The 69,572-nt window shown below is 46.2% G+C and overlaps 3 protein-coding genes and 1 long non-coding RNA gene across 5 annotated transcripts; 2 read left to right on the forward strand and 2 right to left on the reverse strand.

Annotated features, from left to right (window-relative positions):
* Nucleotides 1-1,040: 1,040 nt before the first annotated feature.
* On the reverse strand, nucleotides 1,041-20,048 carry LOC104335801 (dual specificity protein phosphatase 13B-like). 2 transcript variants are annotated; one of them, XM_009941576.2, is made up of 4 exons: nucleotides 15,922-20,048; nucleotides 4,596-4,803; nucleotides 3,173-3,393; nucleotides 1,041-2,077 (listed from the first exon to the last, which is right to left on the reverse strand). In XM_009941576.2, exons 2-4 carry the CDS (start codon nucleotides 4,754-4,756, stop codon nucleotides 1,851-1,853), a joined length of 609 nt encoding a protein of 202 aa, XP_009939878.1. In that variant the 5' UTR covers nucleotides 4,757-4,803; nucleotides 15,922-20,048; the 3' UTR covers nucleotides 1,041-1,850. The 2 variants fall into 2 exon arrangements, with proteins under 2 accessions (XP_009939878.1, XP_075279026.1); XM_075422911.1 differs by lacking the exon at nucleotides 15,922-20,048 and adding an exon at nucleotides 13,057-13,355.
* On the forward strand, nucleotides 11,613-23,875 carry LOC142361611 (uncharacterized). Its single transcript, XR_012764243.1, has 4 exons — nucleotides 11,613-12,133; nucleotides 19,986-20,114; nucleotides 21,799-21,931; nucleotides 23,366-23,875. It is a non-coding gene; the product is annotated as an uncharacterized LOC142361611 (long non-coding RNA).
* A 2,241-nt stretch (nucleotides 23,876-26,116) lies between these two features.
* DUSP13A (dual specificity phosphatase 13A) lies at nucleotides 26,117-29,485 on the reverse strand. Its single transcript, XM_009941543.2, has 3 exons — nucleotides 29,272-29,485; nucleotides 28,499-28,716; nucleotides 26,117-27,386 (listed from the first exon to the last, which is right to left on the reverse strand). The coding sequence occupies exons 1-3, from the start codon at nucleotides 29,430-29,432 to the stop codon at nucleotides 27,187-27,189; spliced, it is 579 nt and encodes a 192-aa protein (XP_009939845.1). The 5' UTR covers nucleotides 29,433-29,485; the 3' UTR covers nucleotides 26,117-27,186.
* An 8,155-nt stretch (nucleotides 29,486-37,640) lies between these two features.
* SAMD8 (sterile alpha motif domain containing 8) lies at nucleotides 37,641-58,939 on the forward strand. Its single transcript, XM_075422913.1, has 6 exons — nucleotides 37,641-37,761; nucleotides 47,830-48,437; nucleotides 50,209-50,304; nucleotides 51,040-51,157; nucleotides 51,967-52,117; nucleotides 53,087-58,939. The coding sequence occupies exons 2-6, from the start codon at nucleotides 47,857-47,859 to the stop codon at nucleotides 53,389-53,391; spliced, it is 1,251 nt and encodes a 416-aa protein (XP_075279028.1). The 5' UTR covers nucleotides 37,641-37,761; nucleotides 47,830-47,856; the 3' UTR covers nucleotides 53,392-58,939.
* The last annotated feature ends 10,633 nt before the right edge of the window (nucleotides 58,940-69,572 follow it).

The raw sequence follows: 69,572 nt of genomic DNA on the forward strand, positions 1-69,572 counted from the left end.
GGTGGTTTTTATGGCATTAAATACATTTAATTTGCAGGTGCTCTCAATCGCCCTGCAGCTGAAGATGGCTGTGGTCCTGCTGGCCTCAGTCCTGCTGCTGCTGGAGGTGAAGAGCGTTTTCCTTTGGTTGGGAAGCGTCAGGAGATGTGGGGGGCATCTCTACAGCCGGATCCACTGGGGTTTTTTCCCCCCACTTGTCCTGTAAGTTGAAATCAGTTTGTTAATCGCCAAGACACGCATATTAATTTTTTGCTTTGGATCCGAAGCTGACTTTTAAGCTGCTCGCTCCTCTCTTCTGTGGTTTTGTTGACCTTGCAGAGCAGCTCCGGAGCTGGTGAGCAGGATTCCTTCGGCAGGGAACGAAAGCCAAGAAGGGCTCAAGCGCTGCTCTCCCGCTGCTCGGGGATGGCCAGTCCACAGGGTCGGTCCAAAGCCAACCCCCCTGAGATGCCCCCCGTGCCGGGGTCGGCTCCTTGGTGCCAAACGCCCCGCTTTGTGCTCTCACCCCTGTAGCCTGACCCGCGCAGCAGATGTAGATATCTCCAAAGAGCTTTATAAGAGGTGATGAGCTGTCTGCCCAGAAGGTGAATATCTGCCTCGCAGACAGCGCTGGGAAGGGCGAGGCATGTCCTCCCTTGGTGCTGTGCTCTTCTCGAGCAGCCAGCTCAAGCCGGGGAGCTTTGGTGCCTCTGCATTCCGGAGTCTGGTACTAGGAATGCAAACAACTGCCATCCCCCAGCTGGCTTTGTGCAGCCAATGTTTGCCCACTGGGAACCCAGAGCCAGATGTGCTTCACATAATTTCCAGGCAGCGCTGGTCCGTCAGATGACAGTAGCTATTGAGGGCTCTTATGGTGGCCCAGAGACGTGAAGATGAAAGCCTGGTGCCTGTCAGCACCTCCCTCGCCATTCCTGTGTCCCTTCAGTTTTCACTTGGGTCCCTTCACAAAAGCAAATGCCGCAGAACATGCTGTTGCAACGTCAGCGACCTTTATTTTTGAGAAAGAAAGTCGCAGCTTTATAATGCCGAACTGCTGGACGAATGTGGGATACCTTGAACTTTGTTGTCAGACTCTTTCCTGCACCCGCTGCCCCGTGGGGAGCCTCAGCTGGGAACCCACCTTCCTCTCCGTAAGCATTTTCCACTGCATCTCCTGGCTGAATTTTACCAGGGAAGATGAATGATATTTGAATGCCCTCTCAAACAAAAGTATTTTCACGGAAGAAAAACAAAAACAAATCTCATGAACAGTCAAAGGGAAAACACTATATAGAGACTTGGAAAAATTTCTTGAAGAGTGGCTTGTGTTGTTTCCTAGCTGCTCTGCCTTTAAATGGCCTCTTACTCCCAACTCGGGGGCTCCACCAATTGTAAAAGTGAGAGCTAACCAGTGCCAGATTTGGGTCTCAACATACAAACCATTTTAGATATGGGGAGCAAAGGGGTGGAGGGGCTGGTTCATGAGAAAACTTCTAAGCATGACTGTAGCATAAATAATATGGCGTCTTTCACCTCAAATAGCCTAACACTTCATAAAGTGATATGAGCTTCACTAGTTGCTGAAACACAGCTATTTCTGAAGTGGAACCTGATATCTTTGGATTTTTGTGTTTGTTTTTTTTTTAACCAGCAGAGAGCAATGTTTTAAGGTGGAGAGTGAAGGATACAATATACAACCAATCGTAGGTATAACTGAGGAGGGCTTTGCAAGATGGAAAGATCAAGTGAAATCTACTTTTGGTAATAACATGCTTTCTGATGTGTCATAAACTTTCGTCCTTAGTTTACAAATGCAATTCCCTTCAAAATAACAAATCACATTTCGTCCTCCCTCTTTCAGCAATGCTCTGTCACGGCTCTTCGGCAGCAGATGCTCTGGTTCCTTTCCTCTCTTCGTTTAGCTTAACGTCCAAGTCCCGGAGCTGGCTGAGGAACCCTGAATTTGGGCAGATGTCCCTGTGTGCGCCCACTGTCTTCAGAGCATCCACGAGCGTCAGGTTCTCCCGGATCATTAAGAAGGCAAGCACTAAAGACGCAGAGCGGCTCACCCCCATGGCACAGTGGACAAACACCTTACCTGCCGAAAGAAAGAGGCGCAGCCAGGTGAGCAGGCTTTAGCGTCCCTGGAGTGAGAGAGGCACAGGGAGGACAAAACCTGCTAGAAATACGTTGGGAAAACAGCAGTGATAATTAGCGGATACTCATGTTTTCAGGGGCCATTAGCATACGATCACGCCACACGTCTCAAGGAATGTGATGTTTCATACTGACCTCATGCATCTAACTTAAGCCTTAGATTAAAATAGCTGAAATTTTCTGTGGAAGGAGAAGCTTTCTGTGACTAAACTTGTTAGTATAGTTTTCTATAGGGGGGAAAAAAAAAGTTTTGGCAGAAAACTTTGGCCCAGCCCTGACTGTGATCCCTGACAAGTCCCATAAACTCTGTAGGATAGTCTGCCTGCAAAAATAGGCTCATAATTTACTGTATCTCAGCAGCCCAGGGTGAGCTATAACTGCGGATTTAATAAAGCACTCCAGTGAAAGCAGCAGATCTCGCAGCCAGTCAGAGCCGGAGCAAACTCTGGAACAAATGGAAATTATGATAACTAGGCCATAATCCAAACTCTGCTGACAAAAATTCAGCAGGCTGCGGGTCAGTCTTGTGGCTTTTGACTTAGTTCATTAACTTCTGCTGCTCCTCCAGCTTAATAAAGCCGCAGTTCTGCGACGCGCTTGGGCACGTGAAGCGCTTACGCCGGCGCTGCAGTGCTGCTGCTCCTGGCGAGCGCATCCGCAGCCGGGCTGTGGTACCCAAGGCAGGGTCGCTGGGCTGGAGCATTGGGAAGGACACGGATTCTGCAGGATGGACCCGCGGGGCAGCACCCGCAGTGCCGTCACCTCTGCCCTTCCCTCTCGTTCCGTTGGCCCTTCGTCCCGCCGCACTGGGCTTGGGGCTGCCAGCCTTCCCCGGCTCCTGGGAGCGGGCCACGGGCGCCTTCCCCACAGCTCGTGGTATAGGCACCTTCTCCCGTCCTCCGCACGGTGGTTCTGCGCGTGCCTTCCCGAACCTTCCGCTGGTTCCGAGCTTTGTAGGCTGCCTGCGACTGCAAGGAGAAGCCATTTGGCTCGCATTGAAACTTCCTCCCCAAGCTTCTCTTTGCCTTCCTCTTACCTCCTGAAGTGTTTAAGGCTTTGCTTATGAAGCTGGCAGCATCGTAGAAGAAGACGCTTAAATCAAAGGAAGGATCATCGAATGCTTCCACTCCGTAGTACTCTATTTGCAGATCTTCGTAGTACTTGGCTCCAGTGTTGATGCTGTATGGCCCATCTGCTGCATTAAGGACATGAGTAATGTTGAGGCTTTGAAGAGTAGTTTTGCTCCTAGCAGCCCACCTGTTGAAAGACACGAAGGGCTCGTTGGCAACGGTCCTGACATTCTGCTGGAACAGAACAGCGTGGAGTCAGTGCCTGCTCCCGCTAGGGAAGGATGCGGGAACTGCAGCTTGCCTAGAGAGTAGCAAATTTCTAGAAGTCCATAGTGCTTTGCACACGTGTCCTGGTTTCGGCTGGGATGGAGTTAATTTTACTCCCAGCAGAGGAAAATTAACTCCAACCCAGCCGAAACCAGCACAATGTGAAAAATCTGATGTGGTGTTGTGGAGAGCAGCGAGAGCGCAGGCTTGCCAGTGGGATACTGTCAAGCAAATGCTTCCCAGCAGTTCCTCCCGGGGAATATGGCTTACTGTATAAAGCGGTCAAGATTTTCCTTTAAATAGTTGTTTAACAAGCTCTAGAGCTAATCTCTCATTCATAGTGTGCGTGGGTTGTGAGGGGGAGAACCCACACGGATGCAGCAGCACCTCGCTCCCGGTTCGGCCGTGAAGCGGCTGCATCAGGCTCGCCAGCCACGTTCTCCCCCCATCCCACCATAAACTGGGACTGAAGTTATTCCACAAAACTGTGATCCTTAGCTGATGTATTCATGCGGAGGAGGAGCTGGGAAAAATGAGCTGATGATGTATGTCATCTGCAGTAATCCGAACAGAAGGAAATGGCAATACAAAAAGCGGTCACAAGAATAAGGTATTTGCATGAAAATTCCAGTTTGAGATTTTCAGTTTGACCATCTCTGAAAGAAAGCTTGGATTTGGACTGGCAAAGCCCTGCTGTATAATTCATTTGGGTCCTCCTCCAGCTGGCTCTTGATCCTGCTGCTCCTATTTGAGCGCGAGGGCTACTGTGCTTGTCTCCCGCCTTAGAGCACAGTTGCCAGGGCCATTAACTCATCTCACAGTTGACACCAATTTGGGATGGGTTCTTCAAGGCCTTTTGTCTAGAATGCAAATGATTTTTACCCTGCCAAATCTGCTGTGGTTCACAGAAAGTAGAAAACCCAACTCAGACGCGCTATGAGTAAGTCACCATTTTGTATGTCGTGTTCTTCACGACATCCAGGCTCCTTATGTCATCGGTTTCGGAAGCTTGTATTGCAAAACATTCGCACAGACCCAAAAACTGCTCCCCAGTGTACCACAGCCCTTCCTTCTCCTCCCAGGGACCCATAACGGCTTCATGATAGGACCGTATGTTCTTACGCATCTCCCAGGTAAATATTCGGCCAGACTTGGTCCACGTGATTATCCGAGCCTCCTCTGAACCAGCAGAGCCGCTGGAGGTCTGACAGCGCCGGCGTTTCATAGCAAGCTCTGCTCCCCGCGCCGCTGCTCGGAGACGAAGAGTCCCTGGTGTGAGGCATCTTGCTCCTCTCTTGCACGCGCTCAGGCTATATCAGAGACAGCTTTTCTGAAATGAATTAGGAGGAAATTTTCATACAGAAATAATATTCCCTAGAAAGTAGTCCTGTTCATTACCTTCCAAATAGCATTACATTATTATAACTGGTGTGTGCAGCAGGGCTTGCAGGTGCAGCTGGAAGCATCCAGAGAGCAGGACTGACTGTGGTGGAGGACTCTGCAGGCACATAATTCATCCCCTGAGAAGGCAGCGGCAGCAGACAGCGTGATTTAATTTCTTCTGGAGTAACGCTGCTGAAAAAGAGCATCCCGTGCCACCCGAACGCAGCACGGGCTGAACCTTGTAGGTGCAGTTATGCGGTATTGATGAGCGCATGCAGGAAAGCTGCGGGACTTTATGTCAGAGATACCGAAGGATTTGTGCACGCTTGATTCTGGTTAGCTAAAACTGGAAGTTTTTGAAAGAATGAATCATTATACTGAGCTTTGTAAGGCCCTTGCCTTTGTAAGGCCAAGGTGGAAATTGAAAGATGCGTATGTAAGACTTACATTCACATAGTGTATGTGTATACATACATAAAGTGTATGTGTATGCGTATATAAAATGTATGTGCATACAATTTTCTTTCATTTATAGGGATGTATTTAAACAGATGTATACATATACACATACTTACACATACGAACGGATTTTCACATGCATATGTACATATTCATACATATGACTGTACGTCCATAAAGAGAAATGGAGAGACTTTGAACTAGTTTTTTCCCTCTCTCAGGTGAATACCCCTGAACACTCAGCCGTACCGGTATACTTGCGTCTGTCTGTCTCAGCCTCTCTGCCTCTCCTCTGGGAGCTGTTCCACTTTGTATAAATAAGGTGATAGCTGTTTGCCTCCAGAGAGAGAGGCTGTTTCTCTCATCAGAGGGGTAGGGCGCTTACCTGGGATGTGAGAATAAAAGAGTATCTGAATTTTGGGAGATCATAGAGCTGAAAGGTCTGGCTTTGTTGCCCTGTTAAGAATCGCATCTAGGACTGTGTTGCTCCCTCACGGATCACGCAGTGGAACATGGGCATCCCTTCTGCAGTGGTGTTTGCTGGCTTAGACCCAGGAAGCTCAGGCCAGCCGGTCCAGCCTGAAGCAGAGCTCAGTCGAGAGCAAGAGTTCAAAAATATCCAAATTCTCTGAGACTTCGGGAGCATTTCTCCTGCCAGGGTCTCGTTATCCTGAATTGCTGTTCTTGCCCCCTGAGAACACTGATGAGCTTTGTTTGGTTGCTTGTTGGTATTAAAGCCATAGTCAACATGGGAGCCGCAACAGAACTCTTCCCAAAGTGGGGTGCCCAGTGTTTATTCCGATGTGGCACCAGCCTCCCCTCTAACGCCTGAATGCCTAAATTTAGAGTTTGGGTTGATTTTCTCCGCCATTCTAGGAAACAAGCGCAGATGGGACCTTTGGGAGTCGCCTCGTCTGCCCCCTGCCCCGCAGCAGCAGCCAAGTGGATGTTGCTCCTAAAGCAACAACAACAACTGCGTCCAAATATCCAGGTACGTTATTTTTAACAGTGTGGGCTGGTTTGGGGAATAAGCAGAAAGCAAGGGAGAAAATCTTGTTGCTGATGGTCAGAGCAGTAGAGGTGATGCCAGGCGTATTACTGAACACACCACGTGTATTTCTGTGGCCTCAGCTGAAATTTGTTTCCCCTGCCCCCTTCTCCCTCCTCATCCCCACAAATGTTAAGAGCAGTTATAGCTTTTTGCATGTTCCAATAAAAAGGAAGTCTCCCTAGGGTAACTACTTAATAAGCAAGATATGAAAAGCATGATAAAAATGATGGGAGAGATGGAAGAAAAAAAAACAAGCTGCCTGGTTTTACTTGCAGTGATGGAAGGAAAAGAACCGCAGGGAAGCAGAGAGGAACATAAGGCTAAAGGCCTAGGAATCTTTCAGGGCAGAGAACGTAACACCAGGAGCTGTGGTAAAGGAGGATCTTGTGCAATCCCTGCACAGATTAGCAAGAAGAATAGCACAGAAAAAGATACTGTGCGTTGCCCTACAAGCTTCACTGCCGTGAGAAAGCCACGTGCTGCGCCCGAGAGCTACTGCCGGCGTCGCCACGATGACCTGCTTGTACTTCCACCAACACAGAGCGTTAAGCTGAAGCAGTAAAAGGAAATGAAGATGATACAGCTTCTACATCAGGATATGCGTGCGACCACAGGCTCGTTTTCAGGGACCGTGGCTGACTCTCAGTTGCTGCAGGTCTTTAAAGGCTGAAGTTGTGGAGGTAAGTGGTGAGTTCTCCTAGCCCCTGCTGCTTTAAACCTCTGTTGCAGCCTGTCAGCTAGTTAGGGTGATGGAGATAATTGGCAGAGAGAGGGAAAGAGGTGATTAGCAGAGAGAATGACATTGCGAGGCCTCTTGTTTAAGACCTGACCGGCAGACCTGCTGCAGAGCAGCTCTGTGGAGAGGGACCTGGGTGTCCTGGTGGACGACAGGTTGACCATGAGCCAGCAGTGTGCCCTGGCTGACAAGAAGGCCAATGGGATCCTGGGGTGCATCAAGAGGAGTGTGGCCAGCAGGTCGAGGGAGGTTGTCCTTCCCCTCTACTCTGCCCTAGTGAGGCCCTATCTGGAGTACTGTGTCCAGTTCTGGGCTCCCCAGTGCAAGAAAGATGAGGAACTATGGGAGAGAGTCCAACGGAGGTCTACGAAGATGATGAGGGGACTGGAGCAGGGGTTGGCAGGGACCTCTGTGGGTCACCCAGCCCAACCCCCTGCCGAAGCAGGGTCACCCAGAGCAGGCTGCACAGCACCGCGTCCAGGCGGGTCTGGAATATCTCCAGAGGAGACTCCACAACCTCGCTGGGCAGCCTGGGCCAGGGCTCCGTCACCCTCAGAGTGAACAAGTTCTTCCTCATGTTCAGCTGGAACTTCCTCTGCTTCAGTTTGTGCCCATTGCCCCTTGTCCTGTCGCTGGGCACCACTGGAAAGAGTCTGGCCCTGTCCTCCTGACACCCACCCTTCAGATATTTATAAGCATTTATTAGGTCCCCTCTCAGCCTTCTCTTCTCCAGGCTGAACAAGCCCAGCTCCCTCAGCCTCTCCTCACAGGACAGATGCTCCAGTCATCCAGGTCACGATGTTTCCTGCAGAGATCTAGACCACACGCGTTGGGTGGGCTTACTTTTCTTTTAAACTGTAGCCTAAAAGTACCTAAAGACCATCTCATTAGATTCTTTCATTCTATCTTTCTTTTTCTCTCTTTTTGTTTTTCCCCTGGTTGAAAACAAAATAACAGCAACAACAACAAAAATCCTTCTACCTGTAGGAGACATTTTGAGACCGGGTCGAGATTTTTCAAGGGCAATCCAAGTGCATTAACCTTCTGTCTTCCCCGGGAGAATACAAGGCAGCACAAGCTTCAAAACTGTTTTGTCCTTAAGCCTCGGACACCCAGGCGCACCCCAAACGGCCGGGGCCGGCTTAGCTGCTCATCGGAGCTGCGGAGCCTGGGTCACCTCTCAAGGTGCCAGGGTGGCTCGGATTGCCACCGCAGAGGCAGAGGCTGGCGACGCCAGGCTGTGGGGAGCACCTGGGGGGGGCTGCGGGTGGCTCTGCACCCTGTTTGCGGCTGGGTGCAGCTCCCGAGGGGCTTGGTCGTGCCGGGACCTTGTCCACAACAATCTACCTGAGCTTTGTATTTCCCTGATGTTATCCAGCCACTCAAGCAGCACTGCAGTCTGCAAGACTTTTTTTTTAATGCTTTTTTCTACACTGGAAACAATTATTGTTTTCTACTGCAGATTTTTCTGGCAAAGACAAGAAGAAAAGCACACGACCCCCACTGACTTGAACTGTCTAAAGCATTTAACAGATTTGTGTTGCATTTGCAGATTCGGTCAAAGAAAACTCAGCAAAGTTCTGGAAAAAAACGCAAACGCTCCAATATTGTCGATTTGAAATAGTTCACCACTTTTTGTTATTTCCAAAAAAAAAAAAATCATTTTCATTTTTCTATTCAAAGTTACTTTTTTTTTTGGCATTTTACTTTAGCATTGCATAAAGTCTTTTGAAATATTAAAACAGGATGAAGTGGCTTGTTCCCGGTTGAGAAAAAACATTTTTTGTTTAACTAAAAATGAACACAAACTAGCTGAGCAGCCGCTTCTTCACCCAGCCCTCATCTTCACTTCCGCAGCAGGGGGGAAGCCGCTTGCCGCTTGGCCCTGGTTGCTGCTTTGTCTCCTAAAGACCAAACTGGGCTGCGGTGAGATGAAATGACTGCCCGAAGGCCCCAGAGGGGTCTGGGGCAGGGCGTTAGTTGTGCCCCAAGTCAGCTTTCCTCTACCCTTTTTGCCTGCACCTTCCGAGCCGGCACAGCTCTGCTGGTGGTTATGATGGCAGCCCGGATGGGGACGGGTGGCTTTCAGTAACGAGGTCTTACATGAGATTATTGATAGTCTCGGGCATGGCAGGGCGCTGATTTTGGCTGGGCCCGTGTTTACCGCAATAATGCAAACACTAACCAACAATAACGTGATAGAGAAGGCTCCTGCAACCAAATATCCTAAATGCCCTGAATCAAAACCTGACGAACTAAGTGGTTCAAAATACCAAAGCATCAGATCAGAATATAATTCACAAGGAAAAAAAAATACAAAGAAGCCTCTCAATGGATTTGAAATTGCTCTCTACTCTGTTTTTTCTCCTCTTTTCTCTCAGCAAGCATCTCTGCACTCATCTTTTACACTCCTTGCTCTTTTCTCTCAGGTAGCGCTTAACACCACGGCTCTTTGTCCTCCCGATGGAAAAATCCAGATGGAAAGAAGCGTGGTTCACAGGGAAATGGTCACGTAAGTGGAATTAATCTTTCGGATACTGTAATGTGAAATCCGATCTTCCTTTTTGTTAAGAAGACCCAATCTGTGTCTCCATGTTTTGGCCAGGATCTGACGCTCAGAGAACCCAGGAGTCTCTGGAGGCAGAGCTGAAAGCCTCGTGCACGGAAACGGGCGCATTTAAAAGCAATAGTGAAGTTAAACCAGCCAGATGGGAACCTAGCAGGCGACCGCGAGGGGAACGCGCTGTTTTCCTTGCAAGCCTACGGGGGCTTGTTTGCAGGAATTAGAATCTCTCACCAGCAGTTCACTGCGGCTCGAATACCGAGTGGTATTGAAAATGAGAAGCAGGTTATGGCTGATGGTTTAAATGAGGCACCTATGGGAATTTAGAAATGAGATCCTGGGCTCGTCTCGGCGTAGACCATGCACATGGCAGAGCAATATTGCTTTCTTGGCTGACTGCATCATATATTGTGGCCTTTTATTTTGCCCACACTCAAACAGCGGGGAACAGTAGAAGTTCGTTGCTCCTGCTCGCTGTTGAAACCCTGCTCTGCCTCACCAGAGGCAGTGCCCCCTGAATCATGGAAAGCAGAATCAGTGCCTCGGCCTCGGCGCGGGTATGTGTTCGACGCAGCGCTGTGTTAATGCCATAGCCATTATTCTGGAGTGAAAAGCAGAACGTACAATTAAAGCTCTGTTTGGTTCGGTTTTTAAGAGAATTTACTACCCGGGAAAGATGCCAGATCCGAGGGCTCTGGCAAACACAGCCCTCTCTTTAACCGCAGTGCTGGGAAGGAGCAGGATCAGCCCTGCGAGCCTCCTCCACGGCCACCCCTCCACTCAGCTCTGCTCCCAGATGCCCCTCGCCGGCAGCTGTGTTTTACTGGGTAGGAGAAAATCCGAGGCTTCACACCTCTTCGCTGCCTGGTCTCCCTCCCAACACCTCCGTTTGCAGCCATCCCTGCACGTTTACCATGGGGCCCTCTGACTCCTGCTTGCGAGGAGTCCAAGCTGGGCTGGAGAGAAGAAGGCATCTTCCCTTGTGAGCCGTCCCGTCCCAGCTCCTTCCAGCAGCCCCATCCCAGGTCACCCAACCACCACTGTCCTGGGACAAGGCAAGCCCTCGGGAGGGACAGAGCTCGCCGAGCCGGGCTTATGGCCCTGCCAGCAGGATTTGGGCTCGGGGTGGGGGGACTTTCACCTGTGCCCTGCTGTTTTTTGGGGAGAGGATGCTACTGCTAGCTTATGGAAGCCGTGGAGAGACTCATGGAGACTCCTGGAAAGCATCCCCTTTCCTTCACACATATTTTCCCATGGCCATATCATTCCCAGTGGGGAGAACCCGGCTTCTGCCTCCAGTCCCGCAGCCCCTGTGTCCCCCAGGCCTCCGGTCCATGCCCCGCAGCCGAGGAGGAGGCACCTGCCCACGCAGGAAGGGATGCTCGGAGAACGCAGGTGGAAAATGGGGAGTCCTGCGCGCAGTGACCAGCCGTAGCCATGGCAGGATGACAGCTCCTTCACCTGCAGCTTTCGGATTCAAAGGAGGATTATAAAAAAGGAGTATTACTTTAGCAGCTGGTATGTCTGAGCTACTCAATGCACCATCCCCAGCGAGACAGCGCTGCCCTCCACTGGCTCCTGCCATAATTTCCGACTCGGCTGTGGAGATCTGTGAAGCCCAGGGTGATGCTTGCCCATTTAATCCTCTTCTGGGGCACTCCTGTCCAGGGTACCACTGCTAGGAATTAAAAAAAACACCCCAAAATGCTGGTTTTCCTGACACATCTCAACTGCACTTACGCTTTTCCCTGAATTAAAAGAGCTGCAGGTTTAAGCCCCGCTGCCAGCAGCCATAGCTGTGCTACACGCTGTAGTCAGGAGAGCGCGCGCTCACCGTGCAGCTATAACTGCTTCTAAAAGTAGAAACTTCACTCTCATCTTACGTAAGGGCAGTTAGGGAGCGGAGAGGCTGCGGCTTGTGAGGAGCTCAGATGGAAAGCTTCCGTGGGCAGCCCACACCCCGCAGGCAGAGGAGCTCCAGCCAGAGCAGCAAAAACCCAAGCGACCTTGGTATCGATAACAGTTCAGCGAGCCCTGGCACAGCCAGCTGAGATCTCACCGCTGTCACGGGCTGTCACTCGGTGTAAGTTACGGGCACTTCTGACACAAACGACGTGGAAGAGACCAGACTCTGAAAAAGGAGGGGGGTAAATGCCTTGTGAGCTTCAGGGAAGACAAAGGCTGTTAATATATTGCCATTAAAAGGGGCTGCGAAGCGTTTGCCCTTCCGCAGGCAGTATGGATTTGTGTGGCTGTGGATTAAAGGGGTTTTGAGGTTTTTTTTCCTTCTCCTTGATTTACTCCTCAAATGATTTTTCTCCGACTGCTGCTGTCAATACAAAATTGACAATGCTGTCAAGCTTGTGAGGTTTCAGACTATTTGAAGGCACGAGTAAAGGGGTTTTGATATTCCTCGGTCGTCTGGCAGTGGTGTCTTTGAGCTGTCTGTCTCTCCCTGCACTTCTAAGGTAAGCAGCGCAGTGCTCGCCTCGGCTTGCCTTGCTTGAAAGGGCACGCATGAGAAAGGCACCTTTTGACAAAGCTGTACAAACTCTCTGCAGTGGAATCAAGAGCAAAAGGACTTCAAAACTCTACAGCGGAAGACCTATTTCGGCACTTAAGTTCTTTCAGGCAAATCACAGAGCTTTCAAGGGACGCTCTCAGCTTTGTTGGGGCAGGGCACGATATTTTTTCTTTAGATTTTCTTTAGACTTTTTTAATTCATGACTTTAAAATCACGTGATTTTTTTTTTAATTAAGTCATCTTTTAAGTAGGGTGATAGTTTGTGTCAAAGGAATTGACCACTGATGAGGTGTATGAGCTAAGAGGAGATACTAAGACTTCGAACTGGGGTTTACTTTCTCTCGCAAACTTCTGATTGTGTGTCTGATGAACATCTCCTGCTAATTTTTTATCTTGAATTTGAAGAAAACTTGGGGTGGTTTTCCCATTGCTCCTCCCTGGTGTTGGGGTACCAGGTAAAGCAGAGCGCAAGCAAGCAGACGGGTGCGGGTAAAGCTGGGTGCGCAGCTGCCTCGCCGGACTGCGATGGATGAGGGCCAAGGGCAGGGGGGCGATGCGCTGGCTGCCCTGCGAGATGTCCAGTCCCAGGGTCACTGGGAGAACTTGTCCTGCCTTTTCCCAGCTGGTGGGAAGCTGTTTCCCTGCCAGGCCCTGCCGCCACGCCGTCCGTGCGAGGAGCCGGCAGTATAGCAGGCATGGTGGTGATGGGTTGACGGTTGGACATGGGTTGACGGCTGGACTTGATGATCTTAGAGGTATTCTCCAACCTTCATGACTATATCATGCCACCCGAGTCGTGCAGTTGGTCAGGCAGGGCAGGAGCAAGGGTTATTACGTGCCAGCAAGTTTTTGAAGGCTTTTTCTCACCTTTATCTCATCAGGTTCTATGCTGCTGTTTTTCTGCTGCTGTTTCTCACTGAGGCTTGGTGTGGACTGCTGAGTGATGCCGAAGCCGGCAGGGTGATGGGGGGAGGAAGAGCCTCCAGCAAATCAGCAGCCTCGCGGCTCCCGAGAGGGTGACTCAAGCCCGGGTAGCAGGGTGCAGGCTTGCTGGAGGTTGTGCCTGCTGGAGGCTGTTTATAACAGACAGTTTGGGAACGAGCTGCAAATATAGCCGTCCGTTTTCCCAAAGCGAACCCCAGCACCTCCAGCACAGTCCTGGGAAGGCTGTCTTCTGCTTGAGAAAGTTGCTGTGAGCAGGAATATATTAAGGACTGCAAGGTGCAATGGTAACGGGAGCCATCCATGAGCTATAAATAGCATTAACATCCTTTCCCTCCAATGCCTGGCATCCCAAGCAGTCATTTTTGCTGGTGCTAGTGAAAATGAACAAAGCTTCAAACAGCTTTTATTTATGTTCTCTCTGCAGGCTGGAATTTTGTGAGTAGTTTTTCTCGTTGGCTTTGAATTTTGAGGGTTTTTTAAGGAGAAATACTGGCATTTTATCCTTTTGGATTTTTTCCTTTTTTAATCATAATATATTCCTTTCATATTTTTAGCAAAACTATGTGGGAGAAGCTATTGTGACAGGAGAGCAGGGATCACAAGCAGTCATTGACAAAGAACCTCTGTGTGATCGCAGGAAAAGGGGAAATAAAAATCAGAAGTCACAATTTAATCTTATCTAAATCTTACATGGATTTTTGGCAAAATACTGAAAATGTTTTGTTTTAGAATTAAGCAACAATGCAAGGCGCTTTGGCGAGATTTGCGGTGTTTACATGGACAGATCAGAAGGAAATAGTTGTCGCAGTAGAAGGAAAATCTTTACATGCCTATCGGACAAGATCTTCCTGCGGTGTCGTAGGAAACAAAGATGTCTCTTGTCAAGAAGTGACGAAAAGCCAAGAGCAAAACTGGCAAAAAGGGCTCTTTTCAAAATATTTAGGGTGCACTTGATGAAGTCTCGTTACTAAACGATAAAGCCTCATGCATTACGCAACTCTCCTTCGCTGCTACGGACGTTCAAGAAACCCAAAGGCTACAGAACAGCCATTTGGCTGTGGGGTAACCCCGAGCCACTGCTACTGGATCAACTGGTAGAGCTGGGAGAATCAGGCAAGCTTTCAAATATGCAAGAAGGGCTATATTTTTTTCTCGTTATGCCAACTGATCTAATTATACACTGCTTTTGCTGACAACCCTTGCCTTAGACCAGCACTGCTTCTACTGGAACGCTGTGATTTTTCGTATTGCCAGGAGATGGCAGAAGACAGCAATTTTGAGTGGTTTAAAAATACACAGGATGCTCAGGACTGGCTTTTAAAGGGAGCTGCTACTGATGTGCAAGAAACTGCACTGGCTGGATAGATGAGAAATGTGAGATGTGCTGTACGAGTTGAGCTGGTATCGACCCGACTGCGTACATCAAATTAGCTAGAATAATCAGACAGATCAGAGACTTTGAGTTAACCGAAGGTGTTACTCCTCCTCCCCAGCCAGAATGATGCTTCCATTGTAGCATTCTAAAAAATAAAAGAACACCGAAGAAGACTTGCCAAGGTTATTGGGCATCAATGAAAATTATCAGGCGCATCATGAGGTTTAGGGAGCAGCGAATCTATTGCAGACCAAAAGCTGGAAGATACGCAGGGGACGAATCACTCTAAAGTTGTCTTGTTTCTTACGCCGACTTCCCCTAGACTCTGCTCTGGGATGATGGAGAATGAGTGACTAGCCAGACCTTCAGGTCTAACCTGCCTTGGTACCTTTCCCACCTGTCTTATGAATGAGGTGCCCGCAATATCCGTTACTAAATACTGAATGAAACATGGGCACCAACCATCCAGCATCTTCTTCCCAGGCTGGGAATACATTTGTCACGATGACCCAAGACTCTTTTCACAGTGGTAGCAAGCAGGAGGATGACAAGGGATCAGGAGTGAAGAAGCAAAAATGTTTAAAGGAACTTTCAACTCTTGTGATGATGAGGAAAAACCACCGATGACATGGATGCCCATCACCTGGGCAGGACACCCTTGCCCCATGGGATGAGGCTAACGCAGACCCCAGTGCCCTCACATCTTCCCCCTCAGGATCCTGATCCTACCTGGCTTTTAAGGCATTGTTCCTTATATTGCTCCTCTTGGGAAAATGACTTTGTTCCCAGCTTGGTTCTGCAGTTAGCAGCAGGAGTCAGCTTTATCTTCAGAGAAAAGTGAGTGGTGGAAGCTCCGTGGCTGCTGGCAACTCCATAAGAGCACTGCCAGCATCCAGGAGCTTGCTTCTGCCCTTTGGCTGCTCACCTCAGAGTTACGGGGTCCCACCTGATATTCAGAAGTAGATTAAGGCTTCCTGAAAATGAACAGGTTTAACAGAGCGCAAAGAGATTTTGAATCTGCCTCATCCGGGAAATCCTACCACCTGGGTCCTTTCTCCAGGCTTCCAACAACAGGTCATCTAGGTCAAAGCACCTCCCAGGTATGCTTCACTGTGCTCTGGACACGTACCCTTTCAGGTTTTGGTAGGTATGTGGGGGAAACAACACTCTGTAGACATCTATTCCCCTTCCACACTTGAAGGGAAAATTCTCCTTTCAGCACTGAAGCATTAACTTCAAATGTTAATTTGCCATCTTTTTTTTTTTAGCGAAGACAATAGCAAGAAAGAGCTCAGCACAGGTTTATGCCCAGAACAAAGGCAAATCGGGGCTGTCCAGGAATTTGAAAGCTCTGGGTGGAAAGGACTTGGCAGACTTTTCAGTTTCGGTTCTGTTGAGTGAGGTGTATGTACCTGAGAGAGGAAAAGCAGACACACGGGTGAGCTCAGAAGGGAGGAAGCTCCCGCACAGCTGAGACAATCGCAGTTGTGGTGCTGGATCGGCTCTCGAGGGCTACGCTGGGCTCTGCTCTTCTCCCGCCGCTTACTCTTGACCGGTGCCACAAGTAAGGGCTGAGACTGGGTGGATCAGTCCTAACCCCAAAGACCAAAGCTGGTCTGAAACGCAGGAGCCCAGAGCTAGGTCAGCTCAGTCCGGCCCTCTTCTCTCTTTCGGGACCGTCGGGCACAGGAAGGTGCTTGCTGGCTATTGGAACAGAAAAACGCGCTGCAGAGCTGAGGAGCTTTCTTAGCCTGACTTACTAAGTGCCTGTCCCCCTTTCTCCATCCGCGGTGACAGCAGGTGGTCTGCTGATCGCGCCTGTCCCATTTTCTGCCTTCCTAGGTGATCACCAAGCGACCCCGCCTCGTCCCCCTGTTAGCTCAAGCACCCTGTTGATGAATCCCAAATCAGGTGATGGTAGGCAAGACCCCTATGCTTAGAAACCCAGATGAAATACAGAGAAATACACTGCCAGGTGACACACAAAATCCTGGCCAAAGAGGGAACCGTGAGAACAGAGCTAAGGTATGACTTTCCAAGTGTTTATCTTCAGCCTGTGTGTGATGTCCGGATAATAAGGCGACCGGTCTCTTACAGAAACCTAAGGCAGGTTAAATGCCACGGAGGAAAAACAGTGGTTTTTCCCGAGCCGCAGGACAGAGGGTGTGCGTGACCTCGCCGTTCCCTGCTCGCTGTGAGTTTCATGCCGTGTCCCTTCCTGAGCCCTTCAGATCTGAGCTTCAAGTACGGTCGATAGAGCTGTGCTGCTTTTTTGATTTCTAAAAAGAATGGCTTTGCACCGTGCGCAGTTTGTCCTGCTGCTTTGGTTCACTCACTGTTTGCCCAAGCTTAGTAAAGAAGCTGTCTGTGAAAAAAAGAACGGCAAAAAAAGAAAATTATCAAAGACTTTTTTTATATATATACAGGGGAGAGATTTTTCAAAGGCGGAAAGGGGAGTCTGTTTGGTTATGCACCTAAGCACAATTTATGCCCTTGAAAATCTTTCGCTTGCGGTGCTTAATTGGTCTGTGCAAATCCACTGCCAGGAGAGGTAATTGACCGTTTTTATAGAAGGATCAGCAGTGAAAACACTCCGGGCTATTGTTCGAGAAATTAAAAAAAAATTAGGAATTGTGGAAAGAATATGTTTCAGGGCATCAGCCAGCGTCTCCTGAAAATATGCAAATTGACTTGGTGCAAACAACAGCAGACACAATGAAACGAGCTGTGTGTGAAGAGCTGAGATCTCCGATGTGATATTATGCAGAAGGTAAAGAGTCTGTACTAGATAAGTAACAGCCCGATGTGTTATCAAGGGTGCACTTTGATTTTGATGAATGTTAAAAGAACCTTTAGCCTTGAAAATAAAGAGGATAATTTCTCTCTAGGCAATGGCTGCTCATGAAAGTCATAAAATAAGAGCACTGGAGCCCTAATTTTATAGTGCTTTTTAAATGATTTTCAAATGGTCCAGCTGCTTCGTGCCACAATAACACAAGGCAGAGATATTTACGCCGGCGATAACAAGCATGCATCAGCCTGCCCGAGCTGCTCTCCGCAGGCAGCCCGCGTTAGGCAAAACACACATGGAAAGCTGATACCTGCCAATGTGGATTGATCCCAATTGCACCGCGGCGAGAGCGATCCTGGGAAAGCTGCTTTTTCCACCAGACAGCTTGACTATTTTTCTCGTCTGCCTCCCACCTGCGAAGCACGGGGTGCACGGCGGCCGGTGATGCTGGTTCTATTTTGACACTTGGGAGCTTGCCAGCTTGGTGTGCCTCTTAGGCCACACCGTCCTTGGCAGACTTCTCTTTTTGGAAACAGGAGGGTGAATTCAGCCCCAGGTTGCACCACTGGGTTTTGGTGGGAGCTTCCCCAAGGATTAATTTGGCCCCAGTGTTGGTGTTGCGATGTTGCACTGCGTTATCTCCTATGGAAAGGCACGAGTGCGGCACATGAGCTCTGGGCAAACGCTATGTAGCTCTGCTGAGATGCTGGAACTGCCACCAGCAACTCTCCCTGGGTATTTAACCTCTCCGTATCTCGGACTTCAGTCTAAAACTACGGTTTGCTTTCCAGGACCTGCTCTAAGATGAGAGCTACCCCAGGGAGGTCTAGCTTAGCTTGCCAGTTTGGGTGGCCACTTCAAAAATCTGGTTAGTGTTTTATCTTTGCAGTCCCCTTTCCTTTGCAAGACGCTGACAGAAGACAGAGTACTGGGAGAAACCTGTCTTCTGAGCAAACAGGGCAGGGTTGAAAGACCGGTTCCTTTATGAAATACTCCTGCAAAATTAAAGAACTCGGCTCCTTCTGTGTTCACCAGTGCTAGAGGCACAGCAATGTCTGCATAAAAAGAATTTTGGTAGGAATGGGGAATTCTGAGCATTAGAATCATAGAATCATTAAGGTTGGAAAAGACGTCTAAGATCATCAAGTCCAACCGTCAACGCATCCCCACCATGCCTGCTAAAGCATGTCCTGAAATGCCACATCTACAAGTTTTTTGAACCCCTCCAGGGATGGGGACTCCACCACTGCCCTGGGCAGCCTGTTCCAATGCTTGACCATTCTTTCAGTAAAGAAATTTTTCCTAAAATCCAATCTAAACCTCCCCTGACACAACTTGAGGCCATTTCCTCTCATCCTATCGCTAGTTACTTGGGAAGAGACCAACACCTGCCTCACTACAACCTCCTTTCAGGTAGTTGTAGAGAGAGGCTAATGTGTGGCTGAAAATTTATTACATTTGCTGTAAGTCTCAGGTCCATAAAGCAAAGATAGAACTGGGCAGAGGGCAGGGCGTGAGGAAGGTACCTCTGGAAAGTCCCCTGCCATTGAGCATTTATCATCACCAGGGTGGGAAAATTCTGTCCCCCATCTGGGTGACTTCTTGGACATGCTGGACTACAACATGTTTCCCCCTTTTCATTTTCTGACCCCCAATGCAGCAAAACAGGTTAATTTTGGTGGGGTTTTTTTACAGATTTTTATGTCTAGGGACATCCTGAAGAACTTTAAACAGGGGCCTATTTTCTCTTGGAGTTGAGTTTTATGAGTTTTAACGAGCAGAATGGACAACAAACCGGGAATGTATCCGAGAGGAGTATCTAGCACATTTGTTGCCTCCACTTAACCAGATGACTGGGGAGTGACTGGAGTATATGAAATTCAGAGACCCTCTACCCCCTAAGCAGAGAGGAAAGATAGGTTTGATGCCAAAGCTTTAGGTCAGCTCCTTTCATCTTTATCTCACATTCAGACTGTCTGTCTGACATTTCTCCCTGTTACTTTGATGTTTTTTTAATTTCATAAGAGTTTACATAGGCGTACACTGTATCTCAGTTCAATATCTAAATCCTGCAGCTTGATGAAATTGCTCACTACCGGATAACTCTTTGGAGAGCACTGCCTAGAGGAAAGCGATGGAAGATAACAAGGCAAGCCAGCCAAAGGGGAGCAGACCTGCTTTTTCCAAGAATGCACTAAACCAAGATTTTCTCTTCAGAACCTAAATGAATACATGTAGTGCTGTTCCAGGCTGCACGGACTAGTGCCACGACCACAGATTGTGTCCGTTCGTACTTCTGCCTCCCTCGCATCTCATCTCTGAGAGATCCAATTTACAGCAGCTGAGATAAAGTAGCCTCCAGGGTATTACATTCATCCCTTTCATAAATCAAGAAGCACTTTTTGTTGCTAGAGGTCTGAGTCCAGAAAGAGCGGAAAACACATGGTGTTAGGCTTTGTAAATGGCCAACTGGCATGTCTCTACGACAGCTCTTTGCAGCTTTTTGGCTGTTTCTCAAATCAGAAAGTAACAATCTTTGTGTTGTGTATTCTGATGAATCAATACAGGAAAACTTTAAAAATCAGTGGTTGCTGACTGAGAACTCAGAACTTTCTCCCCGCTAGGAAAATACAGCATTGTTCCATTTTATAATTGCTTTGTTTTTTCCCCCCTCTCCTGCTACAGAAGATACATGCTGATGATTATCAGTAGACGACGTGTGATCCTTGCCACTGATTTGGACATATTTTTGTTGGTTACTCCTAACGTTTCCGGATGCCGCTGTCCTCCCACCTGCCAATGGAAACAATGTCTGTGAGTAGATAGTTAGGCTTACCCAAGTGGTTGTGTGAGGTTTAGTTAATGCTGCTAAAGTGATCTGTGATCGCTTAATGAAAGTGCAGCGTAAGAGCAGCGGCTTACCACCAGGAGAGGGACTCACCATTTGGCCTCGGAAATGTACTCAGAGGCGGTACGGAAATGTACACCGAGGCAAAAGTCGACCAAGTCCTCTGCAGGTATTCAGTAATAACGCCTTTGCTGGCCCCAGACAGCTTGGTCTCCTTTGCTTCCCCATGCAAGATGTGCAGCGTTCAGCGTACGATGACACCAAGCCTCCTCAGGTCTCCCCAGTTACGGGCTGTGGAGAGTCGTGTAAGCAAAGCTCACGGCAGAAAGCAGCTCGATATATTTTGTTGCCTTGTGCTGTATTCCCGTCCGCAGAGCCCGCCACCCACCACGCTCTGAGACTTGTTGTGTAAATAAAGAGTATTGTAGTGAAAGAAGGTAAAGGGTTGTGATTTCTGAATATACTCAAAATAGACATGGAAAGTGCAGAATTCCAAGTCATTTCATTTCTGCAAAGACAATTTCCTGCCTATAACTTCCCGTAAATTTAACACACGTTACAGGCTCTATTTGGCTACAAAGGCATGGGGAATTACTGGCCCAAACACCTCGCAAAAATTCACTTCATGAGGTAGCTCGGGTCCTCCTCTAATTGGACTTGAAGTACATATGTTGAAAGAACACGCTCAGGTGTCACCATCCTGCAAGCGCGGGATGTTTCTTTGCCGGCGTGGTATTAGCCTTGCTAATCTGGCTGGGCTTTAGTTGATAAACCTGCCTGCTTAAATTCAGCATGAAGTTTGATTTCTGCAGGCTATTTTACATCTTGTGCCCTCAGCTGCTGATTATGTAGCACTTCAAAAAATATTTTACCATTTAACCCAAAGGGTCTTTGCCTTGGCGTTGCATATCAGCAATGGCTGATAGCCAGACAAATATTTAATAATCAGTTTGTTGACCACTTCAAAGTCCTCCAGGATGAAAGACAGCACATAAAGTCAATCATCCCTACTTTATTTTACTAGAGATATTTAACTCGTTTAAATGAGGCTGGCCATCAAATTTCTGATAAAGTCATAAGGAGAAATATTTCTTATCAAATATTGCTTTAATGTTAGATTGACGTTTAATTTCCAAGTAGCTCCTCAGAAACTGCACATCACTGGTTCCACAGAAACAAGCAGTGACACTATGTTTCTGCTTCAGGTTGTTTTAGCTCTGGCACAAGCCCTGCTGCTGGCACAGGTTTGCTCAGCAGCAAACTTGTTTGCTCTGCTTATTGACTTTGCTAAGTACTGGGTTGGGCCCTAAATGCAAATCCTCTCTCTGTTCCCCACTTCCACCTCAGGAAGATCCCATGAAACCTTATTCTCAGGTGGTGTTCATGTTTGTCTTATCGATGTTGGCAGAATAAAGAAAATTCTGTCTATAGCGCTTGATACACTTCCAGATTCACTGATTGCAGTCTGTAACTCTCTGTATTTAATCTCAATATTAGCAATCAGCTGTTGGATTAGCAAACAAGCCTGTTTACTTTTTTATTCCTGTTAGCTGAATGTTCTCAAAGTTCATCTTTTCCTCGCTACATGTACACACTGTTGTTATCTATACTTTTTTTCCCCCCACCATTCATTATTTTTCTTCCCCCAAGAGACAGAATGTGATTGAAAATAAAGATGCAAGAATAATTTGGAGCGTATATACCCACAGACATTAAAAGGAGGTCTTAAAACTGCACTTCGAAGAATGTCTAAAAGCAAACGATGGCGTTAAGACAATACAAGGTCAGTGATTTTTATAGAGTCTTAAATCTTTGCTTTTACTGCCTGTTGGGCTGAATTCTTCAAATCCTTATTTCTCCAAATGGTTCTAATAAAGCAAAACAAGTTAATTTCCAGGTATAGATACGAGGTTTAACTGGAAAGACAACAGCTGGTTTTCCCACTCTCGTCACCAAGGCAGAAGTTCAGCGCAGTCCTGCACATTGCGCTGGCTCCTGCCTTTCACCAGCCGGGTCCAGACCAGCACAACCATGTTTCTGGGGGCCCACCAGCGCCTACCAGTGGGCAGCCACCTGCTGTGCACCGGCCGCCTCTGCAGGGTGTCACGCTCCGGGTTAGACACGAAGTGAGATTAGGAAGCAGGCTGCGATTTGTTATCTGTGTTTACAAAAGCCGATTTTATTTCCCCAGCGTCATCTGGCTCATTTTTAGGCTTTGCTTTCTCAGACCTAAAAGCACGCCCGCTTTTAGCTGTAATCAACAGGCAATTAGCCAAAGGATCGTTAGTTCCTCCCGCTTCTCTCCTTTCGGAATTATTGTTCCCGATATTTCAGCGAGTTTGCTGGTGGTGGAAGGAACTTGTTTTAGCATAACATCGGGCGCTGGGCATGCTGAGTGCAGATGACCGTGCGCTTGCTCCGTGCTCCACAGCGACACAACCATCCGCGCAAGCCTGGGAAATACACAGCGAAGTCTGCTGTCATTCAGACTATCCTCTTGGGTTTGGTTTTTTTTTTTTCCCCCAGAAATTTCAACTGCAAATCAGGTTGTCATACAAACAGCAAAAGTTGGAATACTTTTTTTCATGTGAAAATTTCTGTTTTAGTTAAAATTAAGCTGAAAAAGGTAAAAACCGATCGTAGCTGAATTTTAAGGCTACTCAGGATCATGAGCCTGTCTTATGCTTTATATGGTAATTGTTGCAGCATTTATAAAATCTATACGTTGAATAATTATAAAATAACGCAAAGCAACAGAGAGTCTTATTCTCTTCTTAATTAATTTTATTCTGTTCCGTGGGTCCTTTCTTTAATGGATAGTCCTTTTGCTTTCTTCTGTGCTAATCTCAAGTCTATTTTAAGGCAACAAAGTTCAACAACGCTAACTAAATAAAGCAGTTGGACAGCATATGTTGCCAAGCACTGTATTCCCCAGCCCTTCAGTGCAGCTGAGCCTCAGATAGCACTCACGCATCGCCTGTGCAGCCATGAGGCCACTCTCCACCCGTGTGATTTAATCCCACCTTGCAGCTGTCCAAAATCCCTGGCAGCTCCCGGGCTGATGGCGTCGGAACGGCTTCGGGCACTGACCCCTTAGGTGGCCACAGGCAGACACGGGCAGGGGAGACCCGGCTCGACGCTGCGGCTGCAGAACCCACAGTGGAGGTTTATTTTGCTGAAGCGTGCTCTTTTTCTGCCACGTGACGTCCCCGAGCAGGTGGCTGTCTCTAAATACGGCACGTGCCTCGATGGCTCCCCGGATTAGCTCGGCCCTGATGGAACAGGGAAGAGCCACAAAAAAGAAAAGTCTGTGTTAAGTGAATCTGATGCGAAGAAACGCTGCTCCCCCCCGCCACACAAGCTGTATCGCTGTGCCTGCCAGCATGGAGCTTTCCCTGGGAAAGGAATGTCGGCCAACACGACGGCGAGACAGTCCCAAACGCCTTGCACGACCCAGTTCTATTAATAGGCTACCAGGAAAGAGGGGACAGCTCATCTCGGGGGTGAGCTCTAAATAAAGACCATGAAAGCAGCTGTCCTGGGCCTCACCACAGGTCCACCGTGCCCGCTGTCCTGCGCCGGACTCCAGCTGTAAGTGGGCTCCTACAGAAAGTAAGAACATACGAGCACGAATTACACTGCTTTCTAACACTCACCCGGCTTCCAGCTGGCTGCAGATCATCAGCTTCCAGATCTGGATGGAGTTTCTAAGTATTTGGTAACCCTGAACATATTTCTGTCCCATAAACTCTTCCAATTACCCCTGAATGTCTGTAGGCTTTTACCCTCTGCAGCAGCAAGGAGTTATGCAGCTCACCTCCCCTTCACAGAATCACAGAATGATCGGGGTTGGAAGGGACCTCTGTGGGTCATCTAGTCCAACCCCCCTGCCGAAGCAGGGTCGCCTACAGCAGGCTTGTACTGGAAAATAAAATTAAGGGAAGTTGCCACTGGAATTTTACGTGGCTCCTTTCAGGTGACAGCGTGGGTTTGTGATTACTGGAAGCAGATTTAAGCCTGCCACAGCTGCAGCTGGGCCAGTCCCCCTCATCCTGCTCTCTGCTCACACAGACTTGCAGCCTGCGCTGAGCTGGCACCAGACCTCATGACCCACTTGGTAAGGAGGCTCAGGAACTGGATCTAGATGAAAATTGCTCTCAAAAGAACCAAAAATTGGTTTTCAGACCCTCTTCAGAGGAGGTTTGACTCTTCTTTCTGGCATAGCCCTTTCCCAAGAGCTGCTCATTCCTGAACCGTATGCACTCTGCTATGAGCTGTCAGACACATCCTTCAGCTAAACTCTAAACAAAGTTGAAAAGGGATAAAGGAATTAAGAACAGATTGAGGAAAAAACTCCATAATAAGGTAGGCCTGGGGCAGGAAGGCCTGTGTGCCCATTTGTTCCCGAGGAGATGGAAAGAAGTTGGCTCCTGGTCCGGCTGGATCTCGGGGACTGCGGGTGCTGGGAGGGTAGGCAGGCACTGCTGCACGAGCCAAGGTGCTCTGCCCAGCTCAGCAGGTCCCCAGCTTACCTTCAGGTACCTAAATAGCTCTCAAAACGGGACCGTCCCTCAGCTAGGGGTTAACATTCCATGCCTTTAGTCTCCCGCGTTGTGTAGACCCTGTTGACAGATGGGCATTTTCTGAACAAAGTGCCACCGGTGAGGCAGTGTTTTTCTTTCGTTTTGGCTTCTTAGTCTAACTTGCTAAACCAATATTTGAAACACACTTTTTCCCACTGATAATGGAAGACAGTAAAGTACTAACATCATGTCGCACCACGACCTGAGCTATGGGTAGTGTAAGTGACAGGCGAGAAGGTCTCTTCTCCTCCTAGCACATCAGAGCAGACAATGTTTTCCATTTTAAGAAGTTGCAGGACTAATCCTGCTGCTTTTGCTTATGCTGACTGCAACATTTTTCCCCGAGCAGACCGTATATAAGGGAGAGAGCAATACAGGCAGGCAGGAAATACAGGCAGCACTAACTCCACAGATTAAAAACACTTCTGTGATTTGCCAGTGCCCTTGAAAAGAGTTTCTAAGCTGCTTCATTCCCTCCCTCCACTGGGGTAAGCTAGTCTTGCTGTACAAGATCACTGCCGAGTCGTTGGTGGCACGGATGCCGTACTGACCCAGCTCCGCTCTGTACTCTACCCCTGGCGAAACCATACTCTCCCAGGATGAGCAGCATCTCCGAGAGCAGGTACTGATTTACAACAGGAGCAGCTTTCGCAGCTGTGGCTTTGTGGGACAGATGTTCAGGGGCGTGCAAAGCATTATCCTGATGGGAGGTTCCATTAATCTTGCTCACATGTGTCTAATTTTGCCCAGCCTAAAGCCATTAAGATGCATTATTTCACTCACATGAATTTCAGATTTTTCAATGCCATGTCTTCAAAAGGTTTCCAGACTAAAACCTACTGTAACATGAATGAAGTATAAATTATAATGAAATATTAACTCATATAAATCCCTATTAACTCTAATGGAGAACTTCAAAGCAAACCCAGCTCCTCCTCCACCACTCTGCTGCTTTGTGAGGTATAAAAAATGTCCTAGCACTGTTGAGTTTTAAATGTGATTTTCTATTTGATCTTTTTTACTCTACACTGTCTTCTCTTTCTCTTGTCAGTGAAGCTCTTTGGCGAGATTTAGGAAAAACTGAACAGACAGTAAAACAGACCTCTGAAAGGAGCTTAAATATGCTTATTTTGCAAAGCATTTGTGTATGCTGAAATAAAAAGGGATTTCCACATTCCCCTAAGTGCTGGCAGAATCAGCATTCATGTCATAACCTCCCCAAGAATTAAGGAGGATAGCAGGTCTGGGAAGGGAGAGGTTCAACTCACAAGTGGCTGCTATTTAGGCCTTCTACAAACCTTGTGCAAGTCTCTTCCAGCAGAGAGGAAAATGATCAGAACTGATGCTTCAAATGCAAACAAACCAGAAGAAATGTATTTACTTAATCTGGCAGGGAAGGTTTATCAGGTCAGCTAATCAATAAGTCAAACCAGTAACAAAGGGCAAGAATAGATTTGACTATCGCTTCATGGTTCACCACAAGGTAACAAGCTAATTGTCAGGCAGAGCGGTAGCATGAATTTCAAATGCTGTTGCTGTATTAAAAATCACATTGGTTTAAGTACCAGTTAACTGGCAATAGGAAAAGTGACATTCTCAAAACAGCTTAAAACTAATTTGTATCAATTAAGCCTTGCCATTGATGTAAGCTAACTGAGTTCCAACCGGACATTAAACCACGGACGATTCAAAGCTGCTTACGCAGAACTGATTTGGGATTGTTTGGAGGGAGAGTGAAGTGATGAGTTCAAGCTTACAAAATGCTTTGAAGATCTGACAAGGTTTTTTTAATGTCCTCAATACACTATATAATATACATTCTCCTGCTGAAAACATGTTGACATAAGAAAAGGCGTGTGGGTTTGCTGACCCAGAGACTGCAGAGAGCGCTGCCCAGAAGTTTATTCTGCTGGCATGGGTCTTCAGGCTGCCACAGCTTTCTGGAGCACCACAGTATTTAGCAGACTGGTGGAAGAGGAATGTTTCCGTAGCAGTGCCTGGGCTCTGAAGAAATTGCCCTCACCACATCACCAGGCCTGAAACACAAAAAGCTTTTCTTACGAGAACACGCATGTGAGAACTGTACCCAAACCGAGGAAGCGGGCTATGTTACGCTCCCAGGTGAAGGGGGCTCAGCCATACTCCACAGCTAGATGCAATTATTGAACTTGCACAAACCAGCAACAAACGGGGTCCATCTTAACCACTCCGGGAGAGTCATCTGGTAGCACCACGCCAGGCATAGCAGCTCTGACGTTGGCTGTGCTGGTCTCGGAGGAACCGTCTCGGAGGAACCGAGCTACCAGAATGAATCCATTTACAGTTCTGTTGACTTTTCTCTTGGATGTGTAATCTTCTCCATTTTTTCAGCATGCATTGATCAGAGGAGGCTGTACAGGCACAATAGCTATGAAGGCTGAAACTCAGAAAAGTGAATGTAAATGGGTTTGCCCTTTCAGCAGTCCTTCTTTTGCCGCAGCTGAATATCCAGATTTCGCAGGTGTTTCAGAAAGCCACGATTGGGTGAAATCCACCGATGTTCCTTTACTGTTTTGATGGCTTCAACCAACGGGAGGTGGTGATTTATCATGAGATATGCCAGGACTAAGGAAGCTGACCGGCTCACTCCAACTGCACAGTGCACCAGAATTTTAGCTGGTTAAAACAAAATTAAAAAAAAAAAAAAATTATAACTGGAGAAGAGAAACAGTACAGTGCATGAAGTTTAATTTAAAGCGAAGGCAAACCCCTTCTGCCTTCTCCAGCTTGGTCAGAGTAACACATCCAACATGATGTATTTCTTACCCTTCTGACAGATCACATGAACTGCTAACAATGAAGTTTAATTTGCAATTGTTACACTCACTCGCATGAGAAGTGCCATGAGACCCCCAACCAGACCTCAGAAACATTGGTGAATCAAAGAAAACCCTACTGAAGTAACAAAGCTGTTCTGTTGCGAGAAGAGGGAAATCAGACCCATTGGTTTCAGAGGGCTTGCTTAGGTGAAGAAGAATGCTGAAATCTGGCCTGAAAGGCTGGCACTAACACATTAGCCACCGAGAAAAATGCCTAGTACCATGGCATAATAAGGCAATTTGCTGCCACTGTAATTCTCTTTTGAAGGCAGAACTTGTGATATAGACTGAGACAGCTCCATTAATGCCAGTTTACTCACACTAAGAAATGGTCGTTTATGTAATACAGGTTAATTAGTATTTTATTGCATCAGTGCCAAGAAGCTCAGTCAGTCTCTTGTGCAACATGCTATAAATCTCCTTGGGTAAAGGTAAATCTTCTCCTTGGGGGCACAGCCCTGCAGGCCCTGTTCACACAAGAAGCTCGTCTGCAATATATGAGCCTCTTCACGAGGTTGGTGGCTGTAGAAATCAGGACTTTTGTCTCTTTATTCAATCTTTCTTACAAACACAGTCGCCATAAGAGGGTCTCAAAAGAGGGTGTCCATTTTAAATGTGTGGGTTTGCTTCTCCCTTTTTGAACCAGCCTTTCCTTCCAGACCTTTTTCTCTCTACTCTGCCTCGCACTCTCTCCTGCACTGTTCACTCCTTTTCTCACATCAACTTTTTGGGACCTAGCTGGAGCTACACCCACATGCCCAGCACTCCTTCCTCCTGGCACCCACAATGCAGGTGACCAGCAGCTGGCAGGAGAGCACGTAGCGACTTGTCCACCCCTGAGCTCATGGAGCTGACCTGTCGCGAGAGGCTGCTGACTCGCGTAAGAACACGCCGACGATAATTTCGTACCTCCTGGCGTGTTCAAGGCGTTGTGGATAAACTGTGCCGCAGAGAAGAAGAACTGGCTGATGTCAAAGGTGGGGAGGTCATGGGCTGGTACACCGTAGTAATCAATGGTCGCTCCATAGAAGTCCTGGCCTCCATGGCTGTAAGCTGTGCCGTGGGCAGCATTTAGAACATGGGTCACACCCATCTTCCACAAAACAAACCTGTTATGAGCTGTTACTCTACGGAAAAGACAAACACACAGACACCTTGAGATGGGCACAGAGATATCCATGGAGGCAGAGAAGCACTGCGAATGCGTCTCCCGAGCCTTTTGCTGGTGTCAGCCTGTGCATTGCTTCTCACGGCCTCAAGTCTCACCAGGGGAGGTTTCGATTGGATATTAGGAAAATTTCTTTACCAAAAGAGTGGTCAGGCATTGGGACAGGTTGCCCAGTGCAGTGGTGGAGTCCCCATCCCTGGAGGGGTTCAAAAAATGTGTGGATGTGGCACTTCAGGACATGCTTTAGCAGGCATGGTGGTATTGTGTTAACGGTTGGACCTGATGATCTTAGAGGTCTTTTCCAACGTTAATGATTCTATGGTTCTATTCTATGATTCTAAGGGCTAACCGTGAAGCAAATACCAGCTTAGTCATAATTTTATCTCAGAAACCGTGCTGTCTGCAGTGTAAACAACAGCAATTAGCAAAACTATGAGCTCTCTAAAGCTGCACCTATAAGGCACGCTAACAGACAGAGCGTACGGCGGAGGTGTGTCTGTAAAGCTGTACTTACAGGTCTCCTAAGAAGAGATTAGGCCATACTTCATCAACGTGGTTGCAAGACGGCCGCCCGCTGTTCAGGAGCTGCTCGATTTCTGTAAGGGAGGGGACATCCCCCGTGTGTGCCCCAGCGCCTTCGGGTCCCAGGGGGCCGAGTGCTCCTGCCCCAGACATGCTGATAGCCCGGCGGAGAGGCAGCTCCCCGGCCAGAGGCTGGGTGCTGGGGTGCTGCCAGATCTCGGGAGGCTGGGAGATGGACTGGGGCAGGTGCCAGGCAGCAGTTCTGGCCACTGAGCCACGCCGACCCCACACCATCCCTGAGCACCTCGCCAGGGCTGGCCACTTGCCCGTGGCTGCCCTGATGGACACGGCCAGCTGAAACAGGGCTTTACTGGAATCTTACTGGTTCCAGTCCACTCCCCAGCGCCCGTCCGCAGGCTCTGCCACCAGCAGCCCCGGTGCTGAGACACGACCACGACTGCCATGCAGTAGCGGCAGTCAGCAAGACCTGGGCGTTCATCACAGACAATTAAAGGCCCAATAAAGGAAAAATAGAAACCTGTCCAGTGCAGGAAGAGTGGGAACTCTCTCCCAGTAACAACTGTCTCCCATTTATTCTAAGGTGCTTAAAAAACATAGCTGCGAAAGGGTCAGAAATGCACCAGCAGGTCCCACCGATGTGGTCACCAGGAGGTTAAACACCAAGTGGATGATGATGTCTTGCCTATCACCAATAATCTAGAGAAACGTATTTCTTGAAGCTACTGTTTTTTCACTGAGTAAAATTATCTGAGCCTAACTGTTCGTTATACACTTCATCTCTTGCATGGCAGTCACTGCTTTCATCAACGTGTTAATGCAATATACCTGCCGGGCATTGTGTGATACCTCCCTCTGCTGAAGAGAGAACAAAGAACCTGAGCAGAATGGCTGTCAGGTGAAACTTGTTAGCCACTGAGTGAGTTTATATAGGAAGGTCTGGTATCAAATTGTGGTATTTGTGGGTCCTTTTTCAGACTGCTTCTGGTTTGAAGGTGGTGGGACTCCTGGCAGGGGGTTGTGGAGCTGCCAGCGATGGAGCTACCGGGCAAAGCACATGGGATGCTGATGTTCTTTGTAAGCCTGGCAGTCCTCATGCAGAGCGCAGTTCCTCTACCAAAGGAGTCACGAAGAGAAGGTGGCCCAAGAGGAGAAGCTTGCTGCTGATATTGTCCCCTGTAGGAAAAGGGCCATAAATGGAAAGAGCCTTGGGTCAGGTCTGAACCACCTTTATTCCATGTGCATTGATTTCCTATGATAGAGAGAGGTTTTGCTTTATTGTATTTTATCAAGAGACATATCATGGAGAGCTATTTGAAACCTGATTTGAAAGCCTGGACTAATTAACTATGCTTAGGAGTAATCAGGGTGAGAGATGACCATAACACAGCGCAACAATTTCCAGCAGCAGGGGGCAAAAGTTGTATGCAAAGAAAAAAAAAGGTGACTTCATGTTTAAAGTCTTTCATGAAGCAGAAATTGTTAAAATTCTGTGGATTTAGAGAAGAAATGTTTAAGAGTCTCTTGTATACAAAGAGACTGTTAGTTCCCATTGCTGTGTATATTCTGGTGTAATAGGAGAAACCAAGAGCAACAGCGCTGCAGTGCTCATTTAGAGGGGCGGTGGGACCTGCAGCCAGGCTCCGCTGTGAGCAGGGCAACCCGCTGGCCAGATCCACCAGTGGAAACCACTGCAAAAATGGTTCAAGTGACACTTCCAGCACTATGTCTATGCCCTTAATACGTTACCTTGTTCTTCTCTTTTGTTCTTTTGTCCTTCAGTGAACGAGCGCTTTGCAAGCTGATTGATTTGTGCTCATGAATGAGGAGAACTAGCTGACTGAGCAGGTGAAGTTTGATTTAGTTTACTTTTCTCAGGCTTCTGGGTGGAGGCTCAATCTGAGGCTTTACTAGCAGGTTTTTCTTTTTTAAATGTAAGCCCAGCCCTTTTGTTGCCAATCAAGTTCTGTCAGGAATGTAATACTCATGTTTAATTCTGGCCCTTTTCAGCTGCAAAAATTTATTGGGCTCTACCCCAAATGCACTGACTAAGAATTCAGAGTTCATCTGCAGCATGAAAGCTTTTGAGCAGAAAAACGTGAACTCCAGATGAATCATCTCCAAGCCCTGTGTGTCTCCAGCGTTTCTATCGCATATGTCCGTTTTCTTCAAAACTCTAGCCTTCCACATCTAGTGTCATTTAAACATTTAATAGACTTAACCCGCCTGCCCCGTCAAACTGCAGCATCTGTAAACATGATTTTGCTAAAGCTGTGTTACTTATTTTTTGCCAGGAGCTGTCTTTGAAACAGGCAGGAGGCAGACATCTGGCTTTCAGAGCAGCTCCGTTAGCGTTAACACACTGGACGTAACCTCACTGGAGGGAACAAGACCATCTCTTCCGGCTCCATGTCCTCCCTTGCCTGCCATTCTGCCCACAGCACCGGGCCCGGATGTCTCAGAATACACCTTTCCTTCAGTGTATTTCCACAGGATTTAGTCATCAGGTCTATGGGTTAGTCCAGGACTGCCAGGCTTTACTCCACTGAGATGTGCCTTTGAGATGAAACTTCTCATGAGATCCTTCTCAGCGGAAGAGCTAACTCCCCTGAGCAAAGCTGAAGGCTTTGTTCCATCATCTCCTTGCTCCTGCAGCCCCTTACTTTGTCCTTGTGTTAACATTAAGGGAAAGGCTGTGATTCTCTGACTTTGTGAAGAATTGTTGTATTTTAGATTGTAAAAAAAAAAAAACAAAACACAGTAGCCTGAATGCAAATGCTAAAGAACTATGGAAAACATGAACTTAGCTTTGTCTTCAAACTCTGCAGGACGTTCCTTCCAGGTGTCACCTTTCGTCCAGATGGGTTTGGCTCTCCACAGGTCTGCTTATTTCCTGGCTTTTCTAAAGCTACTAAGGGTGGATGTAAAAAGCAACAAACTGATGCATGGCCACACTGAATAGAGGCAAAATCAGCTGTCTGTGAGTAGGGACTTTCTGAAATCTCAAGACTTTGGACGTTCTCCTGACTGTCAGGATGGCGGGCAGCTCTAAGCCAAACATTTGTGTGCAATTAATCTGATCTTAAAATAGGTGCTGTTTCAGTTGAAATTAATGCATGATTAATTTCGGGATACTCAACGGAAGCCATCCTTTTAATCAGTGGACTACGCCTTTGCGATTATTTTGTAGGTAGTACTTGGCGCAATAATCTAAATCAAACATTCCCGGGCTAATAATGTCTTGGGTGGTAACAGTGTAAACTGTCACGGAGTGCTCTAGCAGCACGCAGCCTGGCATCACCCGGAAAATGTGCAGTGGTAGAAAACACGACGTTCGTGGAGGCTCTTCTGTCGAAAATACTGCTGTCAGTGCTAACTGGGGCTGTGTCGGTGACACCCTTCCATCTCTCCAGCGAAAACTGGGCCATAACCAACCTCTTCTCACGTATCCTGAAAGAAAAAAGTTTTTCTAGTGAAAGCCTTACAGCGTGGAATTTCAGCTAGCATAAACAATCATGATTCTACAGATACAGTCATCTCCGACTGCAAAAGATCTGCTTGTTTCGCTATCGGGCTGTTTTTGGGACTTGATTTTCGGGATGGTTAGCTACGGAAGAAGAATTGAACTAATTGAATTCTGCTACATTTAGGTCAATACCAACTGAGACCGTTTTCTGGTGTTCTACAACATTAGTGTATTTTTAATGTATGGAACAATTTTGTCTGATTTTCCTACCCACCCCCCCAAAGTTGATTTTCTGCCTTGGAAATTAATTGTTTCACTAATTTGACTAGTTCTTAGGCATTCAGTCCCTTTTTCTCCCATTACGGGAGTAAGAAATTTGAAGATAAAACAAATGCTTTAAAGTTCACACATGACTGATCTAAGAATGCTTCAACTCAAGTACAGAGATTACAAAGAAATTACACAGCAGGACCTGATCTGTACAAAAATGAGATTACAAAAAAAACCCATCCCAAAAGCCGGAAAAAATAAAAATCATTATTTAGATCAATTAGCACTTCCAGGGGAAGATCTGCCCCTCGCCATGTTGTATTCTTTGCTGGAAGAAGATTTTCATAAGCAATTCATTCTCTGTTCAGCTGGGGCCTTTCTTTCCTGCATACGGTCTTGAGATTTATTTCAGCGAGATTATTTCAAATTATTAAATGCTAACAGTATTATTTAATGACAGTGTTTAAAAAAAAAAAAAAAGCAGCCCGTTGCATGAACACATCTCTTTTTCCTTTGCCATGTAATATATTGGAACTGGAGCTAGTTGGGAAATTTCAATGTAAGTTTCCTTTCTATTTTTTTTTATTAAGTGTCAGCCTGAACATTGAATCAATGTAACTATGTGAATCGAATAAATTGTTTTCAATCTAAAGATACACCCAGTGTAATTACCCATTTTAAAGACTTTTTTTCTTGGCAATCTGCAGTAGTTTTAAAAATATCTGTGGTATATAATTTGTCACAGATTCACAGGCTGACATGTCAGCATTGGCACTGCCTGTCAAACTGACATCAATGCCTTCACATCACGTGGCACGAAGTGACATAACTCAAAGTGACGGAATGAGGTTTATTGGAAATTCTGTCGAATGAAGCACAAACTATTTAGATAATTCACCCGTTTAGAGAACATCAAATGTTAGCACGGAGAAGTAGTTTTCAGCTTTGAAGTGCAGCAGCTAAGCAGCTATTGCATGTCTGCTTTCATTTAAGAGTTACAAGTTTTAGGCTGTGCTCTTCATCGCTTTTCTGTGCAAGCTGATTTGGTCATTTAAAAAATATTTGCTAGGTGATGAAAACAGAGCAGAAAAATGCCATTAGCAGTGATAACTTCAGACAGAAACCAGCCGTTGAGGCTTTCTGCGGTGCTGAGGTTGCCCAACCGCTGCTGCAAACCAGCCCAGCAGCCTCCGCCGCCAGGCACGGGGCTCCGCAAAGACGCACGGCCAGGCTGCATACGTGTCTTCTCCGCTCTTACTGCGGATGCAGCTCCTGGCCGGGGCTTCGCTGCGTGGAAATCTGTTGCTGATATAACACACCTTAGGGCCTGGGAACTTCAGAGAGTCCCGGATTCATGTGCATATATAATTACGGCTCATTTTCCAACCAGGAATTCTAAAGTCTGGAGACTGAATTTGGGAAGTCGTTTGCAGGTGGATCGCTGGCCTTGCTATAAACAGCGGAGGGAAACAGGATAAGGAAGCTTCTGCTTTAATTTTTGCTTCCTTCCTGCAGCCTGGTGAGCTGGTCGACTCCGGTGCATTTTTATGTTAAAAAAGCACACAACAAAGCCACGGCACTCCGAACAAAGCAGCGCTTTCCCGGCAGCTCCCTCGAAAAGGCGAAGAATGAGATCACGCAGGTGGGTCAACTCCAGGACTGTGCTTCAGGCTCCGATGTGGTGATCTGCTCTGTGGTGAGACAGTTCTGTAGCCTGCTACAGTTATTTTCGCAGCAGTTTTTCAGTTTTTAATTATTTTTGCATTTTTAGCGTAAACCAGTTTTTCAGATACAAGCAAATGTGGCAATGTATCGTAAATTGTACCAACTTGGCACCTGGAAGTGTGCAAAAAGTTGTGATTAACTGGCAGTTGGTGAAGAAAAATTCATGACGGAAAAAGCGAAGAATGCACTTAGTAGAGAAGCACAAACTCTTGCTTAACTAAATTGCCTTGCTCTCCTGTAATTTTGTTTTCCTTGTCAGATTACTGCTAGTTATTTTGAACATGAATATGTGGACCTGGAGTAAGCAAAATTACCTCAACTTTCAACCAGCTCTATTAACAGGTCCATTACGAAGAGGAAGACCAGCTCCATTTGATTTTTTGTTGGGTTTTTTTCAGATACATACGTATGCGTTCTGTGGGTTGTCAGTGATGAATACAGACTTGTCACTTTATCATCTAGTGCATGTAAAGGGAAAGGAGGGGAACATTGTGAACACTGAAATTGCACTTAATTCCTACACAGTTTGCAGAGGCTACTAAACTGGCAAAGAAAGCGGAACGTTCCCTCCAACTTCAGCAACTCATTTGGGAAACTACACAGCATTTGGTGTCAAAAATAAAAGCGGGATGGAACAGACTGCTTAAACATCTCTGAAACAGTATCAGGGCATGTGGTAATGAGCAGAAGCTCTTACAGCTTGTTTCTGTGCTGAACATCCAGCATTTGATCTATTCAAAATGTATGTAGTCCTCTACAACTCAGATTGTACCATCGTGGACATCTTCATTGGGCTGCTCGATGGCTTGGCAACTTGATGAGGCGGTGAAGGATTTTGAAATGCAAAATTCCCTTGTTCCACTGCAGCCGCACGTGGGTAAGGGCTGCACAAGATCCTTATTTTCCTCTGTGAAGAAAGAATACAAGGCCAAGTTCTGTAAAAAAAGCTGGTGTCATTAACTTAATGGCGCTACATTGGCACCCGCTTTCTACTTCAGCTGAAGCTGCAACTTCGACTTGTCTTGGCCCTTGCAGTAATTACATCAACAAAGCCAATTCTGACCGTTCTTCCCATTGCATTATGCTGCTGCAAAGGGCTGGCTACTGCCGCAGTCACTCGGCATACAAAACAAACTTCTTTCTGGAGTCTCTGGTTTCTAATTTGTCTGCCTCCTCCTATCCCCTCCGTTTGTAGGTTATGGGGCTCCTGGAGTTACGGCATCCTGCTGAAGCTTTCGCAAGTCATCTGCGCCGTGGATTACCTTGGGTGAACGACTGATGGCTGCCAGCCAGCTGCCAGTTTTCACATTTATTTTTTTTACTTTCATCAGGAAAGAGTAACAGTGCAAAAAACCAGTGCGTCTAAAGAGAAATGTTTTGTAACGATTGCATGATGTGAAAAACGACAGCATGAGGGTCCTGCAAGTTTTCGCTGCTGTCTTCTCCTGACATATGCCTTCAAGTGAAGGATGGGGATTATTTTCATGACGACCCTAGCGGGTTTTTAAATGACAGCAGGATCACTCTACCCGTTTATTCATTTTTCATCTATTTAGTGTGGTTAGAAACTTCCACCCTTCTCACGCCCAGGCTGTACAAAGGGTACTTCCCAATGATGGATAGAAAGATCACACTGGGAATAAATATACTCTAGTATCTTCCAGGAGTAGAGTTTTATACCCTTACCCTGCTTTAAGCATGTTCTGTTCTTCAGTTAGAAAGGCAAGATACCTTGACAGGCTGGAGAGGTTGGCCTGTGTGAACCGCATGGAGTTCAACAAGGCCAAGTGCAAGGTCCTGCACATGGGTCGGGGCAATCCGAAATACAAGCACAGGCTGGGCAGACAGTGGCTCGAGAGCAGCCCTGAGGAGAAGGACTTGGGGGTATGGGTGGGTGAGAAGCTCAACATGACCCGGCTATGTGCGCTTGCAGCCCACAAAGCTGAGCATATCCTGGGCTGCATCAAGAGCAGTGTGGCCAGCAGAGTGAGGGAGGGGATTCTGCCCCTTTACTCTGCTCTCGTGAGACCCCACCTGGAGTCCTGCGTCCAGCTCTGGACCGCCCACATAAGAAGGACATCAATGCGTTGGAGCGGGTCCAGAGAACGGCCACGGAGATGATCCGAAGGCTGGAGCACCTCTCCTATGAGGACAGACTGAGGGAGCTGGGGCTGTTCAGCCTGGAGAAGAGAAGGCTCCAGGGTGACCTTCTAGCAGCCTTCCCTTACCTGAAGGGGCCCTACAGGAAGGATGGAGAGGAACTTTTCACAAGGGTGTGTAGTGACAGGACAAGCGGGAACAGCTGTTAACTAAAAGAGGGCAGATTTAGATTAGGTATTAGGAAGAAATTCTTCACCATAAGGGTGGTGAAATGCTGGAACAGGTTGCCCAGAGAAGCTGTGGCTGCCCCCTCCCTGGCAGTGTTCAAGGCCAGGTTGGACGGGGCTTGGAGCACCCTGGGCTGGTGGAAGGTGTCCCTGCTCATGGCAGGGGGGTTGGAACCAGATGATCTTTAAGGACCCTTCCAACCCAAAACATTCTGTGATTCTATGATACAGTTAGAAAAAGCACGGCACCCTGGCTTGTCCCTTCAGCTGATCTCTGGGGATGACGGATGATTTGTCTTTCCTTAGGACTCCCCAGACCCATGCTACCCACCGCCTACGGGCCGCGAATCTCTCGCACAGCTCGAAAGAGCTGTGACCGCGCTCCCACGCAGCCCGGGCTCCCGCGACGCCAGGGCCGGGGTGGGGAGGCTGACGGAGGGAAGGAAGGAGGCAGCGAGCGCGGGTCAGCTCCAGCAGCCCCTCAGGCCTGTAAGGCCCCGCCCGGGCCCTCCCGGAAGCTGACCCCGCCCCTTCCGGCAGGCGCCGTCGCTTCCGGCCGGGGGATGGGGGGGTGGCGGTGGCCACCGCCGCCGCCTGACGGAGGGAGCGAGCGCGGGAGCGCCGGGGCCGGGCCCTGCGGTGCTACCGCCACGTAGCGCTGCTGCCGCGGCCGGAGGTGAGGCGGGAAGGGGGGCGGCGGGGGTCCCGGGGCGGTACGGTACGGGCAGCCGGGGCCGGGCGCGGCAGCGGAGGGGGGCGGGAAGGCCCCTCGCCGGGGAGCGGGGGCCGGCGGCTTCCCTCACAGCGGGGCCGGGGGAGGCGGAGGGGGGGAAAGATGGAGGGCGGGGCCTTCGGTCTCCCTCCGAGTAGCCCCTGCTCGCCCCCGCCCCCCGCCCCGAGTAGCCCCTGCTCGCCCCCCGCCCCGAGTAGCCCCTGCTCGCCCCCCCCCCCCGAGTAGCCCCTGCTCGCCCCCCCCCCGAGTAGCCCCTGCTCGCCCCCCCCGAGTAGCCCCTGCTCGCCCCCCCCGAGTAGCCCCTGCTCGCCCCCCCCCGAGTAGCCCCTGCTCGCCCCCCCCCGAGTAGCCCCTGCTCGCCCCCCCCCGAGTAGCCCCTGCTCGCCCCCCCCCGAGTAGCCCCTGCTCGCCCCCCCCCGAGTAGCCCCTGCTCGCCCCCCCCCGAGTAGCCCCTGCTCGCCCCCCCCCGAGTAGCCCCTGCTCGCCCCCCCCCGAGTAGCCCCTGCTCGCCCCCCCCCGAGTAGCCCCTGCTCGCCCCCCCCCGAGTAGCCCCTGCTCGCCCCCCCCCCGAGTAGCCCCTGCTCGCCCCCCCCCCGAGTAGCCCCTGCTCGCCCCCCCCCCGAGTAGCCCCTGCTCGCCCCCCCCCCGAGTAGCCCCTGCTCGCCCCCCCCCCGAGTAGCCCCTGCTCGCCCCCCCCCTCTGAGTAGCCCCTGCTCGCCCCGCCCCCCAGCACAGTCCTTCGCCTCCCTCGCTGTCCGCTCTGCCAGCGGTGTGAAACTGGTGGGGTTTTCTGAGGGGGGTAAAATGTGTCTAGTTCCAAGTAAAAACAAAAAAAACCCAAAAAGAACAAAAAACCCTCCCAAGTCTCGGAGCGTGCAGGGTTGTGGCCGTGACGGAGGCAGCGTGGAGGAGCTGAAGCTCTGGAGGAGCCGTTGCCCGCTCAGTGTCCCGGATCTCCATCGCTGGTGCATTAGGTGGCCTCTCGGACTAATCGCTTAATGATTGCTATTTTTTAAAAATAGTACTTTGAATAGGTTTTTTCAGCTCTGTAAGTTAATGGAAGGAGAGGCAAATGACAGGCAGTTTTAATATTCATGTACTTATTGGTTTGTAACTGGAGTTGAAGCAGCCTCATGGTTTTGCGTTTGTTGCTTCGCTTTGCCAAATTCATTTTATAAAAACCCAGCGTGCCTTCAGGGTGAGTTGGTGTCAGATTCCGCTTGCGCTGAGGATGCTCCGTCTCCGCAGAGCCCCCTCCGGCAGCCGGGCACGGGGCTGGTGCCACCTCCCAGGGCAGCGGGTCCCGCTCCTGGGCAGCTCCTGGCACGTAAGTGCCCCTCCTGCTTGGTGGGGGCTGCCTCTGGCTGCAGATCGGAGGTAAGGAAGCAGATCGCTGTGGTCTGGTTCTTCCGTTTGCTTCCTGTGATACAGAAAAAAGGTGGAATTAATTCACAGGATTGGGGCGAAGTGATTTTTTTTATATTCAGTGGACCGAAATTCTTTGGGAAGTTTCGTAAGTTTTTTGTTGCAAAAGTGGTGCTTAGATGTGAAGGAAATGTTCTGAAGACTTGTAAAGAGCAAGAACTTTATCTTGTTTGCTATTCTATGTGATTTTTTTTTGCTGGCTGGTTGGGGGTTTTTTTGGTAGGATACAATTAAAAACACAGCTTGGCTTAGGAGTTGCAATCTTTCAGGCTCTGTGCTATCACTTTTCTTTGTACAGAGCTCAGTTTTGCAGCCCGCTAAGCTGGTTGAGACCCATAAACCGTATTACATTATAAATGTATATTTGATAATATAACTTTCAAAAGTTTTTTTTTTTTTTTATTTCGTATTTATTTTTATGCATCTAAGATGAGGAAGGCTCCTAGATTTTCACCGGACCAGAAAGGTCAGGTTGTAGATGATTGTGGAGAGTAAGACCGCACACTGTTCACATAAGATACTGTTCTGGTATTGATTTGGATGGAGAGTTTGTTCACGTCTTCCCCTATTTCCATCCTAAGAAGGGGGTGTGGGAAGAAAAGAAAGAAAGAAAAGCAGAAGAGCAAGCATAAATTGTTTTACTGCAGAGTTGTACAAGGATAAAGAGCAGCAAACAGTCTGTTACGAGATGGGTGTATTGTTTCTTGAAGCTGGAGGAAAAAATACTTGACACTTGACATTTCGCGTGTGAAATGTTTGAGATCTTGTACAAATATTAATGAAACCCTGTGAATTACATCCCAAGATAAGTGGTGGAGTGCTTGATCAGTTGTTGAAAAATCACTTGTGCATGCCTTGAATTATGGTGGTGGGATAAAAAACGCTTTGTTAGCTGGTTAGTAGATAAGGAGTTGAGCTGCTCTTCGTGTTCGCTTGAGTGTAGTACAACCCCTTTGGTTTAGTGGCGTGTAAAAGGCAGGGAGCAGTATGTACTCTGGTCAGCTTGCTGCAATGTCTAACTGCACTTAGTGGTTCTGAAGACAAATATGTTTAGCTCTCAGGACTTTCTGGGGTAGCTGCTGTCAGTCTTGCACGGAGGCGTTCTGCCAGAAAGACTCTTTTCGGCATATGGAGCCAATCTTTGATTTTTGCGGTATCAGTTCTATATTTTCCACAGTGCAGCACTTCAATGAATAATTCTTGAAAAGCACATCTTCCTTGATGGTTTGAAACCCAAGACATACCATAAACTAAACAAGTGTTACTCTGGGATTTCTTATCTTAGAAATAGCAATAAGACTTCTGAGCACGGTTAAAATACTGCTGATGGTGTCACTTACTAGAAATGTTTATGAAACAACTCGTGATAGCAAAGTCGCTAAGTAAAACAATGCAGGTTTAACGGGAATATTTCTGCGTTTGAAGCTATTGTATGCTTGCTTCAGGAAAATATGTCTCCAATTTTTTGGTCTTACGGTGGGCATTTTGCTGTGTTTGAGTTTTATGTATTGCACGGTAGCCGTTGTATTTAAAAACACTTGAAAGATTGTGTATTGTTTTTGCAAGTGTTCTTTTTCTCTGGTTGTTTACAAGATACTGTACTGTGTATGGTGGCATTTAGAAAGTCAGAATTAAGTTGCTGTATGCTATATGGTAATGAAACCTTTGGTGTTATTTACTTTAAATAAGCACTGAAGTGTTTAGAGTTTTCAGGAAGAGCAAGTGACAAGCTTCTGATGCAAGTCAGCAGGGTATCCGAGACTTCTGATGCGTGACAAGGCAGCGCTGCACATTCTTTTTCTAGCACAGCATTATTAAGTTGGTATGTGACAGTAGCCTTGTTATTGCAGGCGGGCTCAGTGCGCGATTTCATGTGTGGCTTTTTTGTGCTGGGGAGTCAGGGCCTCAGACAGGGCTCTCGTCCATGCTGTGAACCAGTAGCCCAAATTGTACAGAAGGACTTCTCCCCCGAGGTGTGAGATGTCATGCTTCTGGGCCAGCAGACACGGTGAAGCAGGGGCTGAGTTGGAATTGCCTGCATTCAGACCTCACCTTGAAGCCTGCCACGGAGAAATGTAGGTTAAACCTCTTGAGATCTCATAGTTCTTCAGTGTCCTACCTAAAATACCTCTCAAGGATGGTGAGAATTGAACCTAGATGGGGACACAAATCCAGAGGCACGTCAGGAAGGAGAGCCATGGGCTCTCCGGGGCGCACGAGGGCAGGCGGTGAAGCAGTAATGGTGCTGGCAGAGCTTTGCATGCGTGTCAGTGTCCAGGGTTTGGCCAGGACAGGGTTAATTTTCACCGGACTCCAGGAAGGGGCACAGCCGGGGGGTGGGGGCTGACCCCACCTGGCCAAACAGAGCCCGGTAAGGCGCGGCGGGGACTCTCTCGTGGCTCAGGAGCGCGCGGCGCGAGTCCTGTTCGGGAGAGCGGCTGTCTGGGTCGTGCGGTTCGTTGTTGTGTTTTCTCCTTATTTGTACTGTTGTTGTTCCTGTTCCCTCTGTTTGCTGTTCTGTTAAACTGCCCTTATCCCGACCCACCAGTTTTCTGGCTGTTTCTTTCCATTCTGCTGTGCACACCGGCGGGGGGAGGGGCGGCCGCGTGGCACTTTTTGTTGCCGGGAGCAGCCGAAACCAAGACAGTCGGGAATAAACACATCCAGCCAGCATTCCGCTAGCTGCTGTGGGCGTAACTGGGATCTTATTTAACCCTTCTGCTGTGGTTCTGGCATCGTCAGGTTTTGTTGCTGTAACAAGATTGCGGCCCGATGTTAGCGTGATATTAATGCTGCTTTTCCTTGGCTAGAGTAATGATCATCGTATTCAACTTCCCACATTTTTACCTCAATATGCTGACTCAAAGTCTGTCTGCTAGGAAAGGTAGAGACTTAATGGTTGACTGGCAGTAATTCAGTAGAGGAAATCATGATAGAATTGTGGGTAATCATTTTGAGAGAGATTAATTTTCCATATTTAAATATACGTCTAGGAAAAGAGAGAGGTGATTCTGCCCCTCTACTCTGCTCTGGTGAGACCTCATCTGGAATCCTGCGTTCAGCTCCGGAGCCCTCAGCACAAGAAGGACATGGAACTGTTGGAGCGGGTCCAAAGGAGGGCTACAAAAATGATCCGAGGGCTGGAGCACTTCTCCTGTGAGGACAGGCTGAGAGAGTTGGGGCTGTTCAGCCTGGAGAAGAAAAGGCTGCGGGGAGACCTGATTGCAGCCTTTCAGTACTTACAGAGAGCCTATAGGAAAGATGGGGACAATCTTTTTAGTAGAGACAGCAGTGACAGGATGAGGGGTAATGGTTTTAAACTAAAACAGGGTAGGTTTAGGCTGGATATAAGGAAGAAATTCTTTACAATGAGGGTGGTGAAACACTGGAACGGGTTGCCCAGAGAGGTAGTGGAGGCCCCATCCCTGGAAACATTCAAGACCAGGTTGGACAGGGCTCTGAGCAACCTGATCTAGTTAGTGGTGTCCCTGCTCGCTGCGGGGGGGTTGGACTAGGTGACCTAGGGGTCCCTTCCAACCCAAAACTTTCTATGATTCTATGAAATATTGGGCTAACAGCTAGGGTGTACTCTGCCTCTCGGAGGCATCTCATGTTTTAAAATGCCCTGACCAAACTGTATAAATGTTAATGGCCCAGAGAGTAACATTTTTCTCTTAAAAAAAAAAAAAAAAAAAAAAAACCAACAAAATACACATGCACAGAAAGTTCATATTCAGTTGTATTCATGCTGCTAACTGGAAGGCTGGGGAAGGAGAAAGGGAAGCAGGACACATGATCCGTACTGCTGATGAGCTGAGTGTAAAGTCACAGTAGCAGGAAAGCCATCGACTAAGCTAGAGACAGACATCGCTGATGTCAGGTGAAAAGTATATTTTGCCCTCTGACGCTTAAGTCTGGGCTTGCTCTGGGTTACTTATGCGTGTTATTCACCATTAAATAATGTTATCCATTATTTGGCTTGAGTGATAAAAGCAGTAGTGTAGAAGGCAGAGCAGTTACCAGCGCTGTGTTCTTTCTGAAGACCAGTACAGTTACCCAGGTGACTTGGTCTGTTCTGCTGCGTTAGTGGGTCTTGCGTTGTGGACTGGTAGTCTCAGAAATGTCATATCGTGTTCTTAAGTTTCAAAAACGAGCAGGAGCAGGTGGGCACAGGGATCTGTATTGTATGCCGGGTGCTAAGATTGTTAGGGAAAGTGCTTTTTACCCTTTAAACCAGAAAAGTGGTGCTAAATGAGTAGTCTGAAGGAGAAGGCAGTCTCTGAGTTTAAAGAAATTGCCCTGTCATCAAGACTGAACTTAACTGTCGCTGTTGAGACAAAATTAGCTACCAGCTGTGTGGAGTGGTTGAAGTTTGTGTTTTGTGTAAGTGCTTGTTTCTTTTGTTGATTGCTTTGTCTTTTCCAGTTGGTTAAACATCTTTGACAGCATTTAAAAACAGGAGCAAGCCCTGCCAGGTGCATGTTATGGTTAATGTAGACTTTCTCCCAGGTCCAGCCCGTTCAGTAGTGACCTTTGATGGGTGTGCTTCCTCAGAAAGGTTATTTTTATTGCATGTTTGGTAAGGGTGGATTTTTATTCCTGCAATGCCAGATGAAGAAACGCTAGGTAGGCTGCTGTTAGGCCACTTGACTTGGGACAGATGAACAGAATTCACAGAATCACAGAATAGTAGGGGTTGGAAGGGACCTCTGTGGGTCATCTAGTCCAACCCTCCTGCCGAAGCAGGGTCACCCAGAGCAGGCTGCACAGCACCGCGTCCAGGCGGGTGTTGAATATCTCCAGAGAAGGAGACTCCACAACCTCCCTGAGCAGCCTGTTCCAGGGCTCCGTCACCCTCAGAGGGAAGAAGTTCTTCCTCATGTTCAGACGGAACTTCCTGTGCCTCAGTTTGTGCCCATTGCCCCTTGTCCTGTCACTGGGCACCACTGAAAAGAGCTTGGCCCCATCCTCCTGACACCCACCCTTCAGATATTTATAAGCATTTATTAGGTCCCCTCGCAGCCTTCTCTTCTTCAGGCTGAACAAGCCCAGCTCCCTCAGCCTCTCCTCGTAGGGGAGATGCTCCAGTGCCCTCACCATCCTCGTAGCCCTCCGCTGGACTCTCTCCAGTAGCTCTTCATCTTTCTTGAACTGGGGAGCCCAGAACTGGACACAGTACTCCAGATGGGGCCTCACTAGGGCAGTGTAGAGGGGAAGGAGAACCTCCCTCGACCTGCTGGCCACACTCTTCTTGATGCACCCCAGGGTCCCATTGGCTTTCTTGTCAGCCAGGGCACACTGCTGGCTCATGGTTAACCTGTCGTCCACCAGGACACCCAGGTCCCTCTCCGCAGAGCTGCACTCCAGCAGGTCCGTCCCAAGCCTGTACTGGTGCATGAGGTTGTTCCTCCCCAGGTGCAGGACCCTGCATTTGCCTTTGTTGAACCTCATCAGGTTCCTCTCTGCCCAACTTTCCAGCCTATCCAGGTCATGCTGAATGGCAGCACAACCTTCTGGTGTATCTACCACACCTCCCAGTTTGGTGTCATCAGCAAACTTGCTGAGGGTACATTCTAACTCTTCATCCAGGTCGTTGATGAAGAAGTTAAACAAGACTGGGCCCAGTACTGACCCTTGGGGGACACCACTTGTTACCAGCCTCCAACTAGACTCAGCGCCGCTGATGACAACCCTCTGAGTTCTGCCATTCAGCCAGTTCTCTATCCACTTCACCAACCACTCATCCAGCCCACTTCCTCAGCTTCCCTAGGAGGATATCATGGGAGACTGTGTCGAAAGCCTTGCTGAAGTCAAGGTAGACAACATCCGCGGCTCTCCCTTTGTCTAACCCAGCCAGTCATGTCATCGTAGAAAGCTATTAGATTGGTCAGGATTCGTCTGGGTTAGGGAGAGTTTCCTGCCTTTCCCCTCACAAGTTGCTTTGGTTAGAAGACAAATCAGTCTTAGAGCAGCTGCCAATAAGTTGAGTGTATTTTTGGTGAGTCTAAATTCACTGCTTTCAGAAGACTCGTGGTGATTACAGTGTTAGAAAAAACACTGTGACTTCCAATTTTTTTTCAGTATTTCATCTATATTTCTGAGTAAGGAAAGCTGGAAGTCCAGATAAGCAGCTCAAGTTTGTTTGTTTGTGTTACTGGATTAAGATAAAAATCTGCAGTACAAAAAAGGTCCATTAACTGATCACTAATTACAAATTGCATGTCATAATTTCTGTTGTTAGTAGCTGTGTGAGCAAAGTAATTCTTACAGTTATTTTGAGCAAGACTTTCAAAAATAGTAAGATAACGTAGAAATTTTGGAAATATCCTTTTATATGGAGAAGGAAGAGTATAGTAAATGCAGATATTCTAGTAGTGGTTTCTGGATGTTTTGGCAACTGTGTAAGTCAAGGTATTAAAGCTTATATACATATTGACTGTATGTGGAGTTTTGAGAAATTAAAACTCTGCATTAAGTACACATTGTTAATATACAATCAACTCAGAGAATGTCCTCAGAAGTACCATTCCCTTAATTCTTGCAGAAGGGCAACTTTGATTTTTGCACTCATTTTTCTTCTAAACAATTTCTTGTATACTGCTGGGAAATCTCATTGGACAAATCGAGTTTTCTCTGATATGGCTCTGTAGCCTCCAGCCCAGGACAGACCTGGAGCTGTGGGAGCGGGGCCGGAGGAGGCCCCAGCAATGATCCGAGGGCTGGAACCCCTCTGCTGGGAGGAAGGCTGGGAGAGCTGGGGCTGTTCAGCCTGGAGAGGAGAAGGCTGCGGGGAGACCTTAGAGCAGTCTGCCAGTACTTAAAGGGGGCTTCTGAGAAACATGGGGACAGGCTTTTTAGCAGGGTCTGTTGTCATAGGACAAGGGGTAGTGGTTTTAAACTAGAAGAGGGGAGATTTAGACAGGATACAAGGAATAAATGTTTTAGAGTGAGGGTGGTGAGGCACTGGCACAGATTGCCCAGAGAGGTGGGAGATGCTCCATCCCTGGAAACTTTCAAGGCCAGGTTGGATGGGGCTCTGAGCAGCCTGACCCAGCTGAAGATGTCGTTTCCATTCTGTGATTCTGTGATGGAATAGAATAGTGTGTGGTCCGGTTAGATGTAACCTGGAAGAAAAAGTTGCATCCAATAATTACGTAAGAGCTACTTCTAACAACAGGTACAGTACCTCGTTAAAAAGAGAGGTGAGAAGGAAAGAGCTTCTGGTTTTGGAAGAGCTGTGCCCCTGAAAAAGATGTAAAACTGTGCTGAATGGTCATGATGGGTTTGAGTACCTGTTTACTGTATACAGAAGATAAATAATAGATTAAATAGATTGCTTCCTTGCTTTCATTCTGAAAACACTGAATGATGTATGTGGCAGTAGTGTATTGTACTGTCCTGTGTTTTCTGAGATTTGGTTGGCACGATTGAAGCTTTCTAGTTAATTAGACTGTTTTTTCAAGTACAAAAGAGCTGTGGAATTGTAGCTGTTTCTCAGATGGTATCTGTACATAAGCCACCAAATATAAATTGTGCACAAATCCGTTCTGTACCACTGTGGGTCTTAATTATTGGATAAGCTTTCTATTACCTTTAGATCACTGGTAGCCTTTCCAGGTTGTTTCATGTATTCCACGTAACATTCTGTGGTTAATTTTTTTTCTGGTTGTTGTTCTAAGTTGTTCTGGTGACTCGTCACTTCAATGTGACTAAAATGTTGCTGAGATGTCTTGCCTCCCTTAAAACGATATTCTAGGTCAAAAAAACAATTACTGAGAAATCTGTATGAAAAGAATACATCTTTTCTGGCTTTGATGCGTTATTGTGTTATCTATTACCACATCGCTTTTGAAGATGCTTTGGAATTAAAGCTAATGCTTAATTTCTACTAATGTTGTTTTGAAAGCTGAAAATTTTCAAGGATTTGCAATGTAATAGGCATCTATGTTAATTACTGAGATCGAACAAAGACAGAAATGTGATGGCTGCACCATCAGCATACAGCTAAGATGCCACAGGTCACTCTCATAGATACCTAGTCACAGGTTTACTTGGGAGGGGTGGAAATGAAATGCCATGCCACCAAAGGTTCAGTATTATAAAACTGGAATGTATTGGACCTGTAATGTATTATTTTAGCTTTAATTCGGTTTTACATGGTTGCTGGCTATACTTCCTTCCTTAGTTTATGAACTGCAAACAGTGGAAAAGACTAATGATTAAGCTGGTATTTAAACAGAGCAATCTTTGTTTCTCATTGTCTAGTGTATTAAACTCGGATTCATTTATTCATTTTTTTCAACAAAAGACTAAAAGTAGACTGGGCATATCTAGGAAATATTCTGCTTCTTGGTAGCTTTCAATTTCTGTTTAGGAAGAAGTGACATAATTTTAGTTTTGCTTGAATAAAAAAATGTTTTAAAAGCGCTTTTGTATTACCTAGTAAGTTGTATGTCTCGTTTTCAGCTGGCTCTTACGTAAAAAGCCTTTGGCTAATTGAGCATCTAAAATCACACAAAATACACTGGCATTTCGACAATCTCAATTAAACGTTCGGATCTTGTCTCTTTCTCCAATATGTGACAGGTGAGTTTTACTGGCGGACAGAGAAGGATGATGGCAGGCAATAACCAGCTTTGCATTCGACGTTGGACTACCAAGAATGTGGCCAGGTGGCTGAAGGAAGAAGGCTTCTGTGAATACGTGGATGTTTTGTGCAACAGACACAGGCTGGATGGGATTACGCTGCTGACACTTACTGAGTATGATTTGAGATCCCCTCCTCTGGAAATCAAAGTCCTGGGGGATATCAAAAGGCTCATGTTGTCCGTACGCAAACTGCAGAAGCAACATATCGACGTCCTAGAAGAGCTGGGTTACAACAGCGATAGCCATGCTGGCACAGTGTGCCCAAGTGTCGGTTCACTGCAGGGTGCAGATTGGTTTTGTAATGGTGAAGTACCCCGGGACTATGACGGACCGATTACTGACGTGAATGGTGATCAGTATCAATATGCAAATGGCAAAAACAAACACTCTACGCGAAGACTGGACCCAGAGTACTGGAAGACAGTTTTAAGTTGTGTGTATGTCTTCATAGTGTTTGGCTTTACATCGTTCGTTATGGTTATAGTACACGAGCGAGTACCTGACATGCAAACATATCCACCTCTACCAGACATATTTCTGGATAGGTAAGAAATTTTCTTTTAAAGCAAGATGGTAACTTGATGGTTAAAGTACAGGCTGTCTTTTCTTCATTCTCAAAGTTTCATATGCTCTTGAAGCTGTCTCTGCAAAACAGTAATTAGAGTGTAGTAAACCCTTCTGCTAAGACTGAAATGAGCATCAGTTAGATGCAGAGATTTAGTCTTCTCGGGGAAAACAAATTGAGCTGTTATTCTGCCAGTTTATATTTAATTCTACATCTTTAATCACAACATAGGAATTAATTTGTCCATCCTCTCATTCTAGTAAAAAGGGTGATGGTCAGCTGGCGTAGATAAGCAGCCATATGCTTTTTATGAAATCCAGATGCTGGTCTGAAGCTTAACATGTCTTGATATGGAAAAACTTTTGATGAAGGAGTATTTTGGTCTGCCAGTGAGCAAGGAAATTGATAGAGAAGAGCATTGGTACTGTATTTTTGTGGTCTCCCCACTGTCAACTTGTTGGAGATAGTTTAGGGAAACTCTGAAGTAGACTGAATAGACCAGCATGTTTTTTAACCATAGAGTTTCTGTGTACTAAAACGCTGTTTTGACTTAAGCAGTACCTGCTCTTTTGTTTTAAAGAAAATGTTCCACTTCAGGCAGAGAAGAGACACAGTAGCAAAGGTGAAATTCTAGTCATTGACTACAGATGTAATAGAAGATAAATGCTCCCTTTGAGGAAGCGCGCTTGCACCACAAATGACTTTCAGCCTGAAGAGTTTTAAAAGACGAGATAAACTGTTTAAAGAGTTCAGTCTTTGTGATCTCCTTATTCCTGCCAGTAATTTTCTTTAATGGTTCTCATGAAGTCAGTAGGAGTCTAATCTTTTGAGTAAGTGTGCAGAATCCCCCATAAATTTAAATATAGTTCAGCAAGGGTGGACCACGTCCAGCAGAGTGGAAGAGGCGGGAGAGAACGGGAGCTATGCCTGGATTTTGTTCCCAGGGCACTACCAGGGTATTCGGTGGGCAGGAGGATGGGGGAAGTCAGCAACCAGCGGCTCACGAGACAACGCGAGGGGATTACTACACAGCCATCATTGGAACAGCGCTTTGCTACCCCTTTGTATCAGGGGGAACACAAAACTACAAGCAGCAGCCTCTCTTGAAATCTGTCGATCTGTATTTTGGTGAAATTGCAGAGTGGAAATTGTTACTGGTGCCATATGTGTGCAAGAAAGTCTTAAATCTTTTGACCAGCAAGGCTAAAAGGTTTGCATATGGAGATTTCGGTGATAATCAAACTTTGAAAACAGTTTTTGTTTTTCCTAACGCTCTTCTCTGCAGTTCTGCTTCATTACAAGTATTTACGATTTTATGCTCTGCAGCATTTCATTAATTGTGTTGACGTGACATTCTTATAAGCCTAAGCAGCATAATTGACATGATGCAAGTTTGTGTCAGAATGAAAAAGTTTGTTGGGAAACCATGGTAGAGGAACACATCCTGTTAGTAAATCGCACGTGTGAATTGAGAGCATACTAGAGATATTCTTTGATTTAGTGAATTCTGTGTAAATGTCTGGTGAAAATACATTATTTGAAAGGAGATAATGTAATCACAAATCAATTCAATTTCTGTTTCATTCAGTCTAACAAAATAATTTTCGGTCGTAGTTTAAACTATTGCCAGATTAGTGCAAGTTAGTTTCATAGTTAGAACTTTATATGCCTTTATGCTCAATACTGAAGCTAGAAAGAAAAATTGAGCCTTTGTGTTGCAAGCTAACTTTCTTGCTTCATCCTCTTTTTAGTGTCCCTAGGATACCATGGGCTTTTGCTATGACTGAAGTATGTGGCGTAATTCTTTGCTACATTTGGCTGTTGGTTCTTCTGCTTCACAAACACAGGTACAGTGTATAAAACTCAAATTAACTGGTACTTTGAGTCAGAGGAAGGACTGTAACAAGAATTTGTGATGATTGTTTAAGACTTTCCATTCAATAAGAATCTTGTAAGCTTCTAATATGTCCCCATTAAAGTGGATTAGGGAGGACTCAGTCAAGAATGGTGACTTGTGAATCTTACAAAGCAGTAATCTGATTTTACTTTTCTACCAGATTTATATGTAGTTTCCTTCAGAACATAAGTATTTCAGAGAGTTGGCAGTTTATACTCTCATGCTGTAACAATTGTGTATGTAAGAAAATTCTGCAAGAATGAAATTCCACAGGGTGACTGAGGCAGCCTAGCAGCTTGCTGTCACTGAAGGGTAGAAAACCCTTTTTGTGTGCACGCGTATTTGGAGTTAAATTTTTATCAGTGTGTTGATTTTTATCGGTTTGCCAAGAGAAGGTAGGAGTGCCAAAGCTAGCACAAGTGTAGCTGCAGAGGAGTGGAGCTGTGCCTTGTAGTGACAGTAAGCTTGCTACAGTGTCTCACCCCGACATGTGAAATGATACCTTCACAGTACTACTTCAAAAAAAAAAAAATAATTTTTTTTTTACTGTGAAACTTGCAGCAATGATGAAGGGACTTCATGGGATTAAGTTGGGATGTGGGGAAATGTTTTTATGATAACTTTCCTGATTTAAAAATACAATATATTAGGATACTTGCGATCAGTTCCTATGTACTTTTCCCAGATCTATACTTCTGCGAAGGCTGTGCAGCCTCATGGGGACAGTATTCTTATTACGTTGCTTTACAATGTTTGTTACCTCACTCTCTGTGCCGGGCCAGCACTTGCAGTGTACTGGAAAGGTAAAAACTTCAAATGTTTTAAGCTATTTCTCTTGTTTGCTTTTTTAAACAAAATTTATTTAAGATACGATTAAGATTGTTGTGACCATAATGTTAGATGTGTGTTTGTAAGAACAGCGTTGCTTCTCTCCTGTTCCCCTCCATGCCCCTTCATTAACTGCCATTATGCAGGCGAGCATCCTTAGGGGTCTTAGAAGCACTTGCCACTTTGGAGAGGAGATGGTTACTTGCGGAAGGGTGTTCAGAATGTTTCACAGTGTAAACCAGGGAGAATACCTCAGAGAAGTGTGCAGTTCAGATACTGACTTCATGAAGGAAAGGTGAAAGTGGAGTAATCATTTCTTTGTCTTGGGGGGTGCATGGTTTTGGAAAAAAAACTCCAAACTGTTATTATTTCACCCCTTCTAATAAGGGATGCTCCATAGACCGTGGGATTTTATGGTTTTATCCTAACTTTTAGTTAGAAGAGGTTTGAGATGGATATATTGGAAGCTTGACAATGACACACTGGGAGGTTGAATATGTTCAAAAAAAGGTGGCAGACTCTAGATGTAAATCACTTGCAACAAAATACTTGCTCTAAATTCCAGTATTCATCAGAGGTATGATGAATGCAGTTAGTAATTGTAGTTATTAATGTGACTCACTGCCACAATAAAATCGAAAGATGTGCTAACCTGCATTTTAATAAAAGACCCAATGTGCTCAATGGTATTAAACATACGTAGTGCTGTACAGCTAGGTTTAAGGATGTACTGTTCGGGAAGCGGGTTTGGAACTCACTAAAGGTTAATGTCACTGTCTTCTAGTTATATGGCAACGTTTGGGCAAAACTCCGGCGGGCGTTTGCAATATGGAGCGGCTTTGGAATGACTCTGACTGGAGTACACACGTGTGGAGATTATATGTTCAGTGGCCACACAGTCGTCCTGACCATGCTCAACTTCTTTGTCACAGAATGTGAGTGCAGAGTGTCAATACTTAAATGTCCTTAAGCGCTACGAATATGTCCTGCTTGCCGTCAGCCAAGGGTGCGAGACTGTAAATACTGAAATGCCCTTAAGTGTTAAGAGTATCTGCAGCTTGACCTCCTTGGAAAGTTCAGAGTGCAACGTTTAAGCAAACAAATATAAATTCAGCTTGCTGTGCTCTTTCTCAGGTTTGTGACAGTTCACTTGCGGACAGGAGAGGAGCAGCACCACGTAGCTTAATGGAAGGATGAATAGGGCGCATTGGAAAGAACACGTGAGCCAAGGAAATTAGACAGGCTTTCTAGCTTGCTACTAGGAGAGTACTAGGGAAGATATTTATGGTTGTCTGTTCCTATACACTTCCCCAGTATCTGCCACTGACCCCTGTCAGGCAAAATAGCCAGCTAGGTGGCTGTATGTTTAGTATAATCCATAACACCAAAATACCAAATCTCGTCACGAGTGAGAATATATGAAACAATAGTGCTCTTCTGTACGTACAGAGTGGGATTTGATACATCAGATAGCAAGCTAAGATAATTAGTTGGAGTTCACCTATGATGGAATGACTGCAATAACAGAGTAATGTATGCCTTATGACATTTTTCCCCTTGTTACACGGAAGAGGCATGATTTTCATTAAAAGAAGTTGGTTGAACAAGTAATTCTCCTTTGCATGGTCCTGAACCATTTTTGGATGCTCTGTTAATCCAGAAATCCACAATAGCTGTGTTGGTAAATGAAGTCATCAAGCGATAGACATTTATAACTTGTGCGGTTGTTTTCATTGGATTTATTGGCCCTGTAAATATAAACAATATTTCCAGATGAAGACAGTAGCTTCATTGCAGTTTTGGATGAAAGATCTGTGTAAAAACTTGCAGTGTCTAGGCCTGGATTTTGTAATGACCTAGGTTTCCAAGACATTCAAGGCTAGCCGCTTTCTCTTTTCTCCTAGACACGCCAAGGAGCTGGAACTTCTTGCACACCTTGTCCTGGGTCCTGAACCTCTTTGGAATCTTCTTCATTTTGGCTGCACACGAACATTATTCAATAGACGTCTTCATTGCCTTTTACATCACTACAAGACTCTTTCTGTATTACCATACGCTGGCTAATACTAGAGCGTATCAACAGAGTAGGAGAGCAAGGATCTGGTTTCCGATGTTTTCCTTTTTTGAATGCAACGTTAACGGTACTGTTCCCAATGAGTATTGCTGGCCCTTTTCAAAACCTACTATCCTGAAAAGATTGATTGGCTGAAGGGCGTGTGGGTCAATCCAGATTTTTATGAAGCATTATGACTAATTATCCTGCAAGGGTAGCTGGGGGGGGGTGTAAAGTAACATTATTTCACTCCATGATCTCCTCTTCCTTGTCTTGTTTCTTAGATTCTTAGCCATAAAATGGGGTTCCCGTACTTCACAGGGGATGTGTTTTGTTTTCTTGTTGCTAAAATAGAAAACAACGCAGGGACCGGTAAAGGCTATCGGTGAACCGTGAATACGAACCCGAATGCTGTTACAATTCATAAGGTTCTATGTGAATGTTTATGTAACTTTAACCTCAAATACGTGCTTGTACTCAATATAATATATCCTTTACAGGTCCAAATAATCTCCGTTACCTGACGTGCCAGCCTTTACATATACTGACTAAAAAATTAGAACTTCATGAAGACTTTCTTTTAAAACAGTCATATATGTAATTTTCAAAACAAACTCTTGTGTATACTTAAAGATTGAGGAGTACTGTGTCATAATGAAGAAAGCAGTGTAGTTCCTTGCTAAAAGGGTCTCTTAAGTAACAAGTCTTAAAGTATAATTGACAGTATAGATGGTCTGCATCCAGGTTGCCAAAAATGAAAGTCTGCCTCGTGGCTATGCAGTGATGATGGGTTTTTTTTAATGAGAGCTTATTTAGTCTAGTCTATCAGTTGTCTATGGTTGTTCTAGCACTTGGAAGTTTTCCCTTCTGTGTTTAAATAAATGAGTTAAAGTAAATGCTACGTCCACTAAAAGTAAAGTTCATTTAGCTTTAGTGAGTTTAAAGCCACAAAATGACTTTTGTGTGGTTTTAATTGCTTTCTGCCCAAACCTCTGCATGCTTTTTAGGAGCAGCTCTTTAGCACTGGAAAAACAGAACGGTTATCTTCATATATCTTACTGTCCCTTAAATGGATGGGGAAAATGCATGTAGTAACTCTTTCAGGAAAAGTAATAATAGTGACTATTGGAAGTAATGCTCGTTGATGTATGTTTTAGCACTCTGGTGTCAACAATATGGTGAATATCTCTGGATATATATGTATACAGAGTGTATTTGTTTATATATATACATATAAACACACAGAGTATATGTTCTTCTAACAAGTATGAGAAGAGGCTAGTTCTTAATTTAAGTTGCTCATTTACTACACTGAAAGATAAAAGTACCATAAGCAGTTGAGTTTTGGTTGTTTGGGAGAAGGAGGAAACCAAAACCCACCAGAAAACACCCGCAGAAACCCGAGACCAATACTCCGAGTCCATAGTGTGTAAGCAAGGGTCACAGAGCTGGGGACCTCTTGTGCAGGGACAATGCTAACGTTGGCTGTAGAGACTTCAGATTAGATTTATGCTAAATGAAAACTGGTAGGTAAAAGGTGCAGAACATAAAAATGGTGTAGACCTTTTAATTTGGCTATTGCAATTTTGGAATAGGTGGTATGTGCAAAAGGTAGTGTCAGTCAGCCTTGGCAAGTTACGCGAAGCCTTTCCAGCTTGGTACAAGGTGAATTAATGGCCACAATGTATTTGCGTTTGCATGGAAAAGAATCCCTTGGGAATTTGGCAAGACGCTTTTGTGTCTGGAGGCTTGTAACCTACTGCGGGCTACTCCTCGCTGTACTGTGTTCCTTTTATAAACCTGGATTGTACTAACTTGGCTATGTTCCACTCTTCCTAGTGTATTACTTCTGTAACTAAATTTAGCTCCTATTCCACAGAGGAATTGTACACCTTAGAGTATCTCTGCCAACTGTATTGAGCACACATACCTTGTACTATTCTGCAGGCTTTTATATTTGTAACATTCCAATTTTTTAGCACAATTGCAGGCTTAATACTATATTGTTTAATCTGTCATAGCCTGACGGCTCTTGCCATCCAAATTGGGGAGGTATGCTTATACTTAAGAAAAAAATGAGAAAATATTCTGAAATATTTAAAGTCTTCTCGTTTGCTGTTCTTACCTTTCTAATTTCAGAAAGGCAATTTGAACATTCCTATTGAGACTTTATGATCAAAGAGGTCTATTTGTTAATTTATTTGCCTTTGCAATGCACATAAAATTATGAATGCTATTTTTTTAAACTCTAGGAAACATCTGTTCTCAGGATGTGCAGGATTGTATTCTGAGTTGTAACATGTGGGAGAGGGATGCAACTGAACTCGCAAAGCTGTTGATTCTGAACAGAACCGTGTCAGAGCCAACCGGCATAACTGTGTCTAAACTGGAAAATTGTTTTGCAACTTAGACATGCAGGAGAATTTTCAAGTACAGCCCAGTGCAACAATGTTTACATAAAGTAAAGCTATCATTTCAGTAGTTTTTTTTTTAAAAAAAAAACACAAGTTCATATACTTTGAAACAAAAGGTTTCTCTCTTTGTTCTAATTTAATTTTTCAAATTCTGTTAAGTAAATCCATGTTTTAAATCAGCATTGCCTATCAGTGTTTTTTAAAGGAAACTTCTTCTTTTGTGCTGTTTCCCTTGATGCCAAATATCTGATTCCAAGATAAGTAATATCCAGAGGCTGGTTTTGGGAGGACTGAAGTGGGTTAAAACATCGTCAGGATAATTGTCCTCTGCTATTTTGGAAGTTCATTTTATCTCTCTGTAAACATGCAAGAGGAAGTCTTGGAATTGGGAGAAGACAGAAAAAACTTCTCGTGCGAAAGAGCACAGGTCATGCTGTGAAGTTGGTCATGTAAGCTTTGTTGTTAATTAGGTGGAAGCAAATTGCAAGTGACTGAGTGGCTTAAAATTTTCTACCTCGTTTTTAAAGAGTCAGTGTTTTAAAAGCATGTTGCAGCTTCTCTGCTGCTGACAAGCACTTTTAAGTAAAGGCAGCAGAGCATCGCTGGGCCTTGGATTTAACGCTCGGTATGTTCAGGGTTGTCCTTCTCCCGTACGCTCATGCACCACTCTTTTTGCTGCCCTTCAACTTGCTGCCCCCGTGTTGTGCAAAGTCGTCTTCGGTGGGCTGCGGGAGCGCACACGTCTCCTGAATGCAGAGCAGTGATTGAGCTGCTGCGTTACGTTGGCAAGTGCAGGTGTCCAACAGCGTTAGTCTGGTACTGCAGAGTGTGCAGACTAATCAAGCAGAAAAATCTTAATAACTCTGGATACACAACATAAGAGGAGGCTCACGGTTTTTTGGTAGCTTAGCAAACCAAGTCATCTTGGAGACTTGGCGATAGTCTTGAGCTCTTCCTTATAATTATCAGTTTGGGGATATGTGTGCACATACCTGCCAGTGATAGACACATAGGCACTCCCCTCCTCTTTTTTTCTTTTTTTTTTGCATTGTACCTTATGACAGAGCTTTTTGATAACAGCTTTCCTAACCTTTTTCCTTTCTGGAAGATCCCTTAAACTAGTGGTTTTATGACATGACACCTGCATACAGAAAAATTGGACTTCATAGATGTGTGTTTTAGCAAATCCTGATTACACTGACAAAAGCTTATGGAAGGACCTTTAAGTAAGGTTCCTCCAACTGGATCATGATATAGAAAGCTTCCATATATGCTGATTATCTTCCTGTCTTCTGGCAAACAAGGTAAAGCTTGTACGAAGCGTCGGTAGAGAAATGTAGATAGGCCTGAGGTATTTAAATGTCCAAAGCTAGCACGAATTGGATCCTGTAAGTGTACTGCTTGTGGTGAAGCAGACGATATGCTTACCTTTAAGCAAATCACTGAATACTCTTGAGTTGAGTGCGGGTTACCATTTCAGTTTAAGCATTTCTTGGATAAGGCCAAGAGCATGCTGTGTGTGGTGTGCTGCTGCAGTAATGGGAATACGTAATGTCGCTTTTTTTTTAGTTTTCCCCAATTTCTCTGCCACACCCCCACTCCCCTATCTACCATTCCAGTAGAATTTCAAAGTAATTACCACTTAACTGGTTTCTGAGAGAATAAATCTGTAAAAAAAAAAAAAGAAAAAAAAAAGAAAAAAGCATCAAAATAAAAACTTGATAGTTAGCTGCTTTAAGAAGCAAGAATCAGTTAAATAATTTGAAAAAAAAAAAGTTATTTTTTGAGGCAAGGATGTTAAATAATATTATATAGAAGTATTGAATCCCTTCAATGAGGATAAAAGCACAGATTCCTAGAACCTTCTTTATGGCTGTGTCTCGTGTAGTGCCAAACAGAGTACTGAAGAGAAAGAGGAAAGGGTTGTACTCCGACGTCAGTACAAGTCTTTTGCAACAGTTAGTATCTCCTTGGGCTTTTTAAGCAGTGCTTGCATACTTAATGCTACACTTGTTCATTACTACTTGATATATGAATGTTCGCTAGGTTTCAAGCACCAAAACTATTGTGGAGTGAGTCTTAGTGGTTAAATACGCATTTGAAGAAATAGCAGATGTCTTGGGGAAAAAAAGTAGGTTTTCTGGACCTGGAGTGTAACAAAAGTAACCCGTAACAACTATGATGGTTTTTCATCCTGTCCATGTAGTTCCTGCTGAAATGTTGGGGAGAATTTGCAGTAATCTACAGATAATACTGACTTTTCTGGGTTTTTTGAATAATCCAGGATACTTCTATAAAAACTGGACATGTAACTAGAAAAACCATCATAGTCTTGTGGAGGTGGAAGTACGTTTGGGAGAAGTCCTACCAGTGAGCCAGCTTACCCTCCGAGTTGTTCTGTGCATGTAGACTTTATCAGTCAAAAGGTAATTGACAGACCACTGATGATTCATACAGATTACTACTTCTGATGTATCTTTGACATTGTCGCTATTCTAATTGAAATAGTATTTTGGGGGGGGAAAGTCCTTTGGAGTGAACCTACTGATGTCTTGTTCGTTATATGGAGAAAAACACCCAAAAAAAACCCTCACAACCGCTCAGACACTACGGTTTTGTGAACACTGAACTTTCCGTATAGTAGTAGCCTGCATACTTACCATTTGTATCTGAAGAGGTTTGCAGTGAGTATTCTGTGCGTAATTCAGTGACATGCACGTTTTTAAAGCCCATTTGTAATAGGTGTGTGAGAAGTTACGATACGTGTGGAGCACAGTGACCTGTTAGCCTGCTGACTGCGTAGTTAGAGAGACTAACTGTAACTTACTTCTGCTCTTCCCATTCAGTTTTGTCAAATATGAGAAATCTGTGCAAAGTGAGAAACCACAAGCTGCATTGTACATGGTACTTCGCATAACAGGGATGTAGAAACATGGCTTTTCACACTGAACAGTTCCTGCAGTTTTGTTCCGACAGACAAAATAGTATTACCTAATGGCTAGGAGGTATGCCAGTGAAGTTTAAAGTGAGTACTGTACATAAGTAAATATTGTTTTGATTCTAAACTGAAATTGAATTAATATATTGTTTTATATCTTTGTTGTATTAAAACATATTTAAAAGTACTAAAATAAAATATTTGAAAGACGACTAATGTCTGGCTTGCCTTCTGTGTAAAAATGACGGCTCATTATCTCCGTCAGGTTGTGGCCATAAACGTATGTCTGAATAAGCCAGGTTTTAGAGTTGTTTTTCCCAGAAGCTCTAGTTTACTGGTGTGAAAACACACGCTTCATAATGCATGTATTGGTGTGCCTGATGGTTTTGCTGGTTGTGAATTGTTCTGGGAAATCACTGAAATATTTTTGTCATTAAAAAGTTAGAAAATGTGTTCTGTCTTGTAAGATCTCTGTTAAGTACGACGAGGGCTTTCAAAGACTGCCTTCAGCTGAAGGAGCTTTGATGTCTCTAGGCCTAGGTATGGTGGTGAATAGTGTTACAATAAGTCAACAGTCAGTATAAAAACTGTTGGAAAAACTCCTCCAGGAGGTTCCTACAGAGCATCGATGATAACTTTCTGATGCAAGTGGTGGAGGAACCAACAAGCAAAGGTGTTCTGCTGGACCCTGTATTAACAAACAAGGAGGGACTGGTTAAGGATGTGAAGGTTGGAGGTAGACTCGGCTGCAGTGTCCATGAAATGGTTGAGTTCAGGATCTTGTGTGGAGGAGGCAGGACGATAAGCAGGATCAAAACCTTGGACCTCAGGAGGGCTAACTTTGGCCTCTTCAGGGGGCCACTGAGAAGAATTCCATGGGCCAGGGCTCTCGAAGGCAGGGGGGTCCAAGAGTGCTGGTCGCTGTTTAAACATCACTTCCTCCATGCTCAGGAGCGGTGCATCCCCCTGAGAAAGAAATCGAGCAAAGGAGGCAGGAGACCTGCATGGTTGAACAAGGAGCTTCTAGCAGAGATCAGGTGGAAGAGAAGGGTCCATGGAATGTGGAAAGAGGGGCAGGCCGCTTGGGAAGAGTACAGGAATGTGGTCAGAGCGCGCAGGGATGCGACAAGGAAGGCCAAAGCCCACCTGGAACTGAAGCTGGCAAGGGATGTCAAAAACAACAAGAAGGGCTTCTTCAACTACATCAGCAGCAAAAGGAAGGCTAGGGACAATGTGGGGCCGCTGCTGAATGAGGCGGGTGTCCTGGTGACGGAGGATGCAGAGAAGGCAGAGCTACTGAATGCCTTCTTTGCTTCAGTCTTCAGTGCTAAGACTGGCCCTCAGGAAACCCAGGCCTCGGAGGTAAGAGAAGAAGCCTACAGAGAGGAGGACTTTCCCTTGGTCAAGGAGGACTGTGTGAGGGATCGCTTAAGCAATCTGGACGTCCGCAAATCCATGGGCCCCGATGGAGTGCACCCACGAGTGCTGAGGGAGCTGGCAGATGTCACTGCTGAGCCACTCTCCACCATCTTTGAGAGGTCCTGAAGGACAGGAGAGGTGCCCGAGGATTGGAGAAAGGCCAATGTCACTCCAATCTTCAAAAAGGGCAAGAAGGAGGACCCAGGGAACTACAGGCCGGTCAGCCTCACCTCCATCCTGGGAAAGGTGATGGAGCAGCTTATCCTGGAGGTCATCAACAAGCAAGTGGAGGAAAAGAAGGTTCTCAGGAGTAGTCAGCATGGATTTACCAAGGGGAAGTCATGCCTGACCGATCTGATAGCTTTCTACGATGACATGACTGGCTGGGTAGATGAGGGGAGAGCCGCGGATGTTGTCTACCTAGACTTCAGCAAGGCTTTCGACGCAGTCTCCCATAACATCCTCCTAGGGAAGCTGAGGAAGTGTGGGCTGGATGAGTGGTCAGTGAGGTGGATTGAGAACTGGCTGAATGGCAGAACTCAGAGGGTTGTCATCAGCGGCGCTGAGTCTAGTTGGAGGCTGGTAACTAGTGGTGTTCCCCAGGGGTCAGTACTGGGCCCAATCTTGTTTAACTTCTTTATCAATGACCTAGATAAAGAGTTAGAGTGTACCCTCAGCAAGTTTGCTGATGACACCAAACTGGGAGGTGTGGTAGATACACCGGAAGGCTGTGCTGCCATTCAGCATGACCTGGACAGGCTGGAAAGCTGGGCAGAGAGGAACCTGATGAGGTTCAACAAAGGCAAGCGCAGGGTCCTGCACCTGGGGAGGAACAACCTCATGCACCAGTACAGGCTTGGGGTGGACCTGCTGGAGAGCAGCTCTGCAGAGAGGGACCTGGGTGTCCTGGTGGACGACAGGTTGACCATGAGCCAGCAGTGTGCCCTGGTGGCCAAGAAGGCCAATGGGATCCTGGGGTGCATTAGGAGGAGTGTGGCCAGCAGGTCAAGGGAGGTTCTCCTTCCCCTCTACACTGCCCTGGTGAGGCCTCATCTGGAGTACTGTGTCCAGTTCTGGGCTCCCCACTTCGAGAAAGATGAGGAGCTACTGGAGAGAGTCCAGCGGAGGGCTACAAAGATGATGAGGGGACTGGAGCATCTCCCCTACGAGGAGAGGCTGAGGGAGCTGGGCTTGTTTAGCCTGGAGAAGAGAAGGCCGAGAGGGGACCTAATAAATGCTTATAAATATCTGCAGGGTGGGTGTCAGGAGGATGGGGCCAGACTCTTTGCAGTGGTGCCCAGCAACAGGACAAGGGGCAACGGGCACAAACTGAGTCACAGGAAGTTCCGTCTGAACATGAGGAAGAACTTCTTCCCTCTGAGGGTGATGGAGCCCTGGCCCAGGCTGCCCAGGGAGGTTGTGGAGTCTCCTTCTCTGGAGATATTCCAGCCCCTCCTGGACGCGGTGCTGTGCAGCGTGCTCTGGGTGACCCTGCTTGGGCAGGGGTTTGGGCTGGGTGACCCACAGAGGTCCCTTCCAACCCCGAACATTCTGTGATTCTGTGAACTGCAAAGAGTAAAGTTAACTTCTGGAACTTTTACATGCTGTCCTAGTGGGTTTGTATGTTAGGCTTGTTGTTTTTTCCAGTCTCTGATTTCAGGCATCTGGTAGGTGAAAGGATGTGCACATATTCCCATAGAGAAACTTCAACAGTATGCCAGGTGTGCTGCCAGCCCTGGAGTTGTAAGTTCACAGTTGTAAATGGCAGTTTTGAAATATATTTTGTGACCTTAATCCAGCTAAAATATTCTGTCGTTTGAGTGAGCCAGGTTAAGTTTAACATACTGAACCATTGGGAAGTTTTTTGTTTATGTCCCTCTGAATTACAAAATGCTGATCAACCTGATAATTTAGAGAATCCTGACTGTGTATCCTTTCTCCTGTGATATTTTTTTTTTTAATCAGTTTAACAACTGACTAAAAGACCAGATTCAAAAAGTCAAAAGGGTGTAGCAATGCATCTTTCTCAAAATCAACAAAACTCGTAAGGCAGAAGCAGCAAAAGCAGTAAGGTTCCGTGTGCCAGCTGCAGCGGACTTACTGCGGCCTCTGGCCCAATATTCTGGGAAGCAGCAGGTTGTGTGCTAAGAAATTGGAACAAGTGTGTGCACTTTGTGTGTTGCAAATACAGATTGGGAAAACTTCCAGGGAAAAGAGCTGCCTGCTTCCCACAATACGTTAACAATACCGCTTGGAGACGTGAGCTTTGAATAAAAAAATCTTTCCCCTCCACAAGAACTTGCTCTTCTCCGTGTTAACTGGCAGGGAACGGTGGAATAGCAGACCCCTGGCATCCCAGACTCCGATCCAATCCTGAGCCAGGTAAGAAAGACGCTGGTTTAGGAAGGAGGCTTTCTTACCTCCCTTGGTAAGGAATGAGGGAGCTTAAAGAGAGCGCACCGACAGACAAATAAACCCATCGGTGTTTCTGAGGGCATTTGTCAGAAGCAGAATAAAGGTCCTCTGGGTCCCCTAACTGAGTGCACTGACTTTCTTAGACATTTAATCAATGTGGAGTGAAAGGTAGCGTTCTTGAAAAGTTCTCTCCTTTTTAGGTCACTGAGAGGAATTTGGTTTTGCCTAAGGATTTCTGTACATTAATGTTCCCAAATGGAGGGAAGAAAGGGCTGACATTGACTTGGATCCACATTTTCTTTCTTCCTTTTCCTCCTTTTTTCACCTCAACCAGAGAAGCTTAAAAAGCTTGTGCCACGTTATCCGTCTTCGAGGCATCGTCCCTGTGAGGCTGCCTTGCCAGATCTCTGCTAAGCACGAACTAACTTCTCGGCCAGCTACAAACAGCGGCAGGGTTGCCAAGGACTAACACCCTGTGTAGCTAAACCGAAGATGTGGTGTGGCTGACAAGACCGTCGAGTCTTCCAGGGTGGACCTGTGGGGAATTTCATGGTAAAAAAACCTCCGAATCGTGCTCACTGTTCAGCTGAAGATCCCTTCTGGCACAGGCCTTACATGCTGCAACATCCTTTTTGCTTCTTGAGTGCAGGCCAAAGGTGAAAGATTTTTGGAAGGCCTTTTCTCCTGCCAGAAGTGATGAATGGAAAGCAGCCGGCCAGCCAGTCAGAACAGCAGCTGGAGAGCCAGGATCCTGCCAGAAGGAGTATGCGGGTGCATTAAGATGACTGAGCACTGGATTTTGTCACCTGAACATCTGTATCCTGCTCTGAGGGTTTCGGAGCACGTTGGAAATTCATCCTCCTAGAAAATCAAAGTGCTGAAGTAGTCCCAGGCATGCCAAAGATTGCAACAGGCTTAATCAGACAAACTTCTTGTACTGCAGCTGGCTTCCCAAGTAGCTTATTTAAAATAGAGAGAGTATCTTCAAATCCTGGTCTCCTGTACATAAATTCCCCGAGCAACAGGAAATCGGGACCGCAGTCAAAGAAAATAAACACGCTGCTGGTAAACCTGCCTGTTTGTGCCTGCAATGAACAGCTGAGCAAAACTACAAGAAAAAGAGAAAACCAATGCGTACGCAGTCGTTCTCGGTCCCATGCACCCAGCAGTCTACTTAAGCTGACCAAAACCTGCAGACGGAAACCTGAATTGCTGCTGGGAGCGTCCGTCGCAGAAGCACAGAGAAGGCCAGGCTGTAGGCTGGTTGATGTGTTGTATCCTGCAGAGAAAAGGCAGGGAGGCAGAGGCACCAGAAGGCATCCCCGGCATCGCTTCACGCCAGCAGCCTGCGTGATGTGGGAAATTGACAATTAGTTCGATTTTGCTATAGCTTTAGTTTAATTTCATTATATAACTTTGCATCTATGTTAAGGTAAGAGTTAAACACTGTTCTTCAGTTTAGTTCTGTTCTTTGTAATCTTGCTAACAAGGACTGTTGTGGCTCAAATGTAGCTAACAAGGACCGCTTGCGAGACAGACGAAGAGAAACAAGGACTAATAACCAGAACTTTGTTGTCTGTAAGAAGCAACTCTCCAGCTGAAACTGGTTCTATGGTTTGGGACTCAGCCAACACAGACAACTCAGTAATTTTTGAGCCAAAGGTGAAAGCACACAGCGAGGAAGACTACGAGCCTTCATCCAGAAGACCCCCACAGACGACCGCCAGACGACACTGCGCAAGTGCTAAAGGGGGGTGGAGTATGATAATGAATTCCTGGAAATAATTACAATAGTCCAGGCTACTTAGATAAGCTTTGTAATAAATAGGTGCATGCTTCGTGACTCGGTGTGCAAGTTAGGAGGAGCGATCCCCCTTGCACCTGGTGCCACAATAAACATACCTGCTTTATAACTGAGTTGTGAAGTTTGATTCCGCACGTCATGCGTCAGAAGAAAGCTGGAATGGTCCTGGAAGCATGAAAGCCTGGAGACGGAACGTATCGCTCCCGGGAAGGACCACAGCTCGGACGAGATCCTGCAGGCCGGGGGGAAGCCGCACATGACACGGCCCCTGCCGTATTTGGCTCTTGGCACAGTTAATCTTGTGCTGTAGCACTGAACAAATGTTAACGGCCATAGAACGGCACAAAGTTCGGGAGTCATCGTGTCACTGAATCAGTTGCCCTTGGCTGTGTTGGTGGGTATGCGGCCCGAAACTGTGGTTTTATAAGGCAAGAGTCATCTTTAGTTTAGGATTTCTGGTTTGGGTTTTGTTACTGATTTTCCCCAGCCTGATATCATCAAAAAGCTTGAATTGCACAGGGTTTGGCTTTCAAAGGGTGGAGTATTCTGCCCTTCCTGGCTTAAAAGAGTTTGAAAAAACCATCAGCTTCTTGTTGGGTGGAGCTCACTCTTCCAAAGCGTACATGTTTCCGTTTACTGCTGCGGGGTGAATTTGCAGTGCTGGCGTGACCCTGGGCGATGATGTCATCAAGCTGAGCCATGTTAGGCTTGATGGACTGATACCCTGTGGCCAAAGAGAAGAGGGATCTCCATGTACAAGCATCTTACCATTCGTGTCATTCTGCAACTCGTTTTTTTGTGTAGTGTATCATTAATCTTATCTGATTATCTTCTAGTCTCATTACAGCTTTCTCTATGAACGTCTGACCTTGGTGGATGAACCTTACGTACCGACGGATGACTCCGAGGCACCTGCCGGTTTAATAATGCTGGAAACGCAGGATTGTGAACACCAACCATGAGACTTCCTGCATAGCTGAATCTATTATTGCTATCTTCTGTAACCTTGGTACAGCACCATTTTTTTTTTAAATCTGTGAAGAAATGACGATATCCCATTTGTAGGCGTATATCTAGGTTATTCTAATTAGTAGCTTTCTATTTCATTCATAAAAAGCTTTAAGTTCTATCCCTGTTACCAGGGGAAATAGAGGGAGACTGATAAAGCACCACAGTTCAAGCCTGACTCAGAACTATAATTATTCTGCCTTGGTTGAATCTCCAAGGCTGCCTCCAAGAAGAATGGAAGTGTTGAAGCAAGAGAATAGGAGATTTTTTTTTTAATCTTTTCCCGAGGGATACCTGGGGCAGGGTAAGTGAAAGCTGTTTGGCGCGCGGGACCGAAAACAACAAGCACACGGGAAGCCAGACTTAGTGCAAACACACACCAGAGAGGAAAGCTGCTGGTTTTCTATACTTCTAAAATGCAGAAAGTCAGCTGTCCAGTAACTGAAACATCAAAACCATTTCTACTTCTCAATGTCATGGGTTCTCTCAGGCAAAAGTGGGTGGATTCCTTTTAGTCCTTTGTGAAGGGGAACCCTGGCCATAGTGGAGGACTTTGATACTCCAACCTCGGTGCCGCTTAGGAAGCATTACGAAGATGTTGACATTCACCTTTATAATACATTTGCAGACAACCAGTATAAACCAGGATGGCTTAAAATATCATAGAAATCATAGAAATAATAGAAAGTTTTGGGTTGGAAGGGACCCCTAGAGGTCATCTAGTCCAACCCCCCCACAGCGAGCAGGGACACCACTAACTAGATCAGGTTGCTGAGAGCCCTGTCCAACCTGGTCTTGAATGTTTCCAGGGATGGGGCCTCCACTGCCTCTCTGGGCAACTCGTTCCCGTGTTTCACCACCCTCATTGTAAAGAATTTCTTCCTTATATCCAGCCTAAACCTACCCTGTTTTAGTTTAAAACCATTACCCCTCGTCCTGTCACTGCTGTCTCTACTAAAAAGATTATCCCCATAAATACAAAATACATATATTTATATAATATATAAATATAAAAATATGTTCCAATAATTTTCTAAAATGTGGGAGGATATGTCAGTAAATTATTCAACTTGTTTCAAGATTAGATGCATAAACTTAAAATTGAAGCGCAGCTGGAAATGTGGAATTTAAATGTGTATTAAAATATGTTGAAGCAAATTGTAGTTCTACGTTCTATTCTGTTTCTTAAGGTGATGTTTTTTGCTTGAATCACGCGAGTTGTGTGGAAGCCTGGAGATCCTCCTCCTGGGTCTGAAACTCATCCTTCTAGAAAACTTATCTCCGTGTGACAAGAACGGAGCAAAGGCTCACTCCTCTCTCTGAAAGGACTCCGTCCGTGTGCCGCCTCCTTATGGTCGACGACCCGTGTGCCATTTCTCGATGTACGTCCTAGCTAGCCTCAATGTTCATGGCTTCCTTCATCTGTTGCAGGGTTCACTGAACTGTTGGCCTGTGTCCTGCTGCAAATGCCAACCGAGCGACAGAGGTCTGGTTGGCTGCCGGTCCTCAGTGATGGTATTTATAAGAAGTAGGTATTTTGTGGGTCATTCCTTGCAGTTCTTTGTTGTAAAGGTTTATCCTTGGTTCCGGTCATAGCTGGCACTGATGGAGTGAGCGGCATTGAGTTTTTCCACAACCCATGAGCGCGTCTGCAAACACCTGCTGCCTGTTTTCCCCAGCGCAGGCTTTCCAAGTCTCCGCCTCACAACGTGTCTGAAGGCCCGTCATCGTTAGCAGTGACCTCTCATACTTAGTTTTTATGTCGCATTTGATCTGGCTAATACAAGACGACCTTCTGACACAAAGTTAATGCCCACTTGGCCTTCCAGGCCACGTAGACACTGATACTGCGGTCATTACAATAGTTTTTGATACTTTCCCTCGGTCAGTGCATACTGTCTGGGCTAACTGTGGAAACACATTTATATACAGACACCCATATAAAAAGTATTTCTTCCTGTTCCCTCATGATAATACAAATCTGCAAAATTTGCCCTTTTTTAGTCTTGAGGTGTACTAAGCCTTATGCTCTTTGATCGTAGCCGCTCCTGTGACAAAATTGCTTCTTCTGGGTGCTTGGGCAAAGCATACACTGAGTAAATTTCAATTTTCACTTTACGCTTGTGAGTATTTAACCCAGAGTAGTCATGGGCATGTTTAAACCAAGGCATCAGATGTAAAAGATGGGGTCCTCTATTTTGGTAAAAAGTTTTAAGATGTTATTCTTGTTTTATTTACTGTTTTACTGTAATGGAATCTGTGGTGAAAAGGAGGAGGGACAGTGACAGGACCCAAGGATCAGCCTTCATGTGGCGCGTCCTTAGGAATGTCCAGATTATCCACGTTAGCCGACCACCATGGGAACACCACGGATTCTCTCTACCCCCAGCTCGGCGTGATGGAGCTCTCTGCGGCTCTGATAAAGCAGCATGTCCGTATGTCCGTCCTCTGCCGTGCCTGAAGCCTTGGATGACGAGCTAAAATTGATCTTAACGCTTCATTATTCTAGAATAGCTCGGCATTTGTGTTATAAACACTGGGGACACGTTTCAAAACAAATGCGCAGCGGTGTCAGACAAACGTCTCTCCGTACCATAGTGTAGGAGACATTTTTTGAATGCCTGAATTCTACGAATGCGGTGAACGTGTTCCCAGGGTGAGAAACAGGTGTGCCTCGCCGCATCTTCCTTCCCAAGAGAAAGAAAAGGGGATGGCTAAGAAGGTGCTTAGTTTCATTTAGAATACTGCACGATTTCTCCCGGTGGTTTGGCTGTACTCAGATAATATCGCCTCTTTCGAGGGCGATAGGCCACACTTATTGCACCTCTCTTGGCACCTTTAAATGTGGAGGATTTTTGTCTGTGTAGGTTTTTCAGCACTGTCTTACCCATCTTTCTATTACATGCTCTGTTAGTTTTACCCCTGGGGGTGCAAGTACTTCAATGTGACATTAAAAATAAGTCATTACGTAACGGTTGGAAAGCAGGACAAATTTTTTTTATTCCAACACTCGCTGTATGCTGGGGTTTGAAAAAGAGGTTGCTATCATTACTCCCTTTTTGCAGAAGGCCAGAGAGTCTCAAATAAAAGCAAAATTAATTGCTGCAGGTAAATCTGCAATAAACCTCCAATTTCTTCATTCCTGTCAACAGCCACCTTTGCCCGTCTTCCTGTCAGATTTTCATTATCCCCTCGTGTTGGTACTTACTTATGCTTCTGTCTTGCCCTTGCCCTTGCTCTCTGTCTGTCCTGTTTCGACTCCTTTTTCTGTCCTTTGCTCCTCTGCCCAGGAGGCATTTGGGGCTGTCACGCTGCTGAATGGACCGGTGGGGACTTTCTGTTCTACTTAGAATCACAGTCAGGTTTACCACTGAGTTACAATCACGCAAGAAATCTCCTCCTACTTCTTCAGCTGTGGGATGAAGTACGCACAGTTGCTCCGGGAGACAACTTTGACCAATTACACCAAGTACAGAGAATAAGCATCCTCCATTCACGCACCCTTCGGAGAAACCAGCTGCCAAATCGAACCGTGGGGAGATCCTTCCCAAGTTCATAGCCCGAGTAGGCGAGTTTTACTGGACAGCAGAAGGGCAGTCCTTCCATGCGAAATCTGAAATACCTGTTTCAACATGAAAAGCTCAGAGCCTTCCCATTGAAACCATTACAAGAACCGTTTCAACTGGGGGAACGGCATTTTCCCCTTATAAAGCACTGAATGTTTTAATTAAAAATTTTGAAAAAACATTCAGGCTCACACAAGTTTCTGGACTGGAACCTCCACTCTGAGTAAATAAAAAGGAGTCAATTAAACCATATGTTACTAAAATATGACATTTTACTGGGAGTCATTAGGCAAATCTAATTATAAGAATCACTATCTTCAGCTCTGCTGCACTGAGACCTGCACTGAGCACCTGGCAACTAACTGGAATGTGACGGTACATACCCATAGTCAAATTTCTGTGAAAAAGGGAAAAATCTGCCATAGAGAAGAGAGTAGATCACAACACGGGTGATCTACCATCTGATGTTGCGATGAAAAGGCGAACCCTTGCAGGGCTGAAGAATTCACATGCGATGTTCGCTTCGCACATGGCCATGCCACGTGAGGGCATGGTCCACAGTTCTCCAAGGAAATCAGGCAGGTGGAAAAGGTAATTCAATCACTACTTTCGTATCCATTAGTGTGGGAGCTGGCAAAACAGCTCCGTAGCTAAATCACTTCTTGTAGGTTTTATAACAGGTTTGTCCTATCAAGATAAGCCTCTCCTCCCAGATAACCAGCTGCGTCAGGTTGCTCCTCTGGTGAAACTCTACCTGTTCACAGATCGATCGG

The sequence above is a fragment of the Opisthocomus hoazin genome, chromosome 6, assembly GCF_030867145.1.
Source record: "Opisthocomus hoazin isolate bOpiHoa1 chromosome 6, bOpiHoa1.hap1, whole genome shotgun sequence".
Lineage (NCBI taxonomy): Eukaryota > Metazoa > Chordata > Aves > Opisthocomiformes > Opisthocomidae > Opisthocomus > Opisthocomus hoazin.

What these genes read in the sequence shown, in the direction of transcription:
- DUSP13A (XM_009941543.2), bottom strand. Translation starts at nt 29,432, where the DNA reads ATGTCTGGGGCAGGAGCACTCGGCCCCCTGGGACCCGAAGGCGCTGGG. An exon ending in AATCTCTTCTTAGGAGACCT is followed by an intron (nt 28,717 to 29,271) that starts GTAAGTACAGCT and finishes TCTTTTCCGTAG; the next exon opens with AGTAACAGCTCATAACAGGT. An exon ending in CGCCTTGAACACGCCAGGAG is followed by an intron (nt 27,387 to 28,498) that starts GTACGAAATTAT and finishes TGTTTTAACCAG; the next exon opens with CTAAAATTCTGGTGCACTGT.
- SAMD8 (XM_075422913.1), top strand. Translation starts at nt 47,857, where the DNA reads ATGATGGCAGGCAATAACCAGCTTTGCATTCGACGTTGGACTACCAAG. An exon ending in CTTCTGCTTCACAAACACAG is followed by an intron (nt 50,305 to 51,039) that starts GTACAGTGTATA and finishes TACTTTTCCCAG; the next exon opens with ATCTATACTTCTGCGAAGGC. An exon ending in ACTTGCAGTGTACTGGAAAG is followed by an intron (nt 51,158 to 51,966) that starts GTAAAAACTTCA and finishes ACTGTCTTCTAG; the next exon opens with TTATATGGCAACGTTTGGGC.
- LOC104335801 (XM_009941576.2), bottom strand. Translation starts at nt 4,756, where the DNA reads ATGCCTCACACCAGGGACTCTTCGTCTCCGAGCAGCGGCGCGGGGAGC. An exon ending in AATATTTACCTGGGAGATGC is followed by an intron (nt 3,394 to 4,595) that starts GTAAGAACATAC and finishes GTCTTTCAACAG; the next exon opens with GTGGGCTGCTAGGAGCAAAA. An exon ending in AGCCTTAAACACTTCAGGAG is followed by an intron (nt 2,078 to 3,172) that starts GTAAGAGGAAGG and finishes TTCTTTCGGCAG; the next exon opens with GTAAGGTGTTTGTCCACTGT.